Source organism: Meriones unguiculatus, chromosome 12 (genome assembly GCF_030254825.1).
Source record: "Meriones unguiculatus strain TT.TT164.6M chromosome 12, Bangor_MerUng_6.1, whole genome shotgun sequence".
Classification (NCBI taxonomy): domain Eukaryota; kingdom Metazoa; phylum Chordata; class Mammalia; order Rodentia; family Muridae; genus Meriones; species Meriones unguiculatus.
The window spans coordinates 49,507,976-49,580,064 of NC_083360.1; positions in this window are offsets into that span (position 1 = coordinate 49,507,976).

Sequence of the window (72,089 nt, forward strand, 5' to 3'; positions counted from 1 at the left end):
GCAAATTTCATGATTTCTTTGTTTTTAACATTGAGTAGCATTCAGTTGTGTAAATGTACCACTATATCTGTACCCATTCCTTCGTTGAGGGACATCTAGGTTGTTTCCATCCTCTGGCTTTTATGAATAAAACTGCTATGAGCATGGCTGAGCAAATGTCCTTGTTGTATAGTTGAACATTTTTTTTTGGATATATATCTAGATGTGGTATAGATGGATCTTGAGGTAAGACTATTCATAATTATCTGAGAAAGTGCCAGACTGATTTCTGAAGTAGTTGTACAAGTTTACATTCTCACCAGCAATGGAGGAGGGTTCCCCTTTCTTTACATCCTCTCCAACATGTGTTGTCACTTGAGTTTTGATCTTAGCCATTCTGATGGCTGTAAGGTGAAATATCATAGTTGTTTTTATTTACATCTCCTTGATGAGTAAGGACTTTGAACATTTCTTTAAGTGTTTCTCTGCCATTCGATATTCCTCTATTGAGAATTCTGTTTAGCTGTGTACCTCGTTTTTTAATTGGATTACTTAATTGTTGCTTTTTAACTTCCTGAGACCTTTATATATTCTGGATATTAGCCCACTGTCAGATACAGGTTTAGTGAAGATCCATTCCCAAACTATAGGATAAAAGTTTGTTCTGACGATAGTGTCCTTTGCTTTACAGAAGCTTTTCAGTTTCATGAGGTCCCATTTATTGATTGTTGATCTAGGAACCTGCACTGTTGGTATTCACTTCAGGAAGTTGCCTCCTGTGCCAGTGAGTTCAAGGCTCTTCACCACTTTTTCTTCTAATAGTGTATATGGTTTTATGTTGAGGTCTTTATCCACATAGACTTCAGTTTTGAGCAGGGTTATAAATATGATTCTATTTGCATTTTTCTACATGTAGACATCCAGTTAGAACAGCAGCATTTGTTGAAAATGCTGCCTTTTTTTTCATTGTATGGTTTTGGCTTCTTTGTCAAATCAACTATCCACAGGTGTGTGGGTTTATTTCTGGGTCTTCAATTTGATTCTATTGATCCACAATTGTTTCTATGCTAGTACCATGCAGTTTTTATTACAGTTGTTCTATAGTACAGCATGAGATCCAGGATGGAGGTACCTCCAGAAGATCTGTTATTGTACAGGATTGTTTTAGCAATTCTGAGGTTTTTTGTTATTCCTTGTGAAGTTGAGAATTGTTCCTTAAAGTTCTGTAAAGAATTGTGTTGTTATTTTGATGGGAATTGCATTGAATCTATAGATTGCTTTTGACAGGATGGACATATTTTTACTATAGTAATCCTACAGATCCATGAGCAAGGGAGATTTTTCCATCTTTTGATTATCTTCTATTTCTCTTTTCAGAGACTGGGCATTGTTTCATACAGGTCTTTCACTTGCTTGGTTAGAGTCACAATAAAGATATTTTATGCTTTGTGGCTATTGTAAAGGGTGTTGTTTCCCTAATTTCTTTCTCAGCCATTTTGTCTTTTGTACACGGGATGACTACTGATTTTTTTTTAATTAATTTTGTTTCCAGCCACTTTGCTGAAGGCATTTATCAGCTCTAGGAGTTCTCTGGTAGAATATTTGGGGTCACTCATGTAAACAATTATATCATTTGCAAAGAGTAGGAGGGTGGGATCGGGAGGGAAGGAGGGAGGGGCTTATGGGGGGATACAAAGTGAATCAAGTGTAATTAACAAAATATATATAAATTTTACAGGTTTTGATAGTTTGCATTGAAGTATTAGGCGCTGATTACAGGTGATGTACTTTGAAAATTTATACATTTCATTTGCTCTTAAATATGTTCACAATAATTTATGCAATGGCAAGGGTGGCCTATAAGCAATAAAATTTTACTGAGTTCTGACTCATTATAAAAAAAAAGAGTGATAATTTGACTTCTTCCTTTCCAATGTGTATTCCCTTGATCCTTTTTATTTGTCTTATTGCTCTAGCTAGGACTTCAAGTGCTAAGTGCTATGAAGAGGTATTGAGAGAGTGGGCAGGCTTGCCTTGTCCCTTATTTCATTGGGATTGATTTAAGTTTCTTTCCATTTGGTTTGATGTTGAGTATAAGCTTGCTGTATATTGCCTTTACTGTGTTTAGGTAAGTACCCTGTATCCCTGATCTCTCCAATTCTTTAAACATGAATAGGTGTTGGATTTTGTCAAATGATTTTTCTGCATCTAAGGAGATTATCATGTGGTTTTTCTTCTTCTTTTTTATTTGGTGGATTACATTGATGGATTTCCATATATTGAAAGACCTCTGCATGCCTGGGATGAAGCCTACTTGCTCATGGTGGATGATACCTTTTATGTGTTCTTGGATTCAGTTTGCAATTATTTTTATTGAGTATTTTTGTATCAGTGTTAATAATAGAGATAGGTCTGAAATTCTTCTTTTTGTTGTTTCTTTGTGTGGTTTAGGAGTCAAAGTGACTGTGGCCTCATAGAATGAGTTTGGTAATGTTTCTTATGTTCCTACTTTGTTGAACAGTTTCTAGATTATTGGTGTCAGCTCTAGCTCTCCTTGGAAGATCTGGTAGAATTCTGTGCTCAAAACATCTGGCCCTGAGCTTTTTTTTGGCATGGAGAATTTTGATGACTGCTCCTATTTCCTTGGGGTATATAAGTCTGTTTAATCTGTTTACCTGGTCTTGGTTTAGCTTTGGTAAATGGAGTCTTTCAAGAAAATTGTCAGTTTCATTTATATTTTAAAAATTTGTGCCATATAGGCTCTTGTATTAAGACATAATGATTCTCTCATTTCCTCAGTGTCTGTCATTATGTTCCCCTTTTTCTCTCTAATTTTGCTGATTTGGGTAGTTTCTCTCTGCCTTTTAGTTAGTTGGGCTAAGGGTTTGTCTATCTTGTTGATTTTTTTCAAAGAACCAGCTCTTGGTTTCATTGCTTCTTTGAATTGTTTCATTTGTTTTTAATTTATTGATATCAGCCCTGAATTTGGTTATTTCCAGCCATCTACTCCTCTTGGATGTGTCTGCTTCTATTTTTTCCCCCTAGGGCTTTCCGGTATGCCATTAAGTTGTTTTTATGAGAATGTCTGAAACTTCTTACTTTAGGCATTTAGTGCTATGAACTCTCCTCTTAGCACTGTTTTAATCGTGTGGCATAATTTTGGGTATGTTGTGCCATCATTTTCATTGAATTTTAGAAAGTCTCTAATTTCATTTTTTAGTTCTTTCCTGATCCAGCTGTCATTGAGTAGACAGTTGTTTAGTTTCCATGCACATGTAGACTTTTTGTTATTTTTGTTGATGTTGAGGTCTAGCTTTAGGCCATAGTGGGTGGTCTGATAGATTACAAGGGATTATTTTAATCTTCTTGTATCTGTTGAGGCTTGCTTTGTGTCCAACTACATGGTCAACTTTTGAGAAGGTTCCATGGAGTGCTGAAAATACTCTTTTGAGTTCAGATGAAAGTTTCTGTAGACATCTATTAGGTCCATTTGATTTAGGAACTCTGTAGGTGCCATTATTTCACTATTTAGGTTCTATCTTGATGATCTGCTCCTTGGTGAGAGTGGAGTGTTGAAGTCTCAAACTGTTAAGGTGTTGGGATTGATGTGTGATTTAGGCTTTAATAATGTTTCCTATACAAATGCAGGTGCTCTTGTATTTGAGACAAGATGTTCAGGATTGTGATGTCCTCGTGGTGGGTTTTTTCCTTTTAAGTGCCCCACCTCATATTTTTAAATTAATTTTAATTGAAAGTCTATATTTTTAGATATTGGGATAGTTACTCCAGCTTTTTTTTTTTTTTCTGGATCACTTTTTTGAAAAACCATTTTTCAGCCCTTTACTCTGAAGGAGTTTTTGTCTTTTTTTGAACAGGTGTGTTTCTTGGATGCAGCAGAATGTTGTTTCCTGAAACTATTCTGTTAGTCTGTTTCTTTTTATTACAGTTGCATCCATTCTTTTTATTGGAGAGTTGATGTTGATAGATAATAGTGACCAATGAATGTTAATTCCTTTTATTGTGGAATTGGTGATGATTGTGTGTTTGGGTGCTTGTTTTCTTTTTTTTTTAATTTTGTTGTTGTTGTTGTGAGGTTATCTACATCCTGTGTTTTTCTTGGCTGCAGTTGATTTCATCAAGCTGGAGTTTCCCTTCTTGTATCTTCTATAAGCCTTCTATAAGGCTGGTTTGTTGTTTAAGTTTACTTTTTTCATGGAATATTTTTTTCCATCTATGTTGATTTAAAGTTTTGTTAGGTATAGTAGTCTTGTTTGACATCTGTGTTCTCTTAGAGTCTGCATGACATCTGTGCAGGCCCTTTTGTCTTACATGGTTTCTGTTGAGAAGTCTGGTGTGATTCTAATAGGTCTACCTTTGTATATTACTTGGCATTTTTTTCCTTGCTGCTTTTAATAATTTTCTGCAGATTTAGTGTTTTAACCTTGATGTGATGTGAGAAGTTTCTTTTCTTATCTAGTCTATTTGGTGTTCTGTAAGCCTCTTGTATGCTTATGAACATCTCTTTTTTTAAGTTGAGGAAATTTTCTTCTGTGATTTTCTTGAAAATATTTTCTGGACCTTGGAGCCTGGAATCTTCTTTTTCATCTATCCCTATTATTCTTAGGTTTCCTCTTCTCATGCTGTCCTTGATTTCTTGGATATTTTGTGTTTGGGAGATTTTTCGATTTTATTTTTTTTTCTTTGAGAGATGTATGGATTTCTGTAACTCTATCTTCAACTCCCGAGATTCTCTCTTTCACCTCTTGTATTCTGTTGGTGATGCTTACCTTTGTGGTTCCTGAAAGTTCCTCAGCTCTAGGATTTTCTCTGTTTGTGTTTTCTCTTTGATTCTAATTCTGTTTTCATGTCTTTCAGCATTTCCTTCATCTGTTTGAGTGTTGATTCCTATCTTTCCATGATGGCATCTACTTTTTTTACTCATTTCCTTTTTTGTGCCTCTACTTGTGATATATATTTGCCTGTATTTTTTTTTGAGAGCTTTGTTCTTTTCCTCTTTATTTGCCTTTATATGTATGCCTATATTTGCCTGTATTTCTTTGAGAGTTTTGTTTCTTTCCTATGTGCCTCTAATAGCTCCATAAGGATAGCTTTAAAATAATTTTCCTGTTTTTCTTATGAATTTAAATACCCATTCAGTTTGGTGATTGCTGGTGAAGCCATTATGTCCTGATGTTTTTGGATGTGTTCTTATCCCTGCCTCTAGCCATCTAGCCTTGCTGTCTTTTCCTGGAGCCTGTACTGCAGAATGGGTCTGTCTGTCTCTGGAGTCTGGGATATACTTCAGAAAGATCAGAGAGATCAACTGGTTTGAGAGTGGGTGTTGGTGTTTCAGGTTCAGCGAAGGAAGGAAGGTCTCAGGAGCAAGTGCAAGAGTGTGCATGGAGGTGTGCCAGCCTGGAAGTGTGATGTGTAAGGGAGGAGTACAAGTGCAGGTTGTGGTGCAGGAGTCCTTTGTTTTTTGCAGGCAGAGTGTGCAAGTGCATGTGCCCTGAATGGCTCAGTGGTCCACAGACCTGTCCAAGTATTGTGCTCCAATTGCTCAGATCTGCTGGAGCTGCAGCATCTTGGTTCCAGCAATTGTTTGGCTGGACTCCACTGGTAGACCAGCAGAACAGGGGCTTCAGTGTTGAGAACTCTGTACCGAAGATCCCTATGTTGCCCACAGTGGGAATGTAGGTAGGAGGGATCTGATGTCTGGCTGCAAGTGTAGAGGGACCCCAGTGTGGGGCTCTGTATGCACTCTCTTACAGAAGTACACACTTGCAAGCCTGTGTGGAAAACACAGAGTACCTGAGCTCACTCTCAAGGAAGTGTTGGGAGAGCTGAAGGCCTGTGCTAACTCACTTGCTGCTGTGTGTGGGAAGCTCAGATGGCTGCGAACTCACTCATATATGGGTGTGCAAATATCAGAGGGCCAGCAAACTCACTTGCAGGTGTATGCTGTAAGTTAAGAGGGCCCACAATTTTCTACTCTCAGATTTGGGTCCCCTGTTTGGCTGTTATAATAAGGAGGCACCCTGTTCCTGGGATTATGCACTCACTGCTGCTGCTGCAGCACAAAAGTACAGCAGAAAGTGCAGGGGGGTGATAGTTTGCCACTCTTAGACCTTGGAGACATCCACGGGGGGCGGAGGGGGGGGAGTGCTGGGTCCAATCTGTCCCTGCTCATGAGTTGTTTCCACTAGAATCCTGAAAGTCAATGCTCTGGCTTCAGCCACCCATCCACTCACCAATTTTGGAGTTTCAGATCTTCTGCCCTTCAGAAATGGTGCACACTGGTCACCACCATCCTGGAGAGTCCACGTACATAGTTTTAATGAACTTTTCTCCTCTGGGCTGATGATACTCCCTATGGGAGCCAAAAACCACTTAAAAAAAAAACAAAACTAATGTCAAACATGAGAAGCCTCCTTTGAATAATGAAATTTTAAAACATCTAATAAGTCAAATTAAGAAAAAATACCAAAATGAATAAATTGTAATTAATAAAAAAAGTTAATTTAAAATGTTTTTAAAACAGAAAAAAATACAACATTTAATCTAAATGTTGATGCATACTTCTTATCCCAGCCCTTGGAGAACAAAAGTAAAAATAAATCATAATTTCAAGGCCAAAATTGACTAGGTAGTAAGTATGAGGCCAGACAGGGACACATTAGACTATGTTTCAGTAAATTAAAAAAAAAAATCAACCTTTAGTTGTGAGTAATGAAATAGCAAGTATAATTGGAGATGCATAGATCTTATTATAATCATAGAAATGATGGGTAAATGTATTCAGCAAATGAGATAGATTGACATTTTTTTAAGACACTTATTATCAAAACTGACACATGAAGAAATAGAAAAATTCTACATTGATTAAAGAATGGAATGTCTTTTAAATTTAAAGAGATTTCTACAAAGAGTTAGATGGTGAATTCTATCATGCTCTTCAGAAGTCAGCAAATACATATAACAATTCATTAAGGAAAGTAGATGTTAAAGAAACATTTTTTTTTGTCCCATACAATAAGTCCAGAAAACATCTGATTCTAAGCTAAGATAAAACAATATGTAATAAACCACCGACCCAAAAATCCTTAAACTGCAGGAAAAAAAAATTAAAGCTACAAATCACTGTTATGTAATAAAATAAATTAGATTATAATTGTAATATGATTTTAAGGTGTATTTACCATTTGAAAGCCAATATAAAAAAGTAGTCATTGTTAATAATGTAGCTGTTTTTTTTTTTTTTTTAGACAGGAATCAAACTGTGCTTTAAAACTATAATATTCCTTTCATGTAAACCACAATTCATGTAAAAAGAGCTTCACATAAAAAAGTGTTTTCCAATGTGAACCAAATTGTGAAACAAAGAAGAAAAGTTAGTTTTTATGAGGTAGCTCTGGGGATAATAACACACAGACCTGGTACACTTCTCTTCTAGGTGTACAAGTGCTTGGTCCCACTCACTTCTGCCACCATGTGGTGATAGTGGATGGAATATCAATATCCTAAAGAAAATTAAGCAGGGCTCTTTATTTTCATATTCCAGGTGACATGCATGAAGGCAGTGTCAGTCAATACACAGTAAGCACAGGTTAAATGAATCATAAACAGTTTTTACTGGTATTGTGAATAACTAAATAGAACATGCAGTTAATAAAATTATTTTCATGTCTCTATCTTCCTCTAGTTAGATTTGTCACCACTAGATGCATCCATTTCTCTGTTTTGTTTGTTTTTTGAGTCTTTATTTTGTTAGCAATAGATTACAGAAGATGTGATTAGGCTACTAAGCTTCGATGAAGAGCTCAGAAAAATTCCCATGTGTCACTGTAGTACTGATGGATGGCCCTGTTTTATATTATGTATATTCTTAGTTGATCATAAATATATGAAAACAAAAATGTTACATCTATTTCCTATGGGATTATCCATAACTACAGAATGGCAGTGTGGGTTGCTGAAGTTTACATAACACTAAGAATTTAAAAAAAATCTGTTCTAGTTCTCACTTTTGTCCCAAGCAAAGATGCATCTGGCTTGCATGGTTTTTCTGAATTGAAATTATTCATTTTCATAGCTACAAAACTGATTCAATAATGACTACTCCAATTTTATTTCAAAGAGTTTCTGTGTATGAGGGAAGGGGTATCAGGAAATGTTCCAAAGAGAGAATGAACATCCTCACTAGATTCAATAGAGTCTGAATCATAATAACAACTTCAAAGTTATTAATATTATTTGATTTCAATATATATCTGCTTAAAATCCTTGGAAAACATAGCAATAACTTTTAAAATGTGTGTGTGTGTGTGTGTGTATGTGTGTGTATGCTTGTGCATGCATGCCACAATGCATGTGCAAAGGTTAGAAGAATGTTGGGAATTAATTCTCACCTTTTACCATAGGCTCTAGGAATCTGAAGTCTAGTCAACAGGATTCATGGCAAGTATTTTTACTCGCTTGCCCAGTGATGTTTTTTTTATGTGAGAAAGTAAGCCTGGGGATATTGCTTAGCAGAGAAAAATGTACTTAATATATATTAAGACCTAAAATAAAATCACCAACACCGAAGAAGAAGGAGAAGAAAAAGAGGAAAAGTATACATTGATAAATGATCACCTGTATGCAGTATAATCACCCAGAAACAACAGTGTACCTAGATATTAATATGAATACATATAAGATGAACATGAGAATATTTATGATTATGTAAACATATATAGATAATGCTAAAAACTTTTAATAAATGCATGCTCATATATCATTTTGCCTGTTTCTTTTCCAAACAATATTCATTTGCTATTTTAATAAATAATTATTTAAGTGTGCTTTTAGTGGCTGCATGACATTTTATCATTAAGTCTGTCATACTTTTCAGCTTATAATTTTGAATACATAAATATTTCCTGGAACTTTCCTTCATATGTACTATGACATGATAAATGTACTAGTAGTTAAATTTATGTCTACACACCTGAATGTTTACTCACAGTGTATGAGTTGTTTAGAAGGATTTTGTTCATTACCCATTGCCCAATTATTTCTAAAGTACTGTTCTTGTATATACTACAAACTACTTTTTTGTAGGTAAAACTATCTTATGGAGAGAGTAGTATGTATAAAATCTACCATTTGATGCATAATATTTTACTAGAGAACATGCATGTATTCTATTTTTACTCAGAGTTATCCACCTTGGACACTCTTGTTTGTTTTTTTAATAATAATATCAAATCCTCTCATACAAAATTTACTTCTAAAATATTAAATATTTTATTGCTTATCCCCCCGACTTTTTAGTAGTTCTTTGTAAATTTCATGCACTATATTTTGATCATACTCACCTCTTTTATGCAACTACTCCCAGATGCGGGCCCCAACCCCAGCAACCACCTTAGTTTTAGTTAACACAGAGTAAATGTACATGTCGATAGGACACTGTGATATTTCAGTACATATGTAGATGAATTATTCATCTCTACAAACATTATCGTTTCTTTTGTTGTGGGTAATCAAAATCTTCTCTATCAATTATTGTGTAATATACAATTAAGTGTCATCAACAACCTTTTTTCCCCAGAACATCAGAAGTTATTTGTCCTAACTGAACCTCTTTTCTTAACTATCCACTGCCCAGTGAATTGTGAATGAGACAGATATCTGTGCTTAAATGGTTTTGGAAATTATCCATTTATATTAAGATAATGCTTTTATTTATTCCCCTAGAATTTCATACAAATATATTTTGATCATAATTTATTACCCTCCCCCAACTATGCCCAGATCATCCTAAAACTCAAAACCAACCAACTTCATGTTCCTCCTCCAGTTTTCTTTAAACAACAAAAGCAAACAAAACTTAAAGAGCTCAGTTTTTGTTGTACACCATCTGTTAATATGTGGCTAGTCCTTGAGTATGGTTGATATTCCAGCTATTATTCCATAGAAGAAAATTGATTTCCCAGCAACAATCAAATACCAATAGCGCCTTTTCTAAGGGTGGTGTTTTGTATCCTTCTACTCTGTACTGGGATATTGTCTAGCTTGAACTTAAGCAGATTATGTGCATGCTATCATAGTCCCTCTAAATTTACATACATATCTACAGTTGTATCTGTACACTGTTTATTTGAAGTCATCCACACATGTGACTCTTAAACTATTTCTGCCTCCTTTTCCATATACTCTCTAAGACCTAATGGTTTCATAATGAAATCTCATTTAGGGTTGAGCACTCCGAAGTCTCTTATTCTCTGAATTTTGACCAATTGTGGATCTCTGTACTGATTAACATTTACTGTAAGAATAAGATTTCATGATGAAGGTTAAACAATGCAGTGATCTATAGGTTTAGGAAATATTTACATTTTAAAGTAAACTTTTCTGATTTTGCTTCTCTTTATATTAGTTTTACTGTTCAAATAACTAATGACTTTTAAAAGTTCATGATACTGGTAATTCATTTACTTGGGTTTCATGAGTAATTTCCTCAATATTTTTTTTAACTTTACTTCATCTTCCTACTTCTTTGTTATACAAGTGACAGTAAGATATTATCATAGGATACAAATCAATATCTCTGGGTGGACTCTTTATGTCCAGATAGAGGGGAAGAATCAGTGCCTCAGCTCTAAGTCCTGTCATTTTTCTTTATCTGATTCTTCAGCTAACACCTACACTGTCAACAAGTGGGGAATAAATTGAAGCTTTGATTTTTATTTCTGAATTTATTATAGACCTTAAACAATTAAGCTAAGAAAATATTAAGAAACCTTGATAATATCATAATTTAGTGGGAACAGATCAGCCTGACACTATAGAAGGCAGCTAGATTTTAATTTGCCCTTTGAATGTTGTCAATAAGAAGTAATCCCCCTGATTTTGTTTAGTTCTGTTATTTCCGTTTTGGTGTCCTTGTTGCCTGATATGTAACATTTGAATGATGTAAGAATGAGACTTATGGTTGAACAATGTCCTTGTTGTATAGTAGTACATATTTTGGATATCTGCCTAGCAGTGGTATAGCTGAATCTTGAGGTTGCACTATTCCTAATTTTCTGAGAAAGAGCTAGATTGATTTCCAAAGTGGTTGTACAAGTTTACATTCCTACCAGCAATGGAGGAGGGTTCCCCTTTCTTTACATTTTCTCCAGCATGTGTTGTCACTTGAGATTTTGATCTGAGCCATTTTGATGGGTGTAAGGTGAAATCTCAGGGTCATTTTTATTTGCATCTCCCTGATGACTAAAAACTTTGAGCAATTCTTTAAGGGTTTCTCTGCAATTCAAAAATCCCCTATTGAGAATTCTCTGTTTAGCTCTGTACCCCATGTTTTAATTAGATTACTTGGTTTGTTTGTGTTTAATTTGTTGATGTCCCTTAACTGAGGAATGGATACAAAAATTATTGTACATTTATGCAATGGAATAAGACTCAGCTATTAAAAAGAAAAAAGAAAAAGATAATCATGAAATGTGCAAGCAAATAAATGAAGCTAGAAAAGATCATCCTGAATAAGGTCATCTAGAAAGACACAACATGGTATGTACTCACTTATAAGAGAATATTAGACATATAACATAGGATAAACATAAAAGGAGAAACTTCATTCAGTAGGACAAATGGGATAGACATTAGAACCAGGAAAAGACAGAGAACAGGACAGGAGTCAACCACAGAGGTACTCTGAAAGACTCTACTGATCAGGGTATCGAAGCAGATGCTGAGACTCATAGTCAAACTTTGGACAAAGTGAAGGAAATTTTTTGGAAGAAGGGGGAGGGATAGAGAGGAGACAGACGCTCCACAAGAAGACCAACAGAGCCAAAAACTCTGGGCCCATGGGGCCTGCAGAGACCAATGTTCCAACCAAGGTCCATGAATATAGAGGACCTAGGCCCCTCTGTTCAAATGTAGCTGCTAGGCTGCTCAGTCTCCAAGTGGGTTACCTAGTAAAGGGAACAAGGGCTGTCTCTGATATGAACTCAGTGGCCGGCACTTTTATCACCTCTTCCTGGGGGTAGCAGCCTTGCCAAGCCACACAGGAAGACAATGCATCCAAGGCCTAATGAGACCTGAAAGGATAAGGCAGAGAGAAGCCCATCAGTGGACTAGGGGAGGGGCAGATGTGGAGAAGGGATCGTGAGGGAGGAACTGGGAGGAAGGAGACAGACAAGGGAGGAAGCTACAGCCAGGATACAAAATGAATAATTTGGAAGAAGAAGAAGAAGAAGAAGAAGAAGAAGAAGAAGAAGAAGAAGAAGAAGAAGAAGAAGAAGAAGAAGAAGAAGAAGAAGAAGAGACTTATAATGCTATCATTGCTTGTAGCTAATGAACCTTTATATTGGCTATAATTGCTTTAACTTCCTATGCCAGCTGGGCTGTGGAAGGACTCTGAAATAAATAAACATTACAATTAATTTATTCCAGTTCTGTAACATATTTTGGTTTGAATATAATGACATTGTACAGAAGAAGTCAAGAATTTGAAAGTTAACAGGAGGAGTTAAAAATTGGAGAGTTGTGGAAAGAATGTCAACCCAGTAATCCTATACTAAAGTCTCAAAAATATAAATATTAAAAAGTTCCTGTCAAAAACAATACCAGATTCTGGACTGACAATAGAAACAACAGCAACAATGAAGAAGAAGAAGAAGAAGAAGAAGAAGAAGAAGAAGAAGAAGAAGAAGAAGAAGAAGAATCCAGTCACATATGCCAGTTTTCTTTGGAGGCAAAAAGGGGTATATCTTACAATGAAACCACAATATCGCTACCACAACATTCTTCAATGCTGTATTTCAATTATGGGATTACTTATTTGATTTTGCAAAGTTTTATTTTGTCTGGTTTTGGAGTGTTGTTTTAAAGCATAAGTACATACTAATATGTCTACTGAAAAGACTTTCATTATTTTTATTATTATTATTATTATTTTTTCAATGCAGTTTATTCAGGAACCTTGAACAATCATCTGACCCTGGGGAAAGCCAGCCCACAGCTTAAATAGCCTCTGGGTAGCCAACCCCAGCGTGCCACGTGGGCAATGCAGATAGGTCCACATACATGGAAGCAAGCCAGATCCTCGGCCTTAGCCTAAAAGATATGCTATCACCAGCAATATTTTGTTTTGAATTTGGGTTTGATCTTTATAGCTATTCCTGCTTCCTTTTGCTTACTAGTTGTACTGCACAACTTTCTTTTTTATTTTATTTTATTAATTACACTTTATTCACTTTGTATCCCCCATAAGCCCTTCTTCCTCCCCTCCCTATCCCACCCACCCTCCCCCTTCTTCACTCATGTCCCTCCCCAAGTCCACTGATAGGGAGGTCCTCCTCTCCTTCCTTCTGATCTTAGTCTATCAGATCTCATCAGGAGTGGCTGCATTGTCATCTTCTGTGGCCTGGTAAGGCTGCACCACCCTCAGGGGGAGGTGATCAAAGAGCAGGCCAATCAGATTATGTCAGAGGCAGGCCCTCTTCCCATTACTATGTAACAGACTTGGACACTGAACTGCCATGGGCTAGTTCTGTGCAGGGCTTCTAGGTTATCTCCATGCATGGTACTTGGTTGGAGTATGAGTCTCTGGGAAGTTCCCTGTGTTTAAATTTTCTGGTTCTGTTGCTCTTCTTGTGGGGTTCCTGTCGTCTCCAGATCTTACTATTTCCCACTTCTTACATAAGATTCTATGCACTCTTATATTCATCCATTTACTTTGAATTTACTAAACTTATTACATTTAAAGTAAGGTGTTTTATTTTTTTCCAACATGTAGTTGAGCCATGTATCATTGAATTAGAATCTCCACATTTTTCTATGCATTATAAATTAAAATGAATATCTAATGAACAGCAAGTAAGTTTTGCTCCAGTTATTTTACTTGAGTGTTCAGTACAGAATCTAGTTCTTTGGTACATGCTGTAGCTGTGGGTAAGAGTGGGATGGAATTGGATTTAATTGTTTTCCATTCTTCTTATCTACTGCATTTTGTTCTTCCATCCTTCTTTTCCCACTCTTCTGGGTTGTTTGAACACTTATGCTTTCATGTATCTTACCGATTCCTTTTTTATTCCTATTTATTTAAGAGACGGAGTATAGCTTCACACTCCTAGTCTGAAGCAATGGCTCCTTCTTTAGCCTACCGTGTAGCTTGGACTACAAATACTACCACAAATATGGGATCTAGGTATTTTTTAAATTATATTTTATTTTAATTATTATTACCTTAATGATGACCCTTTTATTTCATTTTGCCAAGGAATCACAGTGAAAACCTCTTACTCTTTAGTAAGCAGTAGAAAATTTATGTTGTACTATGTTTAGATAAGTTGGAGAAACAAGGCAGGTATATAGTCCCACACATTAAGGTCTTTTTTTGTGGGTACAGTAGAGATGTACCTATAGCTTTTTGTCCAGGCTATAAATCTAACTCAGTAAATTAAGTTACCATTATTATTTTAGACTCTAGAAGAACTAGTGCTTTGTATTAATTCCGATTTCAGAGGTTTTTCATCTCCGAAAACCTCTGCTCACAATATGTAACTTTAGTCATATTGTGCATTTCTCTTCAGCTTGAATGAACAGACTTAATTTGAGTTCATGTTAAAATAGTGAGTCTGCTTGAAATTTCATTTATATATTTTGAATTTCTCAGGTTCTTGGGGAAGTGACCTCTCTATTATTATAAAACAGTTCTCTTTATCTCTAAAATTTTTCCTTGCTTAAGTCTACTTTTTTTCTGGTTTAATATAATCACTTTGGCATTCTTTTGTGCTGTATTTTGTTGTTATAGTTGTTGGTGTTGTTATATATATATATATATATATATATATATATATATATATATATATTATGAAAAAACCCAACCATTCTGTTTTACTAATAAAGACTGATGAGCCAGATGCTGGGGTGAAAACCTGCTGGCTCAGGGAGGCAGAGAAAGCATCCAGCTGACCTTCCTTCTCAGTTCAGGTCCAGATGGAAAAATACTAGCTCAGATGGAAAGGCTCACTAGCTCAGCTGACAGCCCATGATGAAAAGGAGAAAAAAAAAAGCCCCAAGACCAAAGGTTTGCTAGCTCAAAGCCCAAAAGGCCCCAAAAGCCAGAGAGATAGAGAGATAAAGCCTACTCTAAAGTTAAAGAGCTAAAAGCTTCTTCTACTTGTACAAACTGTTTTAAATACCCTTCAAGGCAAAATCCCTTCTTCTCTTTAATCTTTGTCCGCTGGTTTCTTGCTCTACCCCTTGACCTAGGGTTAACTTTATTAAATACAGGAAGTTCTTGGATTAAAGTGTGTGCTAGGGATGGCTGAACCAGACAATAATCACCTGTTTACAATAAACAATGTTTTTGGATTAAAGGTGTGTGAAAGGACTCAACCTTACCAAACAAGAAACAGTGTTTTACAGTTTGCAGTTTTGGGGTTCACAATGGATTCAAATACCCTGCAACATTATTTCATGATATAAATATTTTTATTTTGTAAGTTTTAAATTTTGTATCTTTATATTAAAGTGAATTTCTTCTCCACAGTTTTACCCAAAGTAAATGAGAGCCATAAATGTGTAGATGTATAACTGTTATCCAGTAAAAGAACAAATGCTATACACTTAAATGTGAAATTTACTTTAAATGTGTTAGAAAAACATTCAGTAAGATTTAAACTCATAAACAGTCTTTGAAATAAAGCATGTGTTTTTTCACTTAGCTCAGATTTCACCTCAACCTAGAGGTGATCAAGCATCTCGTGGCCAAATGCAACAGCAATTTCCACTTACACACACAATGTGTGATGCAGATCTCAGACCATTGAAATGAATAGAGTCTGACATCTTATTTTCTATTTGTTCTGTCTTTTGTTTATAGTGTTTTATTTCTGTTAATTTCTGAGTCAGTTAAAGAGATTAACTTTGTGATTATGTTTTATGTCTACCGTCTTTCTACTCCAGTGCTTTATTTTCATTGATTGTTATGGAATCTACTTTATACATATTTAATCTATCAGAGAGCAAATCACTTAATGCACAAGGTGCTTTATATTTCTCTGCATATTCGCTATTCCTCTTAATGCTATTGTCCTTTTTTTTAAATGTCATCCAATACTGTAACACTCATCATGCACTGTTAACATTCCCATTTTAAATGTCAAAATATCTCCTGTGGAAAATTAAAATTTTTTACTGACATTTATTTTGTTTAACTGACTTTCTGACCTGTTGTTTTCATGGTTTTTGGAAAGAATTTCTTTTGACATTTCTTGAAAAACTGGTCTGATAATTATATTTTTTCCACTTTTTAAATAAAGGGGGCTTTTTGTTTTTGAAGGTTATTTTTGCATAATACAAAATTTTAGGTGGGAGAGTTTTTCCTTTCAAATCTGAAGATTTCATTCTAATAGTACTTCTTGTTAATAGTGTTAAAGAAGAGAACCAATATGATTTTTATGTTTGTTTTGGAGGTAGGTTTTTTTATTCTCTATTCTCAGGATTTTATTTATCTTTAATTTCTGCAGGTTGAGTATATTTTAAGTTTTTATACTGCTTGTGTTCTACCAGCATTCCTGATCTGTAGTTTGGAGAATTATTGCTTCAAGCATTTCCTCTGTTCTATTTTCCCTCTGCTCCTTTTGTTAAGCAGTTTACATGATACACAACCACTGTTTATTTCCTTTAATTTGGGGGGCCTTTCTTACTCTTTGTCACCTTTAATTTTGAGGTGGGACTTTGCATTGAGTGCATTACAGCTCACTGGATCTTTCCTCTTATGTCATCTGTCTACTGTATGAAAGGCACTTTTTTCTGTCATTATTATTTTCATTTGGTTCTTATTAGAATGTTCATCTCTGCACACATTGCCTATCTTTTCTTACACTATGCTCCTTATTTTATTTTTTCCTATGATGTCTCATTGTGTACTAATTACTGTTGCTTTAGATTCTCAGTCTGATAATTCCAAGTGTCTCCTCTACATAGGTTTGTTTCTGCTGTTTCTCATGCATCATGCATCCAGTTGCTGTTTTAGTTTTTGTGTCTCTTCTGTGTAATCTTTTCTCAAAACCATGCATAATGTTCTGAGTGAAAGGAACTGAGATAAAGGCTTTTAATACAAGGTTTTAGGATGATATGGCTCAGAGTGAGGATGTTTATTCTTCACTGAAACTAGAAATTATAGGTTAGAATCAATCACCTATGTTGTTCTTGGTTTTGTCTGTTACCACTGTCTCAAAGTGTCCCCAGAAAGCTCCTCTTAAATTAGGGTTTGAATTTCTTTTAGCTGTAATCTTCTATTCCAATAGATGAGCACATTAATGTGACACTAATGCATGAAGTCTTGAAGTTATAATTAAGATTCAGTACTTCATGAATTTGTTCTTTCACTTCTTTTGTTTTTTTTAATTTTTAATTTTTATTTATTCATTTTACATTGCTTTTGTAGTCTCTCCCTCCTCTCTTCTGGACCCCACCCTCCCTCCGTTTTGCCTTTACTCTCTCCCTTACCCCTCAGAAAAGGGGAGCTCCACCTCTACCCACCCACCCTAGCATATCAGCATATTAGGACTGAGGTCATCCTTTTCCCCTGGTGAGGTAGTTCCACGAAGAGAAAGTGATCGAAAAGCATACAATAGAATCCATGTCAGAGTCAGCTCCTATTTCCCTTACTTGGGGACTGATATGAGGATGGAGCTGCCCATCGGCTACATCTGTGTAGGGTGCCTTAGTCCATTCCATGCATAGTCCCTCGTTGGTGTTTCAGTCTCCACAGGACCCCCTGGACCCTGGTTAGTTGACTCTGTTGGTCTTCTTGTGGAGCTCCTGTTCCTTCTGAGTCCTTCTTATCCTTTTCTCCACTCATCCACAAGGCTCCCAGTGCTCAATCCAATGATTCAATTCTTGGGGGTTTCTGCATTTGTTTCCATCAGGTGCTGGGTGGAGCCAGAGTACAGATATACTTGGCTCCCCTCTGTGAGCATAACAGAGTGTTTTTAATCTTGGTAGGGACTGGATGTCTTCCATGGAGTGAGTCTCAGGTCAAGCCAGTCATTTTTGTCCCTTCCCATTTTGTAGGCAGGGTGAATTTTGAGTTTTGTTGGTGGATTGGTGCTCCCCTAGCCCCACTAGAAGTTGTGTCTAATTAGAGGGTGACCTCTTCAGTCTCCATGTCCCCTGTTACTAAGAATTTTAGCTAGAGTCTCAGATCTAAAGAAGATCTGAGAAGTGGAAATAGAATAAACAGCAGAAGTAGTTGAAGAGAGAGGGGGAAGAGAGGGAACACAGAGAACAATGAGGGTTGTTATCAGACCTGGAGAGAGCAGGGACAGGAAGACAGAGGGCTTGCAGGAATAAGAGAAACCTTGGGTGGGGACTTCTCTGTGATAAGCTGGAGACCTACAACAGGGTAGGTTCCTGGGAGGACATGATGATGCACCTTCACTTCTAAGCATCTTTCCTTCCCAGCTTGATAGAACAAAATAGTTAGTGAAAGCTGAAAATTTTCCATTGTAAAATCTAGGGGTGGTATCTCTCTCTTTAAATTGTGAGGCTCTTTAATTGCAGCTCTGTGTTAAAGAGAACTGAGAACTCATAGTACCTTTCAAAGTGTTGCTTTTTAACACAGTGATTTTTTTATTTCAACTTTTACAATAAAAATTTTGAGAGGCCAATAATTCACTAATGTGTACAGCTCTGATTAGGTGGATCATCTACAGTCTGTCACTGTCAAGGTAGTTAACGCATGTCTTGAAGTTTTCCTATCAGAAATGCCTTCTGCTGTAAAACAAAAACTGTACTTCTGTCCTCATTCAGCTTTGAGTTGCCTCAAATTGTCCACAATTCTCTGATGAATCTATGAAGATTTGCTTCTTTGTTTCATTTTTGTTTTGTTGTTTTATTTTTTGAAATAAAAGGAAAAGGGACTATATCCAAGCCAATTCATTACAGTTTCTTAGAGATTTTGTTCATTGACTCCATGAATCTCTTGATTATATATTTACTTTTGTTGAAGGATTTTCCTCTTAAGGTTTATATTTCAATTATTCTTTGTCTGCCTGGAAATTTTGTCAGGAGAGTAGATCAGGAGGTGTGCTTCATGTAGATCATGCTGATCTCACCAAGTGTTTCAATATGAAAAGTCTTATAGTGAATTTTATAGTAAGTAATTTACTATGTATTCTTAGGGCTCACAGTATGATGTTACAGAGTGCATATGAACAATACAATAATTAATATAGTGTAGTAAATTAGCAAAATCAACATATCATATAAGTCCCTTATCCATTTTTGCTTTTGCTTTTATGGTAAGCATAGCTGTACTGATTACTAGGGTCCGTTGCATGCCATGAACAGTGCACTGATCATTAGAGCTCTCTGTGTGCCATACCAGACATTGATTCTTAGAATTCTCCTGATCTTTATGCAAGGATGTATTACACATTGAGTTTATTGCTTACATTTTTATTGTTGTGAACAGCTCTGCATACTGCTGACAGATGCAATTTAAAAGAAAAAGGATTTATTCTGTCACAACCCACAATTTCACCCCTGACCTCAGAACTTCTCCCACATGCATGCCAATATTTTTTCTTTACCATTAGGAAAAAGCCCTCCCAAAGAGTATGCAGTCATGTATGCTCACATTTTGAATTTGCCTTCTTCTAATCAGGAAGTATATGCAGCAGTAGGCTTTTCTATATTTCTGGTTTCCAGTGGTAGCCTACTCCCATAACTATTAGCTCTCCACAGGCTTAAGAAGATGTTTTTGTCTTAGCTTACAAAAATACCTAAATATGTGACTACTTTAGTAATTTAAAAAAAAATTATTGAAAATTAGAATGTTTTTGTTGTCAACAGTAATTATGGTTTTCATAACTTTTGTAATCATTGTCAAAATGTCTTTATTGAAGACTTATCAAAATTAATCTACTTTTTTGAATTGTTCACAATAGTGAAAATATGCTTCTACCACCAATCAGTCATTAGAACATTTCTTTTTATTTTTAAAGACTAGCAACGTACTTTGATAATTTTACTTTTAATCTGATGTGAGGCTCCGTGTTTTTGTTTGCTTGCTAGTTTTGTTTTTGTTTTTTCTTTTCTTGTGAGACTTTGTAGAAGGGATGGAGAGATAGGTCTGTCATGACCAGTACTTGATGCTCTTCCAGAAGGACAAAGTTTAGGTCCAAACAACTACATCAGCTGGCTCACAACCTCCATAATTCCAGTTTCAGGGGGAATTATGATCTATTCTGGCCTCTACACCACTTACACATGGCATATTCTCTGTCTCTGTCTTTGTCTCTCTTTCTCTCTCTCACCTCTCTCACAGACACATACTCACATCAAGGAACATCTTTAAAAGAAAAAAAATGTGTAGAATCTATGAAATATTGCCCAATTTTCTGTCTCTTATTATAAAGCTTTGATTTTTTCAAACTCTACCTACTAATTTTACAGAAAATAAAGTAATCCTAAAAATTTATACCTTTGAGCAGTTCTATATATTATAAAGCCTAGTGGGTGATATAGTACATATCCATCTCCCTAAACACTGGGTCTTGTTGGAGCCACATTTTTGCTACTCACATCTGCTCATTTCTCTTTTAAAACATGAAGTAGGTAAGTGGACATTCCTAGTGTAATGAGAGGTGGAAGAACAAGGAGTATAAGCAATTTAACAGTGTCCTGGTTTACTGGTACTTCACTTTTCTACTTTCTTAGTGTATAAACCACAGAAATGGAATATGTCTTAATTACCAACTTTTGGCAGAGTAAATTTTGCAAAATTATGACAATTCTGTCTCCTTTCCTTATATCTCCGTAGTTAGTAGAATTCTTTAGAAGGCATAGAATTTTAAAAACTCTCGTCTGAAATGTCAAAATCTTTATCTCATAAGAGAGGCAGGTTTGGAGTAGAAAGTAATAAAAGTATTTCTCAAACACACATTATCATCTCTCATCAGTATTTTAGCAAAGTTTACTTTGTAATATATTCCTTTCACTTACTAAATATCACTGGTAATACATAATGTAATTCCTGGACTGTGGTTCAAAGTTTGAGAGTAGTCTACCCATAAGAACCCCCCTTTTATATGCATTAATGCATAACATGTGGCTTTCTTGGTTTAAAAAGAGATCTTAAGAAAGTATGATTCTTTAATAATATACCACAGAGAAAATGTTTCTCAAGCTATGCTTTAAGATAAAGTAATCCAATTTAGTAATCATGGATAGAAAAAGAATTCTATGTGGTTATTCTGATTCTAAATATCATAATGTAATTTTCAGAGAATTGGCATAGCTTACCAACTGAGATCACAATTATTAGATTGCTCATTCTTGGTGGAATTTTAGTCACAATTTTAGTCATGAAAAACCAAAGATTGTTCAAACCAACTAAAATTAAAATAAAGCATGTCTGTGTTTCTTTTATTAAAGTGTAATTTAAAGAAACATCATGTTTGATATCTATGTAAATCTGTGGCAAAAGTCTTCAAGCTGCTTCTTGGTTTATTGCTCTTCCTTAATAGCAGTGTTGAAAAGATATTATTTTTTAATTTCAGTGTGAGGAGGTTTGGATACTTGATCTAAATGCAGGAGACACATTAGTGTATTCTTCAATAATGTGTACAGTTTCTGAAAGAAATCTAGAATCTGTAAGAAAGTTAATAAATAACAATATTCAAACTACTTGTAAGATAAAAAAGTTTCTAGTTTTGTAAATATCTTATTGTTGCATGAGGTATCAAATATTAAACTTTGATATTTAAAGAGTTCATTTCTCTAAAATTAAAGATCAAAAGCAAGTTGTATTGGAAAATTAAGTATGGGAGTGAATTTATGCTTATTATTTATAAAGTAATTAATAAAGACTGATTTTCTCACTTGAAAGTGAGACAAAAATGATGCTGCCCATCTCTTCGCTATGCTAGGATCAAGAATGCCAGAAAAATACTTATAAAAGCATTATTACTTCTAGTATTACTGACTTATTTTTTATCAGTTTTTCCAGTCAATAAAACCAGAAAACTAGACTTATAGTGGTTTCTCTTTATATAAAAAGATAGATAATGAAAAATTTCAGATTATTTCAAGTTTCAAAACGAAGCTTTGGTTTTTCAAACTCTGCCTGTAACTACTAATTCTACAGTAAGATATCAGTGTGTCTACTTAAGAATTTACTTTAGAATATCAGTGTGTCAGCCTTCTCAATTTATTTGAAACAATGGCAGTGTTTTACATATTTGTCTGTCTCTCCTAACACTGTACACATTTTTTCATGAAAATTTCAATCTAATTTTTAATGATATTTTAATTAATAAAATTGCAGATAATAAAAGACATTTAAAAATATAGGAAAAGGATCAAAATCTCAAGTGACAATACATGCTGGAGAGGATGTGGAGAAAGGAGAACCCTCCTCCATTGCTGGTGGGAATGTAAACTTGCACAACTATTTTGGAAGTCAATCTGGTGCTTTCTCAGACAACTAAGAATAGTGCTTCCTCAATATCCAGCTATACCACTCCTAGGCATACATCCAAAATATACTCAACACAACAAGGTACACAACAAGTACACAACAAGGATATTTGCTCAACCACGTTCACAGCAGCTTTATTTGTAATAGCCAAAAATAACCCAGATGTCCATCAATGGAAGAATGGATACAGAAATTGTGGGACATTTACACAATGGAATTCTACTCAGGAATTAAAAACAAGGAAATCATGAACTTTGCAGGCAAATGGTGGGAACTAGAAAAGATCATCCTGAGTGATGCATCCCAGATGCAGAAAGACACACAAAGTGTACATTCACTTATAAGTGGATACTAGACATGTAATATAGAATAAACCTACACAAATCTGTACACCTAAAGAAATCAAGCAAGAACAAGGACCCTGGGTAAGATGATCAACCCTGGGGGGGGCGGAGCCAAGATGGCGACTAGCACACACAGTTTCTGAGCGGTGGAATACCTAAACTTCTGAGTTGGTGAATGGAAGGACCTCTAACCCAGGAAAACAACAGTGAGACTTTCTAAACAACAGGGAACATTGCAGGAGGTGAAAACTTTGGTCTCGGGTCACCCGGGGACTTGTTTGAGGAAGGAGAGAAACAATCCTTTGATCTCTTGGCATTCATCTCCCCCAGACCCCCATCCTCCTTGGCACAGCGGGCTGGTCTTTCTCAACGCAGACCTAACTGCCTGGGGTATACAGCTGCTGAGGCGGAGCTCCAAGCCCTTTAGTGGCAGGCAAAGGCCAGCAGTAAGTGTCCCGGAGTCCCAGATTCGTGTAGCAGCTGTACCATCCTCCCAGGGCCCAAGTCTGCTAGATGCCACACTAGCTCCGCAGGATCACCATCACTGACAGTATGGCCCGCCCAATCCCACAGTGACAGAGAATACACTGTATACTCACCCAAACCAGGCAGAAACGTCATACAACCTATACACACCAGGCTCTGGGCCTCCCAAGCTTGGAGAGCACAATGAAGAGACCCCAGGACTTCCCAGAAAGCATCGGGACTAGCGACCCAGTCTCCAGTTACAGCGGGACTTTCTAAGCTGGCAGCAGAGCAGCACTGAGCTGGCGGGGCACAACAGCCCTGCAGTTTAAGACTAGCCAGGGCCAAACCAGAGAACAGAGAGCCTGATTACCCTGATCCCTACTGAAGTGACCACCCTGAAATCTCCAGCTGCAGCAAGACCTCAGAACCTGGCAGTGACAGCAGCACAGAACTGGCAGAGCACATCAAAGAAGCAGGGCCAAACCAGAGAGCAGAGAGCCCGGATATCACGATCTCTGCCAAGTGACCTGCCTGTAAGTGAGTTCACCCTTGAGAATCTGAAGATCCCTAGATCCTGGGTCCTTCTAAAACAGAAGCCAGGCATCGAACCCCCTCCCACCCACATACCCACTCTAGGAAACGGAGAGGCACTAGGGACATTGAAGTTCCTGCTCTGTGGGTTTAATTGAGGAGTTAAGGCAGTTAATGCCAGAAATTGCACTGCAATCATCACTAGCGCCTGTGACATATACAGTGCAGAGCCCCTCCCACACACTCAAGGGTTCAACATTAGCCATCACTCTGTCCCTCGAGACACACGTCCAAGCACACTTACACACACACACACACACACACACACACACACATGCATGCGTGCGCACACACACTTGCATTTGCCCCGTTTGCTCCTGTGTACTTTTCTCCCACAGGTACAGCACACGCTGAGAGTTCTCAGCATACTGTAGAACTCTCCAGACACCAGAGAGAGACAGTACCAGTCTGATCTGCAGAATCCAAAAACAAACAGGGAAGGTCTCAGATAAGCCAATGGCAAGGGGTAGGCAAAAGAACACTTCCAACATAAATCAGGACATCATGACTTCACCAGCAAACCCCAAAATCCATGGATACTCCAATTCATCAGAAGCACAGGAAAATGATTTTAAAACCATGCTTGCCCAATTATTTGAGGCTCATAAGGAGAAAATGAACAAATCTTTCAAAGAGTTGGCCAGTCAAATGGAGGTAAAGAAAGAAGAAATACACAAAATCCTTAAAGAAACACAGGCAAACATAGCCAAACAAATAGATACACAAGTAGAGGAAAAATAAGTGGCATATAAAAAGGAAATGAACAAAGAAATAGAGGCCATTGTAGAGAGACAGGAATCCAAATTCAAACACATGAAAGAAATGGTGCAAGGCATGAAAACAGAATTAGAATCAGTAAAGAAAACACAAAATGAGAAAACCCTTGAGCTGGAGAACTTGGAGAAAAGATCAGGAACCAAAAAAGTAAGCATCACCAACAGAATACAAGAGATGGAAGAGAGAATCTCTGGAGCTGAAGACACACTTGCAGAAATTGACAATTCTCTCAAAGAAAAAAGTAAAATCAGAAAAGTTCCAATCACAAAATATCCAAGAAATCAAGGATGCTATGAAAGGACAAAATCTAAGAATAATAGGAATTCATGAAAAAAGAAGACTCTCGGCTCCAAGGTCCAGAAAATATTTTCAAGAAAATCATAGAAGAAAATTTTCCCAACTTAAAGAAAGAGATATCCATAAATATACAAGAGGCCTACAGAACTCCAAATAGACTAGACCAGAAAAGAAACACATCACGTCACATCATAGTCAAAACACTAAATCTACAGAACAAAGAAAAGATATTAAAAGCAGCAAGGGAAAAAGGCCAAGGAACATACGAAGGTAGACCTATCAGAATCACACCATACTTCTCATCAGAAACTATGAAAGCCAGAAGGGCCTGGGCAAGTATCATGGAGACTCTAAGAGATCACAAATGTCAACCCAGACTACTATACCCTGCAAAGCTTTCAATCAGCATAGATGGAGAAAACAAAATTTTCCATGACAAAACTAAATTTACTCAATATCTACACAGCAAACCAACCCTACAGAAGATACTAGAAGGAAAACTCCAATCCAACGAAAACAAATTCAACCAAGAAAACAGGGCATACAGATAATATCCCAACAAAAAGGAAAAGAAAACAAGCAATGAAACAGGGTTAGATCACCGACTCCTTTACAAAAGGAACTAACATGCATTGGTCACTATTATCTATCAATATCAATGGACTCAACTCACCAATAAAAAGACACAGGCTAAGAGAATGGTTGCAGAAACAGGATACAACATTCTGTTGCATCCAAGAAACACACCTATGCAACAAAGATAAACACTACCTCAGAGTAAAGGGCTGGAAAAATGTTTTTCAAGCAAATGGTACCAGAAAAAGAGTTGGACTAGCCATCCTAATATCTAATAAAATAGACTTTCAACTCAAGTTAATCAAAAAAGATAAGGAGGGCCACTATATTCTCATCAAAGAAAAAATCCACCAAGAGGACATCACAATCTCGAATGCCCCAAATACAAGAGCACATACATTCGTAAATGAAACAATATTAAAGCTTAAATCACACATTGATCCTAATACCCTAATAGTGGGAGACTTCAACACTCCACTCTCACCAAGGGACAGATCAACTAGACAGAAAACAATAGGGAAATAAAAACACTTACAGAGACCCTAAATCAAATGGACCTAATAAATGTCTACAGATCGTTTCACCCAAACTCAAAAGAATACACCTTGCTTTCAGCACCACATGGAACCTTCCCCAAAATAGACCATATAGTGGGTCACAAAGCAAGCCTCAACAGATACAAAAGGATTGAAATAATCCCTTGTATACTATCTACCACCATGGACTAAAGCTAGACATCAACAACAACAGAAACAACAAAAAGCTGATACGCACATGGAAACAGAACAACTTGTTGCTCAATGACAGCTGGGTTAAGGAAGAAATAAAGAAAGAAATTAAAGACTTCCTAGAACTCAATGAAAATGAAGGCACAACATATCCAAATTTATGGGACACATTGAAAGCAGTGCTCAGAGGAAAATTTATAGCACTAAGTGCCTGCAAGAAGAAATTCGTAACATCACATACAAACAACTTAATGGCCCAACTGAAAAACCTAGAAAAAAAAGAAGCAGATACACCCAAGAGGAGGAGACAGCTGGAAATAATCAAATTAAGGGCTGAAATCAATCAATTAGGAACAAATAAAACTATCCAAAGAATCAATGAAACAAAAAGCTGGTTCTTTGAGAAAATCAACAAGATAGACAAACGCTTAGCTAAACTAACTAAAGAGCAGAGAGAAACTATCCAAATCAGCAAAATCAGAAATGAAAGTGGGGACATAACCACAGACACTGAGGAAATCCAAACAATCATTAGGTCATACTACAAAAGCAAAATTGAAGCAATCCCACTGAAATCAGGGACAAGACAAGGCTGCCCATTGTCTCCATATCTCTTCAACATAGTACTTGAAGTCCTAGCCAGAGCAATAAGACAACTAAAGGAGATCAAGGACATACAAATCAGAAAGTAAGAGGTCAAAGTGTTACTATTTGCAGATGATATGATAGTATACATGAGCGACCCCAAAAATTCCACCAGAGAACTCCTTCAGCTGGTAAACACCTTCAGCAAAGTGGCCAGATTAAAATTCAACTAAAAAAAAATCAGAAGCCCTCCTGTATACCAAAGACAAAAAGGCTGAGAAAGAAATTAGGGAAACAACACCCTTCACAATAGCCACTAATAACATAAAGTACCTTGGTGTGACTCTAACCAAGCCAGTGAAAGACCTGTTTGAGAAAAACTTCAAGTCTCTGAAGTAAGAAATCAAAGAAGATATCAGAGGATGGAAAGATCTCCTGTGCTCATAGATTGGTAAGATTAACATTGTGAAAATGTCCATCCTGCCAAAAGCAATCTACAGATTCAATGCAATTCCCATCAAAATACCAACTCACTTCTTTATAGACCTTGAAAAAGAGATTCTCAGCTTCATATGGAGAAACAAAAAAAACCCAGAATCTCCAAAATGATCCTGTACAACAACAGATCATCTGGAGGTATCTCTATCCCTGATCTCAAGCTGTACTACAGGGCAACAGTAATAAAAACTTCATGGTATTGGCATAAAAACAGAAAGGAGGATCAATGGAACTGCATAGAAGACCCAGAAATAAACTCACACACCTATGAATACTCGATATTTCACAAAGAAGCCAAATCCATTCAATGGAAAAAAGACAGCATCTTCAACAAATGGTGCTGGACCAACTGGATGTCTACATGCAGAAAAATGAAAATAGATCCATATTTATCACCCTGCACAAAACTAAAGTCAAAGTGGATCAAGGACCTCAACATAAAACCAGATACTCTAAATCAGTTGGAAAAAAAAAAGTGGGGAACAGCCTAGAACTCATTGGCACAGGAGACAACTTCGTGAACAGAATACCAACAGCACAGGCTCTAAGAGCAACAATCAATAAATGGGACCTCATGAAACTGAAAAGCTTCTGTAAAGCAAAGGACACTGTCATCAAAACAAAACGACAGCCTACAGATTGGGAACGAATTTTCACCAACCGTTTATCTGACAGAGGTCTAATATCCAATATATATAAAGAACTAAAGAATCAGAAAAGCAACAAACCAAGCAATCCCATTAAAAAATGGGGAATGGAGCTAAACAAAGAATTCTTAAAGGAGGAACATCGAATGGCATAGAAACACTTAAAGAAATGCTCAACCTCATTAGCCATCAGGGAAATGCAAATCAAAATGACCCTGAGATTTCACCTTATACCCATTAGAATGGCCAAGATGAAAAACTCAAGTGATAACACATGCTGGAGAGGTTGTGGAGAAAGGGGAACCCTCCTCCATTGCTGGTGGGAATGTAAACTGGTACAACCACTTTGGAAGTTAATCTGGTGCTTTCTCAGGCAATTAGGAGTAGTGCTACCTCAAGACCCAGCTATACCACTCCTAGGTATATACCCAAAATTTGCTCAAGTACACAACAAGGACATTTGTTCAACCATGTTTGTAGCAGCTTTATTTGTAATAGCCAGAACTTGGAAACAACCCAGATGTCCATCAATGGAGGAATGGATACAGAAACCGTGGTATTTTTACACAATGGAATACTACTCAGCAATCAAAAAGGAGGAAATCATGAAAATTGCAGGCAAGTGGTGTGATCTAGAAAAGATCATTCTGAATGAAGTATCCCAGAAAGAGAAAGAAAAACATGGTAAATACTTGCTTATATAGACCTACAAGATATGATAAACATAATGAAATCTACACACCTAAAGAAGATAATCAAGAAAGCAGACACGGGCGAAGATGATCAATCCTCCTTTAGAAAGACAAATGGGATGTTCATTTAAGGTATGACCGGAATCTACCGCAAAAGGCATTTGAAAGACTCTACCTAGCCATGTTTCAAAGCAGATACTAAGACTCATAACCAAACCCTTGGCAGAGTTCAGGGAATCATATGAAAGAAGGGGAGTTAGTATGATATGGAAAGGATAGGAGCTCTACAAGGACCAAATATATCCGGGCACAGGGTCTTTTTTGAGACTGACACACAACCAAGGACCATCTATGGATATAACCTAGAATTTCTGCTCGGATATGGCCCGTAGTAGCTCAGTAACCAAATAGTTTTCCAAAGTAAGGCAGCAAGGACTATTTCTAACACGATCTCAAGGTCAGGCTCCTTGACTCCCCCCCGCCCAGGGGAGGAGCAGTCCTGTTAGGTCACAGAGGAGGACTATACAGCCAGCCCTGAAGATACCTGATAAAACAGGGTCAAATGAAAGGGGAGGAGATCCTTCCCTATCAGTGGACTTGGAAAGAGGCAGGGAGGAGACCAGAGAGGGAGTGAGGGTTTGGGGAGGGAATGAGGGAGCGGGATACAGCGGGGACACATAGTTAACAAAATGTAACTAAAAAGAAAAATAAAATTAAAAAAAAAGAGTAAGGACAGTTTCATGTTGCCTGTAAAAAACAAAAACAAAACAAAAGAAAAAAAATATGATCAATCCTCACTCAGAAAGGCACACAGGATGGACATTGAAAGAAGGAGAAAACGGGAAGCAGGACAGGGGCCTACCACAGAGGACCTCTGAAAGACTCTACCCAGCAGTGCATCAAAGCAGATGCCGAGCCTCATACCCAAACTTTGGGCAGAGTTCAGGGTATCTTATGAAATAAAGGGGAGATAGTAAGACCTGGAGGGGATAGGAGCTCTACAAGGAGAGCAACAGAACCAAGAAATCTGGGCCCAAGATTCATATCTGAGACTGATATTCCGATCAAGGACCATGCTTGGAGATTACCTAGAACTACTACACAGATGTAGCCCATGGCAGCTCAGTATCCAAGTGGGTACCCTAGTAAGGGGAACAGGGCACTGTCTCTGACATGAACTCAGTGGCTGGCTCTCGATCACCTCCCCGCTGAAGGGGGAGCAGCCTTACCAGGTCACAGAGGAAGAGAATGAAGCCTATTTTGATGATACCTGATAGGCTAGGGTCAGATGGAAAAAGAGGGCAACTTCCCTTATCAGTGGACTTGGAGAGGGGCATGGGAGAAGGAGAGGGAAGGATGGTGGGTTTGGGAGGGAATGATGGAGAAGACTACAGCTGGGATACAAAGTGAATATACTGTAATTAATATAAAAAATAAAAATTAATATAGAAAATACAGGACAGCTAAATGGGACATATTCAAGACACAACTGGCGCTGCCTTCCAATGTCTGAGACTGTTCAAAAACATTTCAGTGAATATTTTTTTCTCCACACATAAATTTTCTATTGGGCAATGGCTAGAAAGTGCCTGTCACCTGATAGATCATTTTGGTGGGGAGTTCTTATGTAACTCTCAGAAATACTTTTATCAAGTATAAACATTTAGGGCCAAAATGCCTATTCTGAATATAGAACTATTTTAGTACTTTTCTGAGAAGAAAAGAAATCATGTGAAAATTAACATATTGTGGCCAAAAGGAAAATCTGCCCAAAACTTTTAATATTAGAAAAACTGAATTCCTTGAGTCATTTCTGAGAATGGCAGCCATAACTCAGAACTATAAACAGTTTTTCTTTCACCTTTGTTTTATAGAATATTACTTTGCTCAAAGTTTATCTTAGTGAGAAATTATAGAGAATAACTCAATTAAATATTAAAGTTTTATTTTAAATTTTCTTTATTTATAAAATAACAGCAAAAATGTAAGTAATAGCAGGGCTAATGACAATAGTACCATATGTGTTAAGTGAAACAGGAGCAGATAGCCCTTAGCACTATTTTGTTCCATATCCTCCACAAACCTGCAATTTGATAAAATTATATTATATTGATTGAGTAGAATATGTATAACTTTTTCTTCTGCCATTTTCTTTATTGTTGTTTTTATACAAGGGTCTTATATGATACTCTTTCTCCAACCAAGGACCATGTATGGATATACCCTTGAACCTCTGCTGGGACTGTGGTAGCTCAGTAAACAACTGTGTTACCCTAGTAAGGGGAACAGGAACTATTTCTGACATGAACTCAATGGCAGGCTCTTTGACCTCCCCATCCCCCAATGGAGGAACAGCCCTGTTAGGCCACGGAGGAGGACTTTGCAGCCAGTCCTGAAGATACCTGATAAAACAGGGTCAGATGAAAGGGGAGGAGGTCCTCCCATATCAGTGGACTTGGAAAGGAGCAGGGAGGAGATGAGGGAGGGAGGATGGAATTGGAAGGGAATGAGGGAGCAGGATACAACTGGGATACAAAGTTAATAAAATGTAACTAATAATAAAAATTTTAAAAAGTTTAATTAAAATATAAATGTCATTTTCCTCCATTATTTTCTTTCCAATTCCTCCTATGGCCTACTACTTTCTCAAATCAGTGGTCCATACGTGATTATTCTTGGCACAGATACATACTTATGTAAATGCAATCTACTGTCGATTTAATGTGGTTTAAGTGTATATGACTTCAAGGCTGACTATTCTGATTATGTGAATACTTTGGCTAGTTTCAGGCCCACATGATTTAAGCTAGAGTCATTCTGAAAGATGAACTCTCAGTTGAGAAAATTCCTCCATAAGATTAGCCTGCATACAAATTTGTAAACCATGCTTAAAATAAGTGATTGATCAAAGAGCCAGCCACTGAATTCATATCAGAGACAGCCTCTGCTCCACTTACTGTGGTACCCACTTGGAGACTGAACTGCCATGGGCTACATTTGAGCAAGATGTCTAGGTTATGCCCATGCATGGTTGGATTATCGGTCTTTGGAAATAGCCCTGGGCCCAGAATTTTTGGGTTCTGTTGGTCCCTTGAACTCAGTGGGTGGCTCTTTGATCACCTCCCCCTGGGTGAGTACAACTGTACCAGGCCACAGACGAAGACAATGGAGCCAGTCCTGATGTGACCTAATAGGTTAGGGTCATATAAAAGGTGAGGAGTACTTCTCCTATCAGTGGACTGAGGGAGGGTCATGGGAGAAGAAGAGAAAGGAAGGGTTTGATTGGAAGGGGACAAGGGAGAGGGCTACTGTTGGGATACAAAGTAAGTAAATTATAATAATCAAAACTTAAATTAAAAAATATAAGTGTTTTATGAGAGAAGTCCATTGTGGGTGGTGACATTCCATGGTGCATCATGGAATATATAAGAAATTGGGCTGAGCAATTCATAGGGAGCAACCAAGTAAATAGCACTCCTCCATGGCTCCTCCATGGCCTCTGGCTCCGGCCCCTAAGTTCCTGCCCTGAGTACCTGTTCTGTCTAACCTCAACAAATGAATATTATTTGAGAGGTAAATGTTGAAATAAACCCAACCCTTTCCTCCTCCAAGTAATAATCATGATATTTTACCACAACAATAAGAATCCTAAAACCATAGACAGTTAGTGGCCTCTTCCTTGGGAGAGACTGGTTCTCCTTTCAGTAGTCATTAGTTATGCGAATTTCTTTGTCTAGGGATAGTACCAAAATTTCTCCTTTTGCATTAGCTTATCTATGATAGTATCATTGCTAAGGTATTGTTTAGAAAGTTATTTTGTTAGGATTTCATGGGCAAAGCTTCTCTGTCATTTCTAGGACACAATCTCACAGCTACCTTTCTGGTCCTGTGGCTCTTACAATCTTTCTGCCCACTCTTCTGTGATGTTCTCCAAGCCGGAGGTGCAGGAGTTATCATCCACTGGGGCTAGGATTTAAACAATCCATGTGGCTTTCTGTAATGATCTCCATTTACTATAAGTAGAAGCTTATTTCAAGATGGAAGAACTACTCTAATCTATGGGTATTAGGATGTTTTAGAATTTAGTTAGGGATAAGCTTGTCTAAGAAAATAAGGACAGTAGGTTTTCTTCTAAGACCCACAACATTACTGACTACTGGTAGTTTGCTAGGTTTCTAGTAGTGGCATGACTTTCTTCCTACTGACTGGGGTTTTAGTCTAAACAGACATATGTTGATTACCACCAAGATATGCACGCCACTTTTGTAGCTTTAGGGATAGCTTGCCAAGCTAGTCATTGTTATAGTTTATTGGTATCACAAGAACCATAGATTATCTAACATAATTCCTAGTATCAGGCATCAAAAACCTTCATTTGAGTTGTTGGTCACATATGTCCAAGTGACTCCCCAAACAAAATAAGATATTGGTAGTGCCTTGCATTGCCTCTTTAAGTTGAAGGTACGACCCTATTCCTGAAGACAACCGATGTTTCAGACACAGAACTTGGGTGATTTGATCTGGCTCTAATTTTAATGCTACATTCTGTGTTCTAGCTATCATAGTGCCATAAATTATTCTGTAAGCTGCCAAGGGAGGAGCACAATCAATACACCCATGTGGCTATGTTCCAATGAACTATTACTGTTTTCTTTTAAAATTTCTATTATGACTGAATATGCCATAATAGTATGATATCAGTCTTCTAAATCTAACCACATTAAAACTTTAGTGCTAATTAAAATTTTCTAAATTCCTCAAATTTTGACGCATGGTATTTTAGTTTCTGTAAGTGCTTTGGTGGAAATGTTTTAACACAGGGTTGCTATGTAAGATTTTCAAGAAAACATGTGTTTCAAATGTATGAGATTATATTGGTGGTCAAGCCAGTACAAATCTCAGTGGTTTAACATGTCTGGAAATGTCATTAAATAGTATGCACTTTTTCTACATTAATTTCCTCACACTTTGAAGCCAGAAATATAATTCTAGCTATCACTTTTCATAAAGCAGTATTTACTTTAAAATCCTATTTACAGATTAAAAGTCTTATTCAAACTGATTAAATATAGTCATGCTTAAAACTAAAACCTATTCATTATGGTTAATGTTTCTAGGATTTTTTCATTGCATTCAGACTATGATTTAGGAAATTTACCTAATTGAATTTCAAACACAAATTTGATGCAGCTAATCTTTAAAAAGATAAATCAACAATACTCACCCATCAGGCTCAAAGGTCCGGAAAATATTTTCAAGAAAATTATAGCAGAAAACTTTCTCAACTTAAAGAAGGAGATGGCCATAAACATACAAGAGGCCTACAGAATACCAAGTAGACTAGACCAGAAAAGAAATTCTTCACATCACATTATAGTCAAAGCACTGAACCTACAGAACAAAGAAAAAATTCTAAAAGCAGCAAGGGAAAAAGGCCAAGTAACATATGAAGGTAGACCTATCAGAATCACACCAGACTTCTCAACAGAAACTATGAAAGCCAGAAGGGCCTGGACAGAAATCATACCGTCCTTAAGGGACCACAGATTCCAACCCAGACTACTATACCCAGAAAAACTTTCAATCAACATAGACGGAGAATTCAAAATATTCCAAGACAAAACCAAATTTAAACAATATCTACATAGTAACCCAGCTCTACAAAAGTTACTAGAAGGGAAACTCCAAACCAAAGAAAACAACTACATCTAAGGAAACAGAGGAAATAGATAACTGCACAAGAAAAAACCAAAAGAATACAAGCAATGAAACTCAGTGACACCACCAACCCCACATCTAAAGTAAGTAACAATTGTTGGTCACTAGTTTCTATCAACATCAACCGTCTCAACTACCCCCCCCCCAAAGAAAAGACACAGACTAACAGAATGGTTGCAGAAACAGGATCCAACATTCTGTTGCATCCAAGAAACACACCTATGCAACAAAGATAAACACTATCTCAGAGTAAAGGGCTGGAAAAATGTTTTTCAAGCAAATGGTTCCAGAAAACAAGCTGGAGTAGCCATCCTAATATCTAATAAAATAGACTTTCAACCCAAGTTAATCAAAAAAGATAAGGAGGGCCACTATATTCTCATCAAAGAAAAAATCCACCAAGAGGACATCACAATCTCGAATGCCCCAAATACAAGAGCACATACATTCGTAAATGAAACAATATTAAAGCTTAAATCACACATTGATCCTAATACCCTAATAGTGGGAGACTTCAACACTCCACTCTCACCAAGGGACAGATCAACTAGACAGAAAACAAATAGGGAAATAAAAACACTTATAGAGACCCTAAATCAAATGGACCTAATAAATGTCTACAGACCTTTTCATCCAAACTCAAAAGAGTATAACTTCTTTTCAGCACCGCATGGAACCTTCTCCAAAATAGACCATATAGTGGGTCATAAAGCAAGCCTCAACAGATACAAAAAGATTGAAATAATCCCTTGTATTCTATCTGACCACCATGGACTAAAGCTGGACCTCAACAACAATAGAAATAACAAAAAGCCAACATGCACATGGAAACTGAACAACTTGTTATTCAATAACAGCAGGGTTAAGGAAGAAATAAAGAAAGAAATTAAAGACTTCGTAGAATTCAATGAAAATGAAGGCACAACATACCCAAATTTATGGGACACATTGAAAGCAGTGCTAAGGGGGAAATTTATAGCATTAAGTGCCTGCAAGAAGAAATTCGTAACATCACATACAAGCAACTTAATGCCCAGCTGAAAACCCTAGAAAAAAAAGAAGCAGATATACCCAAGAGGAGCAGACAGCTGAAAATAATCAAACTCAGGGCTGAAATCAATCAATTAGAAACAAATAAAACTATTCAAAGAATCAATGAAACAAAAAGCTGGTTCTTTGAAAAAATCAACAAGATAGACAAACCCTTAGCCAACCTGACTAAAAAGCAGTGAGAATCTATCCAAATCAACAAAATCAGAGATGAAAAGGCTGACATAACTACAGACACTGAGGAAATTCAAACAATCATTAGGTCATACTACAAAAGCCTATATGCCACAAAATTTGAAAACCTAAATGAAATGAACAATTTTCTTGATAGATTCCATGTTCCAATATTAAGTCAAGATCAGGTAGAAAGACTGAATAGCCCTATATTCCCCAAGGAAATTGAAGCAGTCATTCACAGACTCCCCTCCAAAAAAAGCCCTGGGCCAGATAGTTTCAGCATGGAATTGTACCAGACCTTCAAAGAAGTGCTAACTCCAATTCTCCTCAAACTATTCCACAAAATAGAAACAGAAGGTACATTACCAAACTAATTTTATGAAGCAACAGTCACCCTGATACCTAAACCACACAAAGACCCAACAACAAAAAAAAAGAGAACTTCAGACCTATCTCTCTTATGAACATTGATGCAAAAATACTCAATAAAATACTTGCAAACCGAATCCAAGAACACATCAAAGATATCATCCACCACAACCAAGTAGGCTTCATCCCAGGCATGCAAGGGTGGTTCAAAATACGGAAAATCATCAATGTAATCCACCACATAAACAAACTGAAGGAGAAAAATCAAATGATCATCTCCTTAGATCCCAAAAAAGCATTTGACAAAGTCCAACACCCATTCATGTTTAAAGTCTTGGAGAGATCAGGGATACAAGGCACATATCTAAACATAGTAAAGGCAATATACAACAAGCCTATAGCCAACATCAAACTCAATGGAGAGAAACTTAAATCAATCCCACTGAAATCAGGAACAAGACAAGGCTGCCCACTCTCTCCATACCTCTTCAACATAGTACTTGAAGTCCTAGCCAGAGCAATAAGACAACTAAAGGAGATCAAGGGGATACAAATCAGAAAGGAAGAGGTCAAAGTGTCACTATTCGCAGATGATATGATAGTATATATGAGCGACCCCAAAAATTCCACCAGAGAACTCCTCCAGCTGATAAACACCTTCAGCAAAGTGGCAGGATACAAAATCAACTGAAAAAAAAACCAGAAGCCCTCCAAAGACAAAAGGGCCGAGAAAGAAATTAGGGAAACAACACCCTTCACAATAGCCACTAATAACATAAAGTACCTTGGGTTGACACTAACCAAGCAAGTGCAAGACCTGTTTGAGAAAAACTGCAAGTCTCTGAAGTAAGAAATTGAAGAAGATATCAGAAAATGCAAAGATCTCCCATGCTCATGTATTGGTAGGATTAACATTGTGAAAATGTCCATCCTGCCAAAAGCAATCTACAGATTTAATGCAATTCCCATCAAAATACCAACTCAATTCTTTACAGAACTTGAAAAAAAGATTCTCAGCTTCATATGGAGAAACAAAAAACCAGAATCTCCAAAACAATCCTGTACAACAATAGATCATCTGGAGGTATCTCCATCCCCAGTCTCAAGTTGTATACTACAGAGCAATAGCAATAAAAACTGCATGGTATTGGCATAAAAACAAAAAGGAGGATCAATGGAACCGCATAGAAGACACAGAAATAAACCCACACACCTATGAATACTTGATTTTTGACAAAGAAGCCAAAACCATTCAATGGAAAAAAGACAGCATCTTCAATAAATGGTGCTGGTCCAACTGGATGTCCACATGCAGAAAAATGAAAATAGATCTATATCTATCACCCTGCACAAAACTAAAGTCCAAGTGGATCAAAGACCTAAGCATAAAACCAGATACGCCAAATATATTACAAGAAAAACTGGGGAACAACCTAGATCTCATTGGCACAGGAGACAACTTCCTGAACAGAACACCAACTGCACAGGCTCTAAGAGCAACAATCAATAAATGGGACCTCATGAAACTGAAAAGCTTCTGTAAAGCAAAGGACACCGTCATCAAAACAAAACGACTGCCTACAGATTGGGAAAGAATCTTCACTAACCCTTTATCTGACAGAGGACTAATATCCAGTATATACAAAGAACTAAAAAAAGCTTTAAAGCAGCAAACCACGTAATCCAATTAAAAAATGGGGAACAGAGCTAAACAGAGAATTCTCGACAGAGGAATATGGAATGGCAAAGAAACACTTAAAGAAATGCTCAACCTCATTAGCCATCAGGGAAATGCAAATCAAAACGACCCTGAGATATCACCTTACACCCATCAGAATGGCCAAGATGAAAAACTCAAGTGCCAACACATGCTGGAGAGGTTGTGGAGAAAGGGAATGTAAACTGATACAACCACTCTGGAAATCTATCTGGTGCTTTCTAAGATAACTAGGAATAGTGCTTCCTCAAGACCCAGCTATACCACTGCTAGGTATATAACTAATCTTTGCTCAAGTACACAAAAGGGATATTTGCTCAACCATGTTTATAGCAGCTTTATTTGTAATAGCCAGAACCTGGAAACAACCCAGATGTCCAGCAATGGAGGAGTGGGTACAGAAATTGTGGTATTTTTACACAATGGAATACTACTCAGCAATCAAAAAGGAGGAAATCATGAAATTTGCAGGCCAATGGTGGGATCTAGAAAAGATCATTCTGAGTGAAATATCCCAGAAGGAGAAAGACAAACATGGGATATACTCCCTTATATAGATCTATAAGATATGATAAACATAACAAAATCTATACACCTAAAAAGATAATCAAGAGAGTGGACATGGAGTAAGATGATCAATCCTCATTGAGAAAGACAGATGGGATGTGCATTGAACTTATGACAAGAGTCTACTGAGGGCATCTGAAAGACTCTAGCAATGTTTTCAAAGCAAAGACTCATGACCAATCCTTTGGCAGAGTACAGGGAATCATAAGAAAGAAGGGGAGTTAGTCTGATGGGGAAAGGATAGGAGCTCCACAAGGACCAAATATATCTGGGCACAGGGTCTTTTCTGAGACTGACATTCAACCAAAGACCATGTATGGATATAACCTAGAACCTCTGCTCAGATGTAGCCTGTGGTAGCTCAGTAACCCATTGGTTTCCCAAAGTGAGGGGAACAAGGACTATTTCTAACAGGAACTCAATGACTGGCTCTTTGGCCTCCCCATCCCCCAAGGGAGGAGCAGTCCTGTTAGGCCACAGAGGAAGGCTTTGCTGCCAGTCCTGAAGATACCTGATAAAACAGGGTCAGATGAATGGGGAGGAGGTCCCCCCCATCAGTGGACTTGGAAAGGGGCACGGTGAAGATGAGGGAGGGAGGGAGGTACTGGAAGGGAGTGAGGGAGTGGGACACAGCTGGGATACAGAGTTAATAAAATGTAACTGATTAGAAAAAAATAAAATTAAAAAAAGAGAGACTGAAATTTAAACTATAAACCACAATGTAGAACAGAACTCAAATTGTAATCATAGAACATAAACAGAATCTTCCAAAACGTATTAGAAACTATAATCAAAGCTAAAGCACCAATCTTCAAGTACTATCCATATGGGGTACCAAACATCATCATCATTTGGACTTAGGGTGATTAACCATGGCTGCTAGCTTTACAGACAACTGATCTTCTACACTACTGGAATATGTAGTTAAATACAGTTGTCCAATTACAGCTAATCTAACTTATATTCCAGAGATAGAAATTGCTAGATGATGATTATTTGCCTACAAGAAAAATGAAGAAAATTTATTTCTTGTAGAACTACAGGCAAAAAAAAAATGCATTTAAATAGTACAGCAACTGCCATTTCAGTTATGAAGATGGAATTTGCTCCTCATTTAGAATATCCAGTAATGTTGACATTTAAGTCACTACCTGTTTACAGTCTAAAAATATGCCACAGTGAGATCTGTTTTACTATTTTTAATTAAGTAATTATAAGAAAATAGGATGTTCTGAAATTGTAAAGAGCTTAAAGAGAGACTTTGTAATTTCATTAGTGTGACATAACTTCACAGGGGAGGTTATGTTAGAGTGTATAATTTTGAATCATTAAAATGATTGCTAACAGAGACTTTCTAAAAAATGATGGAGATAATGAGTGAAATTACTTAAGGCATGGATTTGTCACTGTTTTCTTTGTCACTAAGAAACTCTTATTTTTAAGGGTATTATAAAGATACCTTTAAGTAATCTTTGTTTCTCAATTTGCTGAGAAAAATATTCTTGTTGTAGTCAGATCTTTCTCCTAAATTTAATATATCTCTTTTCCTAATTCTCAACCACCACATAAGCAGGAAATACAGGCAAATGTTAATCAATATATAACTTCTTACCGTAAAAGTGGACTTTTTCAGTAAAATAGATCTGTGTTCAATAAAATTTGTGTGTATTCTAGATGTTTTCTTACATTAATAGTTGCCCTAAAAATATTTCCTAGAAATATAACTGTTGTTGGATTTTTTTCTATTTTTCTACTATTGAAAAAAAATATTAGTTGGATTACTTGGTTTGTTGGTGCTTAACTTCTTGAGTTCTTTATATATTCTGGATATTAGCACTCTGTCAGACATAGGGTTGTTAAAGATCCTTTCCCAGTCTGTAGGCTGTCGTTTTGTTCTGATGACAGTGTCCTTTGCTTTATAGAAGCTTTTCAGTTTCATGGGGTCCCATATATTGATTGTTGATCTTAGAACCTGTGCTGCTGGTGTTCTGTTCAGGAAGTTGTCTCCTGTGCCAATGAGTTCAAGGCTCTTCCATACTTTTTCTTCTAACCATTTTAGTGTGTCTGGTTTTATGTTGAGGTCTTTGATCTGATTGGACTCTACTTTTGTAAAAGGTGATAAATATGGTTCTATTTGCATTTTTCTATATGTAGAGATCCTATTAGTTTAGCAACATTTGTTGAAGATGCTATCTTTTTTCCATTGTATGGTTTTGGCTTCTTTGTCAAAAATCAGGTTCCATAGGTGTGTGTGTGTGTGTGTGTGTGTGTGTGTATGTGTGTGTGTGTGTGTGTTTATTTCTGAGTCCTAGATTTGATTCCTTTCATTTACCAGTCTGTTTTTATACTAGTACCATGCAGTTCTTATTACTGCTGCTCTATAGTACAGCTTGAGATCATACCTCCAGAAGATCTTTTATTGTAGAGGATTGTTTTAGCAATTATGGGGGTTTTTTGATTGTTTTTTCAAATGAAATTGAGAATTGTTCTAAGATAACCCAGAAGCACTTATAGGTGGATATTAGCCATATAATATAGGATAAACATACTAAAATCTATACTCCTTTTTTTAATTTTATTTTTTCTTATCAGTTACATTTTATTAACTCTGTTTCTCAGCTGTATCCCGTTCCCTCATTCCCTCCCAATCCCACCCTCCCTCCCTCATCTCCACCTTGCCCCTTTCCAAGTCCACTGATAGGGGAGGACCTCCTCCCCATTCATCTGACCCTGTTTTATCAGATATCTTCAGGACTGGCTGCAAAGTCCTCCTCTGTGGCCTAACAGGACTGTTCCTAAATCTATACTCCTAAAGAAGCTAAACAACAAGGAGGACACTAGGGAAGATGCTTAATCCTCATTCAGGAAGGCCAACAAAATAGACATTGGAAGTAGGAAAAGACCAGAAAAAAGGATAGGAGTCTATCACAGAGAGACTTTGAAAGACTCTACCCAGCAGTGTATAGAAGCAAATGTTGAGACTCATAGCCAAACTTTAGGCAGAGTTCGTGGAATCTTATGAACGAAGGGGGAGATAGAAAGACATAGATGGGTCCAAAGCGGCTGACCCTGAGTGCAGTGCTTAGCCTCGCATCCTGAGCGTATCATTTTAGCTTTTTATGGTATCCAACCATGCTTGGGGAGAATGTCCTGCTTCAATGGCTGTAAAGGCCTGAATGATCATGGCTGCATCACACTGTTGTGAGACTCTAATCTTGCATATATACCACAGGCAAACCAAGGAGACCAACACCAGAAGGCCTGCTAACACTCCCATGCCTGCCCATTCCTTCAGATGATTCATGGCTGCAGCAATCCATGTTGATAATCCTGTGGCTAGTCCTTCGTCCACTCCGGTAGAATTTACTGTGACAATGGCCACTCTCAGCTGCTCCATCGTAGTATCGAATTCTCCAGTCCAATTACCTAAAATATAGCTCGACAATTGTTTAGACAGATTTGCAGCACAGGAAAAATTCTCATGTTGTATGCTAGTGACACAAAGTCCAGCATACTTTCATTGACAGCCAGGTTGAGCGATTTGCCATAGGGTATCAAATTGCTCCTGCAAGAGGTCAATCCTCTGATTGAACACCATCAAGCTTCCTTTTAGTTGAGCATTAATTCCTTTATGTACAACTAAGTCATGAGCTACATTGGCTAAATGATTATTCAGGGTCTGAGCAGTCTGCCCAGTATGACTCATGGCTAATGCCCTGGTGGTAGCTCCAACAGCCACCAATGAGATGGTAGTAACAATGGTGGCTGTAGTTCCAAGATCCCTTTTCTGTCTGAAGAGAGTCCTAGCGTGAGGGGCATCAATGGGCACAGGCACCCAGTGAGGCATGCGAGTAACCAGGGCATACCTAAATTTACTAGCATTCCAGCGTTGGGCAAAAAAGCAAGTATCATTACCACAACTACTTGGCTCTATCTGGCTAATAATGAATAAAAATGGGGGATATAGACAAACAGGTGTGGGCTTATAGGAAATATTATGAGAAGCCTTAACCCCTCGTTGGAACATCCTGCGTCAATTCTAGACCCAGAGAAGAGCATGTCTGATTGCATGCGGGTTGATGCCCCAGGTCCCGCCTCTGAGAAAAAGGTATCTGATGGGTCTGATGCTCTTTGGGTGGATGACACCTAAATGAACATCTGTACAAAGTCCCAATTTATTTCTAATATCAGAGATCAGACCTCTACTCTTGACTGATGCGTCTAAAACAAAAAGGGGGAACTGTAGAGAGCTGCGGAATGCTATGCCTTAAAGATGGAGCTGGTTTCCGCCTTCCACCTTCCCGATGGTGAGTGCTCTCTGTCACGAACAACTCCACATTTGGCTAAGGCCGAGGATCTGGCTTGCTTCCATGTATGTGGACCTATCTGCATTGCCCCCGTGGCACGCCTGGGTTGGCTACCCAGAGGCTATTTAAGCTGTGGGCTGGCTTTCCCCAGGGTCCGAGGATTGTTCAATGTTCCTGAATAAACTGCATTGAAAAAAAAAAAAAAAAAGAAAGACATAGATGGGACAGGAGCTCCACAAGGCGAGTAACAGAACCAAAAATGTCTGGGCCCAAGGGGTCCTGTAGAAGGAGATAATCCAACCAAGGATCATGCATGGAGAGGACATGGACCCTCTTCTCAGATGTATACCATAGGGGAGCTGAGCTTCCAAGTGGGTTTCCTAGTAAGGGGAGCAGGTGCTGTCTCTGACATGGACTCCTTGGAGGGCTCTTTGATCACCTCCCCCTGGGGGGTACAGCCTTTCCAGGCACAGAGGAAGTCCTGATGAGACCTGATAAGCTAAGGTCATATATATATATAGTAGAGGAGGAGGAACTCCCTTATCAGTGGACTAGGGGAGGGGCATAGAGGAAGAACAGGGAAGGAAGGTGGGACTGGGAGGGGATGATAGGGAGCTACAGCTGGGATATAAAGTGAATAAATTATAATAATAAATAAGTAAATATTAAAAAAAGAAAAGAGCATTAGGCAGAGAATAGGAAGCCTTTTGGAAAAGTGGGGGCAAAGACCAAAGGAACTGGAAGGGACAAGAATTCCACAAGACCAACAGAGTCAACTAACCTGGGCTCTGGGGGGTATAAGGAGATTGAAGCACCAACCAAAGACCAAAGATATGGTCTGGATCTAGATCCTCTACACATATATATCCAATGGGCAGCTTAGTTCTAATGTGGACTTCCTAGTAAGGGGGGCCATGGCCTGTCTCTGACATGGACTCTGTTACCTGCTGTTCAATCCCTTTCTTCTGGCAGGGCTGCCTTGCCAGGCCTCAGTGGAAGAGAATGCAATCAATCCTGATGATACTTAATGTTCCTGGTGAATTGGTCAGAGAAGAAGGGGGCTCCTCTTTTCTGGGGAGTAGAGGAGGTGGGATGGGGGAAGTGAGAGTGCTATGATCAGGATGTAAAATGAACTAAAACAATAATTTAACACAAAATATATTGATTATATTTACCCTCCTCCATTCTTTCTATTACCTCTTCCATCCTGATCCAGAGAGAAGAAAACAAACAGAAGAAAAGGAGCCAAAATAAAAGCACATGAAATATATAGATGTAGAGACATGCATATTCTCAGATGCCATGGAAATCTTGTAAACACACAAAACCAGAAGCCATAAATATATATAAACAACATGCACACAAAAATAAATAAAATAAATAAAAATAAAGCGAACAAAAACAACAACAAAATCCTGATAAAACAGTTTCCATTTAGGACTGAATATTTCAAGGTACCTTACTATCTGCACATTGTCTGACTGTACTTTTTTTGAAGGTTGATAAGTATGCATTTATTTGCATTCTTCTACATACAGATGTTGAATTTAAGTAGCACCATTTGTTGAAGATGCTGTCTTTTTTCCTCCAGGGCATATTCCTTGCCTCTTTATCAAGAAGCAGGTGTCTTTAGGTGTGTTGGGTGTTGTCTAAGACTTCAATTCTATTACATTGATCAATGTGTCTGTTTTTGTGTCAACACCATATTTTATTATAAAACAGAGGTGTGTAGTACAATGTGAGTTCAGGGATGATGATACCACCACAATTTCCTTGATAATTCATGGTTGATTTAATTATTCTTGTTTGTATGTGTGTGTGTGTGTTTCCCTATGAAGGTGAAAATTGTCCCTTAAGGATTTATAAAGATAAAGATAACGATAAATATAAAGATAAAATCCTTCCTTCTGAATCAATTAGGTCTCATCAGGAGTGGCTGCATTGTCTTCTTCTGTGGTCTGTTAATGCTGCTTCTCCCTCAGGGGGAAGTAAATAAAGAGCAGGCCAATCAGTTCATGTCAGAGACAGTCCCTGTTCCTATTACAATGGAACCCATTTGGATACTGAACTGCCATGGGCTACCTTTGTGCAGGGGTCTTAGGTTATCTCCATGCATAGTCCTTGGTTGGAATATCAGTCTCAGGAAAGACCCCTGTGCTCAGATTTTTTTGTTCTGTTGCTCTCCTTGTGGAGTTCCTGTCCTCTCCAGATCTTACTGTTTCCCACTTCTTTCCTAAGATTCCCTGCACTCTGCCCAAAGGTTGCCCATAAGTCTCAGCATCTACATTGATAGTCTTCAGGGCAGAGCTTTTCAGAGGTCCTCTATGTCAGGCTCCTGACTTGTTCCCCCTCTTTTCTCCTTCTTCTGATGTCCAGTCTCTTTGCCTTTCTGGATAGTAATTGAGCATTTTAGCAAAAGTCCTCCCTCTTGATTAGTTTCTTTAGATGTACATATTTTAGTAGGTTTATCCTATATTATATGTCTATATGAGTGAGTATATACCGTGTGCATCTTTCTGCTTCTGGGACAGCTCACTCAGGATGATCTTTTCCCTATCAGTGGACTTGGGGAGGAGCATGCATGCAGAGGGTGGAGGAAGGGAGGGATTGGGACGATAGGAGGGAGAGAACCACAGGGGAAATACAAAGTAAATAAAGTGTAATTAATAAAGAAACAAAAACCAAAAAACAATAAACAAAAAAAATGATGGAAGAGAGAATCTCATCCATAGAAGAAGCGATGGAAGAAATAGACACATCAGTCAAAGAAAATGTTCGAATTTCCTAACACAAAGAAAAAGTTAGAATTGCCTAAACCGAAACATTCAGGAAATCTCGGACATTATGAAAAGAGTGAACCTAGGGATCATAGGAATAGAGGAAGGGAGGGAATACTACCTCAAAAACTCAAAAATATTTTCAACAAAGTCATAGAAGAAAAATTTTCTAATCTCAGGAAAGGTGTGCCTATCAGGGTACAAGAAGCATACAAAACACCAAATAGATTGGGCCAGAAAAGAATGTCACCTCACTACATATACTGGCTGGTTTTGTGTGTCAACTTGGTATAAGCTGGAGTCATCAGAGAGAAAAGAGCCTCAGCTGAGAAAATGCTTCAATGAGCTACAGTTGTAAGGCATTTTTTTCAATTAGTGATCAATGGGTGAGGGCTCAGCCCATTGTAGATGGTGCCACCCATGGGCCAATGGTCCTTGGTCCTATAAGAAAGCAGGCTGAGCAAGCCATCAGCAGCACTCACCTGTGGCCTCTGGATCAGCTCCTGCCTCCAGCCTTACTTGATTTCCTGTACTGACTTACTACAATGTTAGATTATGGTCTGGAAGTGTAAGCCAAATAAACTCTTTCCTCCACAAAAAAAAATTGTTTTGAAATTATGATGAGGATTGCATTGAATACTTTATCAAGCCTTATTGAGGCAAATTCATAGTATATTAACAATCTGAACAGACACACACATATATATACATATACAAACATATATACATACATATGTATATATAAAAGGGGGAACTGGAGTGGCAGAGAAGAAATTTGAGGAGGGAGAAAAAAAAACTAAGTGCTATTTGAATTGTATAGAAGCCCAATACAATGATATCTTATATTTATATTTTCCCATGAACAAGGGAGATCCTTTCATTTTCTGATTCTTCTTCAATTTCTGTCTTCATTGTCTTACAGATTTTATTACATAAGCCTTTTATATGCTTGGTTAGAGTTACTCCAAGGTATTTTTAATGCTATTGTGAAAAGTATTTTTACCTGATTTCTTTCTCTGTCTGTTTGTTACCTTTATAAAGAAGAGCTACTAATTTTTGTTTTAACATTGTGTGAAAAATTTTAGGGTCACTCATGTCTACTATCACATCATCTGCAAATAAAGGTGCTTTGACTTCTTTCTTTACAATTTGTATCCCCTAGATTTTCTTCAGTTCTCTTATTGCACTAGCTAAGTCTCCACGTGCTATACTGAATACATATGGAGTGTACATTCTTGTTATGTTCCTCATTTTAATGGGAGTGCTTTGAGTTTCTCTCCATTTAGGTTGGTGTTGACTGTAGACTTTCTATAAACCACCTTTACTGTTTTGAGATATTTCACTTGTATACCAAGCATCTTCAGGATTTTTATCTTGAAGGGGAGATGAATTTGGTGAAAGGCCTAATGCATCTGATGAAATGATCATGTGGCTTTTTTTTTCAGTCTGCTTATGTGGTAGACTACATTTATCAATTTACATTTATGAATCTTCCCTGCATCTTTGGTATAAAGTATATTTAATCATATTGGATGATCTTTTAGATATGTTCATGGACATGTTTTGCAATCTTGTTAGTGAGAAATTTTGATCTATGTTCATGGGAAAATTGGTCTGCAATTCTCTTTGTTTGGTTTTTATTTATTTTAGGAATCAGGTATTTGTGGTTTCATTTTAAAAAATGATCAGTGTTCTGGATGTTTCTACTTTATGGCACATTTTGTAAAGTGATGGCATTAGTTATTCTTCAAAAATCTGGTAGAATTCTGTGCTAAAATCTTCTGGTCCTAGCTCTCTTTGTTTGGGAGACTTTTAATGACTGTTTCTATTTCACTAGGGGTTATGGATCTGTTCAAATTGCTTATGTTATCTTGATTTAACTTTGCTATGTAGTATGTATTAAGAAAGTTACCCATTTCTTTCAGGTTTTCTAATTTTGTCGAGTCCACATTTTAAAATGTATCTGTTTGATTCTGTGGATTTTCTCAGCATCTATTTATATGTCCCCCATTTTTGTAGTTTTGTTATTTTAGATATGTTTTCTCCACCTTTTGGTAACTTTGGATAGGAGTTTGTCAAGCTTACTATTGATTTCGTCAAAGAAAACCAACTCATTGTTTCATTGATGATTACTATTGTATGTTTATTGAATCTATTTATTAATTTCAACCACAAGTTTTATTATTTCTTGCTATCTACTCCTGTTTTGTATGGTTTCTTTTTTGTTGTTATTGTTCTAGAGCTCTCATAAAAGTGAGGTCTCTCCAGTGCTTTCATATGCACTTAGTGCTATGAACTTTCCACTTGGAACTACTTTGATTGTATTCCACAAGTTTGGGCAAATGGTGTTTTTCATTTTCTTTGATTTCTAAGATATTTTGAATTTGTTTCTTGATTTCTGTCTTGACCAATTTTTTAGTGATTTGTTTAATTTCAATGAGTTTGTACACTTTCTATTTTTTTTTCTGTTGTATTCATATCCAGTAAAACTGGTGTTCAGATAAAAGAGAGGGTGCTATTTCAATTTTCTTGTGTCTATTGAGACTTACTTTGTGTTCAAGTATGTGATCAATTTTGGAGAAAGTCCCATGAGCTGAAGAGAAGAATGTTTTTTGTTTGTTTGTTTGTTTGTTTGTTTCTTTGTGTGTGTGTGTTAGGGTGTAATTTTCTGTAAATATCTGTTGTTCTGTTTGGATTATGATATAAATTAGCTCCAATATTTCACTGTTTAATTTTTGTCTGAATGACTTTTCTGTTAGTAAGAGTTGAATATTGGAATCTCCCATAAGTAATGGATGAGTGAATATGTGGTTTAAAGTGCAGTAGTATTCATTTTGGGAACTTGAATATCGTTGTGTTTGGTGCATAAATGTTTAGAATTGCAATATTTTTTCTTTTATTCTCATTTTTAAATTTTTTATATTAATTACAGTTTATTCACATTCTATCCCAGCTGTAGCCCCCTCCTTCATTCCCTCCCAATCACACCCTTCCTCCCTTATCTCCTCCCAAGCCCCTCTCCAAGTCCACTGATAAGGGAGCTCATCCTCCCTTCCATCTGGCCCTAGCTTATCAAGTCTCATCAGGACTGGCTGCATTGTCCTCCTCTGTGGCCAGGCAAGGCTACTTCCCCCTTAGGGGGAGGTGGTCAAAGAGCCAGCCACTGAGTTCATGTCAAAGATAGTCTGTTTCCATCTAGGGAACTCACTTGGATACTGAGCTGCCATGGGCTACATCTGTGTAGTGGTTCTAGGTAATCTCCATGCATGGTCCTTGATTGGAGTATCAGTCTTAGAAAAGACCCCTGGGCCCAGATATTTTGATACTGCTGCTCTCCTTGTGGAGCTCCTATCCCCTCCAGGTCTTACTATCTCCCCTTTCTTTCATAAGATTCCCTGAACTCTGCCCAAAGTTTGGGTATGAGGCTCAGCATCTGCTTTGATGGGTAGAGTCTTTCAGAGACCCTCTGTGGTAGGCTCCTGTCCTGCTTCCTATTTTCTCCTTCTTCCAATATCCATCCTGTTTGCCTTTCTGAGTGAGGATTGATCATCTTACCTAGGGTCTTCGTTCTTGCTTGGTTTCTTTAGGTGTACAGATTTGTGTAGCTTTATTCTATATTATATGTCTAGTATCCACTTACAAGTGAATGTATAATTTGTGTGTCTTTCTGCTTCTGGAATGCATCACTCAGGATGACCTTTTCTAGTTCCCACCATTTGCCTGCAAAGTTCATGATTTCCTTGTTTTTAATTGTTGAGTAGTATTCCATTGTGTAAATGTCCCACAATTTCTGTATCCATTCTTTCGTTGAGGGACATCTGGGTTGTTTCCAGGTTCTGGCTATTACAAATAAAGCTGCTATGAACATGGTTGAACAAATGTGATGCCAATACTTGATGTTAAAGTGTATTTCTTGATTGCAAAGGGATCAAGAAGGATGCATTCTGTTTTCTAATTTAATCTTTTTGTCTTAGTTTTTTGTTGGAATCTAAAGACATTGATGCTAAAAGTTTTCAATAAGCAGTATTTGTTGATTATTTTTTTATATGGGGTTTTCTGCCATCTTTTGATTTGCTGGACTGAGATTATCTTTTTGTTTGAGTTTATTTCCTCAGCTATGGTTAACCTCTTCAGGTTGAAATTTTTATTCTATTATCTTGTTTGCAGCTGGATTTGGAGTGGCTTTCTTTTTTATCTATTGTGATTGAAACTTTTGCTGGATTAGAAGTTCTGGGTTGGCATCTGTGATCTTTTATGCTTTATAGAATGTTTGTCCAGCGCCTTCTGTATCTTAAGATTCTCCATTAAAAAATCAGATGTTATTATAATAAGTCTGTCTTTATATTGTTACTTAGTCTTTTTTCCTTAAATCTTTTAATATTCTGTTGTTGTTATATGTTTAGTGTTTTGATCAGTATGGGTTGTGTGGAATTTCTTTTTTAGTCAGGTCTATTTGTTGTTCCTTTTGCTTCTTAAAACTCAATAGACAGCTCCTTTTTAGGCTAGAGTAATTTTCTTCTGTGATTTTGCTAAAAATATTTTCTGTACTTTTGACCTGTATTTTTCTTTATGGTATTCCCAATATTCTCAGATTTGCCTTTTTAAAGTGACCTAGATTTCCTGGAAGTTTTTGTTACTGAATTCTTTAAGATTTAACATTTTCTTTGACTAGGAATTCTATTTCCTCTATATTGTTTTCAATTTTTGAAATGCTTTCCTTTATTTCTCATATTCTGTTGGTAAGGCTTGCCTCTGAGATTCATGTTTGAGTTTTTATATTTTTCATTTCCCATTTTCCCTCAGTTTGTGTTTTTTATTCATTCCATGTTTATGTCTTAAACAGCTTTTTTATATCATTCTATTTGTTTGTGTTTCGATAGATTTTATATCCTCTTTAAAGAATTTGAACATACTCATAAGTTATTTTATATTTTAACTATATTGTATCTCTCAGGGTCTACTGTAGTAGGTATGTTGTGCTCTACTAGAGACATGTGTCCTGGCTTTATTAATTATGTTTTCATTCTGCTGTCTAGGCATCTGTGTTTGGGATTATTGTAATTTTGGTTGTTAATATTTACTGTTTTGTTTGTTCGGTGAATGTCCCATTCCTTAGTTTTTGTTGACTTTCTTGTGTTTAGGAGAGTGTGGTGCTTGTAGGTTGCCTAGTAAGGAATACTTCTGAGAGACTGCCAGGTATGGCCATCCTCTGAGGTTTCTTTTAAAATGTGTTTCTTAATTTCTGACTAGCTGAGAAGTAACTGGTAACTTTATAATTTTAATTAATATATATTTATACATTATCTGCTATGTGTTAAATACTTATCTAATAGGTAAGATGAACTATTAAGGGAAAAATTCAGAAAACACTTTTTGGTATATTCCAGTGGAAAAGCAAGAAACAAATAATAAATAAGATATGAAACCAGAAGTTTCACAACATTAAAATAAAATAATAAAAAAATAAAAATCTAACAGTGAATGGGTGAATGGTTATAAATGTGGAACCAAGTAGAAAAAATAAGTGGCAAAATTGAGAAGTGAAATAACAATATGACCAATGTGTTTACTACTCAGCAAGATGAACACTCATAGATAAGGTCACAGTGTCTATGATACAACGTGCAAGATATATCATGCAGAACATATCATCATAAATAAGTACATTGCTATTTTCTCTTGAGACCATTTTAGGACATAGTAGATGAGTCCTATAAAGTGACTTTCAGTTTTAAAAAACACTTGGCAAATTGCACTGAAAACCATCTCTTGGGAACAAGGATAGTACAAAGGAGCTTCTTTGAAGAGGCATTGAAGTTGAAGGCGCTCAAGCATGCTAAGAACCATGGAGATGGTGAGAAGTAGTCAGCTTTTTTTTTTTAAGAAAGACACAGCAGAATTTATAATGCAGAATTTTTAATGCAAAGGGAAGAGAGGACAGCAAAATGTTTTTCACAAAATGACCATAATGTTATATCACCAACAGGTATGAAGCAGGAACACACAGTTCAGATTATGAGGCATAGATGAAAGCATGTGAAAGATGGAGTGGATGACCCTGAGAAGAGTAGCAAGCACATGTTATATGAGAACCAAAAACTTAGCATTAATAAAACAAAATTAAAGTAGAAGGCATCTTAGCATTTCTACTTTCTGATAAAATAAATTACAGAGAATAAGGGAAAATTTGACATGACTGATAACATAATTTATTATTAAATGTGCAAATAAATTTATGACAGTAGATATGAGAAAAGGGATGGATAACATTATTTTCTTTAAGATGATCAAATAATGCTATGTAAGTAATGAAGAGCACAAACAACATATATAGTGGGGATGATTTATGGTAATATGTCTAAGTAGATGTAAGGAAGCTATTGACTGGTGCACAGCTTGGGGAACAACATTTGAAGAAATGCTGTTGTAGGCTTTAGTAGGTGGAGGACACAGTGGTAGGTGTCTATAGACTTTTTATTTCCACTGCTGAGATAAAGAGTAAGGATAAAAATGGTAGTTTGGAAGCAGGCAGTTAAAGCATTCATAGTTCTTAATTAATTAAGGATAAATGATACAGTAACAAATCTTATACTTCTTTGAAAATTTAGTTAGAATATTGGGAAAAAATCCACGAGTGATGAAGATTCACTCTCAGGATAAGAAAGCTGTGATAAGCCTAAATACTTGTCAATCAAGTCCTGTCTGACTATTGTCTTTGGCCCTCTGGTAGTACAAGGCTCCTGCCAATCATCATTTTAATGTAGTCACTCTGTTCTTTACATATATGATGTCCTATATATCATTTTATTTAATCTACAGTTTTTCTTTCCACAAATATCTCTAGATTACAGACATTTATTTTTATAGACATGCCTTCACCATCCATCTACAACACAATGACAGCAGTAGTTAACAGAGCCAGGCCAGCTTTATAAGTCTGGTCACTTCTCTGACTTATTCAACAAAGCATAACTTTTCTTTTTTGTTTTTTTTTCTATTGCACTCTCTCTGCTTTAAGCATGCTTTTGCTGTTGCTTTGGGATTCCTTAAACTTTCTCTAAAGCTCCTTTCCCAGCTATATTATTGCTTATCCTCCATGTGGCTAGCTGACCTCCATGGAAGCTTAACTCAAATAGCATGAATTAAAAAAAGAAACAAACAAACAACAAAAACACTTTTTAAAACCTTTACTTTGTTTTTGTTCTCTAGGTAGTTGTTGAAATTTCCAGCTTTTCTTCATTGGGTTTGTTTTTGTTTGTTGTTGTTTATTTGTTGTTGTTGTTTTTGATGCTTTAACAGTACTGTCCTTGATCTTTTCTTCTTTGTTTTTATTTTTCAATATTCTTGAAGACTGCACATGGGGTAAAACTGCTTGTTGGTTCAGAAGGATCACAGCTTTGGTGTTTGCCTGATGGTGTGCAGTCTTTGGTAGTGGTTGGAGTGACTTGTATGAAGTCAGTGTTAAATTAGCAAAACAGCATTTATGCACCCATCATTTTCAGGATTGGTAGTAATTTGGGCATACTTTCCCCAAATAAGCTTGCCTCCTTGTGTCACACGGCCCAACTGGCTCACAATCACTTTTAAAACTGTACCTTTGGTGATTACACCCAGAGTGCATATAATGGGGATGATGCACCCCACAGGGAGCAGCACCAGTCTAACCTGCTGAGCAGAGAGTGACAGTTGATAGCAATACTGCTTTCCAACAGGATTAAGCCGAAACCGAAAGCGGGAAAATAGGAAGTCCCTCTACCCAAAGTCCCCTGCCCAAGGAGAAGTAAAAGTACTGAAAATTTACTAACAGGAAAGAGAAAAAAGGCGTGGAAGAGGATGGTTACTAAAGTCTGCTTTGTTGGTGATGGTTTTACAAGAAAACCACCTAAACGTGAAAGGTTCATCAGGCCAACGGACCTGCATTTCAAAAAAGCCCATGTCACACATTCTGAGCTGAAAGCTACTTTTTGCCTGCCAATTCTTGATCTTTCCTTTGAATTTTTATTAAATATTTTATTAATGAGACAACCCAAGGAGAGGATCGAAGTTTCCCTGGTATCATCTGGAAATTGTAATGGGACTCCCCAAATTTTCTAGCATCATATGGTGGACCATCAGCGGATGATAAAGGAGCAGTGAGCCTTAGGTAAATGTGTTTATCCTCCTGCTTTGCATTGGCACTCCAAGCTACCTAACTAGTGCTAGGCCTCTCTCCCAAGCTTCCTCCCTGGAGACAGTGCTGGTATATGGAGTCCATGTAGAGAATGTATATGCAATGCCACTTTTTCTTGGCTTGTGTTTTCAATGCCTGTGGCTACTGGGCATGCTTTGGTAGCTAAAAGTGCCATTTTTAACTATCTTTGTTCTCTCATGTCCAAAGGATCAAACACCTTTTATATGTGTGATATTTTAGTAGCTTGTCACATGTTGTTTGAGCTCACTGAGAAGCTAGCCCTGGAGATTCCTCCCACCTCAGAAACAAATTTTTTTTGTCTCAAAATATCTTTCAAAAAATTCCTATTCTGAGTCAGGAAGTCACCCTGACTCTTTAACTGCTATCCCAGGAAAAGGGATAGCAATAAAACAGTGTTAGAGTGATGGCATTGTGTCCTAAACGAAAACCATTTCCAAAACTGGTTACTATTGTTTATCTCATGATAAAGACTTCTACCTATAGTGGAAACAGTTAATGGAACTTTTATCTATGGATAGGGCAGAGATATTCCTTTGCCTAGGAATGCTGAGTCAGTCACTCCAGCATCATTGTCGTTTCAATAAGGCTTTACTTGATTGATTTCCCTTGGATGTTAAAATATTAGTCTAATGACTTTTTAGTATTTATTTTGTACTCCTCACTCACTCATTCAAATCCCAAAGCACAGCTATGGTAAACTGTGCTGTTGACTACACAGAACATATATAATTGCTGAGTGTTTTGTGCTTCTATAGGGTTTGCCTGGAAACTTAAAAAGCCTCAATATAATGTACATACTATGTTATATATACAGTAATATTAATTCATTCCATTACTTCATTATGCTATACATGTGGTTTAAATTCCATTTTTATAAATAAGATGGTATGTTAAGTTGTTAATGTTACTATGTCTCATGGCACTATGAAAAGACAGCAGGGAATCTATAAATAGAAAAAAGAAAAGAAATGTTAGAAGAATGCAAGAATAGAAATATTTTTAGTAAAAAAAGGGGGGGGATCCGCATATGAAGGTTAAGTTGCTTAGATATCTTTCCAGATTGGAAAGCAAAACTGAAAACATAAAGGTATAAGTACATTGTAAGAGACAAGTAAAAGATTAGCTTTAGAGATGATATTTATGATCTTAAAGAATCTAAGGTCAAAAATTGATTCATTAATATAAAAAGCTTTCTTAAATCAATAGAGTTCTTTTAAGTTATTAGTATTCTTGTGGTAAGAGTTACAGGTACTGGCTTAAAAGAATAAAACGCATGTCCAATCAAGGTTTAATTAAAAGTGATTTTCTCCTCCTGGCTTCATCTAAATGTTAAACAGTAGTTAAAAGTAGCATGCTAGTATCATTGTGAGATTGAATTTTCAACTATACTTAGAGCCTATATTAACTTGGTCAAAGAGAAATAAAAGCAACAATATTTTGACCTGTGCTTTCCAGGTTACTATGGGGTGTCTCTCAGAATGTTCTGTGACCCTGGTGGTTCATATGTCTTCTTGCTCACAAAAGTCATGTAAATACCATTGGGTAGACTATAGCCAATTTAGTATGCAAAGAGGTGCATCAACACAGAAAAATGACTCCAATGCCTTTAAGTGAAGCCATAGTCAAGCACGGCTTTTGGCTTGTTCTCCAAAGACAAAACTTTTGTAAACAAATAACAAATGTTAGAGGAGACTGATACTCCATCATAACCCAACTGACCAATGAAGACCAGATCCTCCACTGGTCTAGAGAGTAAAAGAAAGTTGATTTTGGCCACCTGCATTGCCATAAACACCAAGTCAGAAAGTATAACCAAAGTGGGAACTTTAATTGTATAGCTTTCTATCTATCTCCTTGTGTTTTTCAGTTGTCTGTTACTGTTGTTCAAGTAATGTTCACCATGTATGATTTGCCACAGTGTTAATTTTTATGTGTCCATGATAGATTTTTATGTAACTCTGCCTTCTTTTACATATCTGTTAATTTATGGCTAACAAAATCCAGTAATTTGATCATTCATAAGTTTGATTATTTGTCAAGTCTCTTCTAGTGTTGTATCATCTAATCAGATAAATAAAGTAAAATTTACTAATAAAATTTACTGTAGCATTGTATTTTTAGACATTTACCATAATTTCCTACATTCATTATTTGCTGAAACAATAGTGCAGCAAAATCACCAGATGAATTAGTTTGTCACCCAGCAATAGTTATTTGAGAAAAAGAAAAATCTCTTTCTCTTTCTCTCTCTTTCTCTCTCTGTGTGGTGCTAGAGATGAAATACCCATAAGTTATAACTTATGAATATACTTCAAAAATTATCTTGATTCTTTTTAATTTATGAAATATTGAAAATAATGAATTACTGCCTCAGCATCATTGTCAATATGCTAATAGCACTGGCTTTGAAATTACTATAAGCTCATGGATGTGAACACATGGATTAAATACACCCATCTATTCACATCCATGGGCTTCTGGCTCATATATAATAATTCTCTCATGTCCTTTATTTAAGTCTTATTCAAGTTTGCTTCTGAGTCTTTTTGACCTATGGCCTTAGGAAAGTCATAACTTTCAAACAGTGAAAAAGAGCTCAAGTTTTGTCCTACTGTATAATAACTGTAATCAACATACATTTAATTTTATTGGATTGATTAATGTTTTTAATGCTGTATGTGTGTATGCATGTATGTGTGAGTAGGTTGTTCTGGTGCTTCTGTGGGTATTTTTGTTTGATTATATTTTTGTTGTTTGTTTGCTTTGCTTTTAGATCAGAAGCCAGCAAATGCTGGCCTGTGAGCTTCCCTCTTGATTCCAAAAAGTCCGTTTCTATAGCTGTTTTAATATAACAATAATATAGTAATTAAAGCAAAGGCAGAACCACAGTCAGAAAGCCTTAAATATTTACTATCTAGATATTTTGGCAAATGTTTTTTTTTTGACCTATGCTCTAGACAACCAACATAATTACAAATTATCCGCTCTCTTGTTATTAGCCAATTCCACAGAAATTTCCACTATGTCAAATTTAAGCTGCCAACAAGATGCCCCAGGAGGCCAAGCTGGGCAGAATTATGGCACAATACTTTTTGTACTATTTTCCCTATGTAGATATGAATATTATAAATAACTCCACAAATCACAACAAAATTAATGGAAATAATTTTAAACTGAAAGTTGTAAAAGTACCTTGATTATTTAATTACAAGTACACAGTTGAATACTGAATAACAGCTGAATTTAACATTCAGGTCTGATAGATTGATATATCCAGCATTAGTTTCCTGCATCCTGATTATCTTCATAATTGATGTCTAGGAGGTTTTTGTTTGTTTGTTTCCACTTCTTAATTAAAAATATGTTCAATGTCTGATCTATAGTACATTATTTTTTAGTTAGCAAGTTAACCACAAATTGGAAACCTTGCATAGTACTTATGTACAAAAAAATTAACCACAAATTATAATTCTTGTATAGTATTTGTTTACATTAAAAGGTATTACCCAAAGACCTTATCACAAATGCATTTCAATGTTCTAAATATAATCAAGAATACTTCTTATGAAAGAATATTTTGACTATGTCAAAAAAACTTTGACACTGAAAACACCATTTGTAGACATGGCATTGTGCATACCTTTAATCTCACCACTCTAGAGGCTCCAGGATCTCTATGAGTCTAAAGCTAGCCTGGTCTTCATAGAGAGTTCCAAGCCAGTCATAGCTACTCTGTGTCTCAAACAAAACAAAACAATCAGAAACTACTACTTGAAAGATGATGCTGGTGAAGTTACCAACAGCCTGCATATATTTGAACTTAGACATGTTGCTTTATCACACATTTGCCAATATGGAACCTTTATTATAGATTCAAATCAGTGCTGCATTACCATCAGAGGGGTTACTGAAGGACATGAAGATTGTCTCACCTCTGCCCAAATGGCAAGCATCATGTTTTACACAATAATTAACACTGTTAGAGGTTGGCCACGAACCCATTACTCATCTCAATATAAGATGACTTTTAGTACTTGAAAAATCTAGCACAGAGTTTTCTATAGATATTTTCTTTTTGTTTTTAATACATTTCAGATATTCTAAAGAATTATGTGTGTTTCCTTGCACAGTTGGGATTTGCAATGTCTCTCAAAACTCCCTGTATCAGGGGCTGGAGAGATGGCCCAGAAGTTAAGAGCATTGGTTGCTTTCCCAGAGGTCATGAGTTCAATTCCCAGCAACCACATGGTGGCTCACAAACATCTATAATGAGATCTGAAGCTCTCTGCTGGCATGCAGGTCTACATACAGACAAAACATTGTACATATAATAAATAAACAAATCTTTAAAAAAAGAGTCCCTGTATTACAGACTTGGACCCCCAGCATAGTGTTGTTACTAAGTGGGGTAGAGTCTCAAGAGGCGACGCCTAGCAGGATGTCTTCTGGTTATTGTGGGAAGGGGATTTCAAATGGAAAATGAGACTTTATAGCCCTTTGTATTGCTTCCTACCCATGAGGGGAGCATCTCTGCCCTACCATACATTCCTTACCATAATGCAACACCTTACCACAAGCACCATGAGGAGGTCACACTATCCTTGACAACAATTTCTGAAACTGTCAGTCAAAACAAACTATCTATTTATGTCACTGATCTTGGATTTTGTTGTGGTAATATAATGAACAGCTGACAAAATATTTTCAACTTTGATGTTTTGTCACAATTAAAAAAATATGCAGAGTTCATGAATGTAAATATCGAGAAAGTGTAGATTAGGAGACTAACCAGCTCATTCACTTAATGCTATGGAAAAGCAGGACATCATTGGTGCTGTAAAGGCCAATGTTCTTCACAGGTCTGTTGGGTTGGTTTATAAGTGGTCTCATTTTTCACTGGTCACACAGTACTTAATCTAATGACTTTAACTGAAAGATTTAAGAATAACACCAACAGAATATAATAACCCTCTCTGAAACATGGCTTGTCGTCTAGAAAATCTTAGGGACAACAGGCACATAGTAGTCTTCTTTGACCAAAAGTGGGATCAAAACAGGAAAATGTGGTCATGGGGAATTTAGGGCGGAGAGAGACTCAAATCCTCTCAGGGTCTGGTATTCATAGAGCACCTGAAAAGAAATTATTCAAATACAAAGAAATTACCATGTGAATGGGGTTTCTGCATAATGTCTGCATATGCTGCCCTGAATTTTTATCAAGTACAGACATAAACTGCGTGAGAAAGCAGGTGCCTTTTCCCCATATCTTTTAAACATCAGTATTTCCCAGAAGTTAAATGCATGTAATAATGGCCAAAGCACAGAAATGTTTTTATTTGGATCCAAACTCTTCACCCAGAAGAGGCTTTTTGTCGTATATTCTAAGCTTGGAGCTTTTGATCCAGATTCATTAGATGACAGATCATTTAAATAAGAACACTAGAAGGCAGACTGAGGGGGAACTTCATAAGCTGGTGGAAATATTACAAAGAATATTACAGCTCAGAGGGATTTCTCTTTTGGAGCCAAATTCAGATCCCACCTACAGAGTTAAGAGCATTAATTATTAAGGACAGAATTGCATATTAAAATTATAAGATATAGGGTTTGACAGCACATCACAATGAACCTTCAAATTGTGATTTCTCATTCTAATAATGATGATAGAACACACTGAATGGCTAGTGCTTTCAATTGAACATTTCAGAGACCTGTGCCCTGATCTCTCATTTCTAAGGGCTGCCATTCATCCAGAAAAATTCCTAACAGAAAGGAACTCTGGGTCTGCTGTGATTAATTCACAAGACAGCAAGCAGAGGGAAGCAGCTAAATGGCACAGTGGGTTAATGACACACTGCAGTACTTCACCATGGGAGACATATGGTTTGAATTCTGACATTGTTCACAAGTGAAAATTGGTTTACCAATCTTGGTCACTGGTGGACAGTTGTCCTTGTCTTAGACAGTCTCAGATGTGCCCTAATTTTCTGCCTGCAGGAGCAAGAAGCTGGCAAACCTACTTATTGCAGAGAAATTGGCTTGCAGAATTGGAGAAGGAAACTGGCCCACTATCTTTTTAATTCTGATTGCTGCTGGTATCTCATTTTCACAAGCATAAAATTACACTCAAGACAGCAAAAGGGGGCAATAAACAAGGCCAGTTTCCTTTCTGGTAAACTGTATCCCCAAAGATGTAAGCTTAACATTAATTTATTAAGAGGGGCACTTGTGTGCAGCAGGCCTTGCCCTCAGTAGAGGATTATGAATCCTAAAGATTAAGAATGAAAGAGCTTAGTCAAAAGGATGTGCTTTTTCTAGAACAATTGTATCAGATAATTTTGTTTGTGTGCAGCTCTTCTGCTTATAATATTTATGTCCTCGGATATAAAGGGAATGCATGAAATAATCTCAATAATTTATAATATATAACTCTAGACAAAAGCACATTTTTAATAAAGGCTTTTTCTTTAAGATAAATTAATTTAACTTATTTTCCCATTAGATGGAGGTTGGAGGACATAAGAAAGCCTCACTAAAAAATGCAAGTAGAATAAAAGAGTAAGAGAAAAAGTTTAATAAAATTTTTATATACACAGAATTCAAATGGGAACTAAGAGAAAATAATTTAAGTGTCTAATGCTGTCTGTTCTCTACTTTGGAAAAAAGGGAAAACTCTACATGAAAAGCATTGAAAAATTAGAAGTAAAAATGAGAAAAACAGAAAGAAACACCTATAACTGTAGAGGAGATGTACCATTTAATGAAAAGTAAAGCAAATATATTTAAAAGGCTATGGTGACAAGGGAAAAATAAGAATTAAGGTGGTGAATTACTATTTCTTTTTCTTTTTCTTTATATGTTCCTTGTATTTCAGGTATTTTAAGCTTATGTTAACTATTTACTGTAATTATTTTGAGCTTTATTTTCACTTTCATTAATTATGTCTAAAAATAATTTCTACTAAACCATTTTTGGTAGGTCTGAAGAATGGTTCTACTTATTGTTAATAATCCATATTCATGGGCTGAAACAGATCTCAGTAGTAGAGCACTTGCATAGTATATATATTAACCCATGTTCAATTTCCAGTAAAACACACACATACACAAATATGACAAGAAATTTATTTTGTCTCCAAATTATGGTTCCCAAATATGGTTGAAAGTTCAGTTCAACATTATCCCTTTGTGAGTATTTGTCTCATTTTCTATGCAAAGCCAGTTTTATGAAGTTTGTGCCATGTACTTCTACTCATAGTATGTCTATTTGCCCTCCAGTTTCCCTAGGATGTCCTCATCTGTTTTGAAGTTCTGATCTGACACTGGTTTTTAGACTTTTCTACTCTCCAGGTTCATTAAATTTAATCCATGTTTAGTCTCCTCTTGTAAGGTTTTTTAAATTTAAATTTATTTATATATTTATTTATTACAATTTATTCATTTTGTATCTCTGCTGCAGGCCCCTCCCTTGTCTCCTCCCAGCCCTACCCATCTTTCCTCTTCTCCTCCTATGCCCTTTCATTAGTCCCCTAATAGGGGAGGACCTCCTCCCTTTCTGACTCTTGCATATCAGGTCTCATTAGGGCTGGCTACATTATCTTCCTCTGTGACCTGACAATGCTGCCCCCCCCACCGCAATCAGGGTGAGGTGATCAAAGAGCTGGCCACTGAGTTCATGTCAGAGAAAGTCACTGTACCCCTACTAAAATGACAGCCTACAGCCTGGGAAAAAATCTTCACCAACCCTACATCTGACAGAAGGCTAATATCCAGAATATATAAAGAATTGAAGAGGTTAAACATCAACAAACCAAGAAATCCAATTAAAAGATGAGTTACAGAGTTAAATAGAGAATTCTCAACAGAGAAATATCAAATGGCAGAGAAACACCAAAGAAATGCTCAATGTCCTTAGTCATCAGGGAGATGCATATCAAAACGACCCTGAGATTTCACCTCACACTCATCAGAATGCCTAAGATCAAGATATCAAGGGGTAATGCATGCTGGAGAGGATGTGGAGAAAGGGGAATCCTCTTTCTGTAAAGTTTTCACTGACAATTTTTGTCTACAGAGATCTTGTTTTCCCCTAATCATTCAGCATTCTAGAGAAGGGGTAAGGCCCAAATGGAAAACCTCTTGCTTCCTGAAACAAGTCCCTAAGCTAGGAGCCTAGAACTCAATTAAAAGAGCCTAAAGCCCGCTTTGGCAATTTATACTTGACTAGGTGGAATTAAAGATTAAGAAAAATAATTTAGAAGTAATTTCCAATAAAACCTTTGATGTAAAGGTGTGCCGGGAGCCAAAGCTATCTACTGAAGCCTAAGTCAATTAGTGAGTCAGAGCTATGTAGTGGAGACAAAAGGTGTTTCCTAGGCCAAAGGCAAATAGTGAGCAAAGGTCATTTAGTGGAGACCTAAAGCTATTTAGTGAAAGTTATCTAGGACCCTAACTCATGGGTGATAGACTGTGAGGACATCCGTTTTTTAGAGCATCCATGAGAATACATCCCTATCGTATCTTGCAGGTACCCTATTTAACACATGAAAGCACTTTTCCTGTCTCCTGCAGCAGCTAATTACCTTCCCCCTTTTCCTGCCTTCTCCCTATATAAGTTGGGTAAAAATTTCTAATAAATGAAGCCTTGATCAGACAAACAGACTTGGCTTCCTTCTTTGTGCTTCTCGTCCCTTCCCCCCATTCCTTCCACTCTCCTCCCTTAGGAACCCACATTGAAGCCCTGCGGGCTGGGGCAAAGGTGCCTCTATACATATAGTGAGAGACTTCTTTTGTTACTTTATGTACTAACGTTAATATTCTAGCACACCCAGCATGCTGCCTTCTGAGAATAAGTTGGTAAGCATGTTTGACTCATACATGCTCACCACAGGATAATGACAGCTTTAGCTATGTTAACATAGTCTTCTTAACTCTAATGAGATATTCAAAGCCTCCCGACATTTAAATGGAACATAAAACAAGACCATGTAATTATCTGTTGTTAAGTTAATAATGACAGATATTTAAAGGTAAGAGAAATTTTATTTTCATTCACAAATAAATTAATACCATGAAATTATGATTCAACTGTAATTTTAAATTCTTTTAAAATACAATGTGACAAACTTTAAACTCTTTAGAATTATTTAAGAACTTTTCTACATAGAGCATAAGAAAAAGCCTTTAATTTATTAAAATATTAGTGTAATTAGAAATATTTGTGTCAGACTGGAGAGATGGCTCAGAGGTTAAGAGCTCTGACTCTTCTTCCAAAAGTCCTGAGTTCAATTCCCAGCAACCACATGGTGGCTCATAACCATCTGTAATGATATCTGGTGGTTACTTCTGTATGTACACATACATACAGAAAGAATATGGTATAAACAATAATAAATAAATCTTAAAAAGAAGAAAATTTCTATAAAAAAATTTTGTCAAAGTTTTTGGACTGTCAGTTTCATTTAACAATGATATTGTCTGCTATATTGGGACCGTCAAGAATATAAAATTTCTAGTTGGTTGGACTTTTTTCTATCTGCTTTATTTTGGTTCAAGTGATTTTAAATATAATTTAGTAATAAATAGGACAATTACTTGCTTATATATAAAATACATATAAACAGAAACTAGAAACTCAATGTGAAAAGTGAATGCCACTATTAGTGTGCTCGGAGATGAATGCCCTTCCTGCTGAGACTAGAATCTCCATATTTATATGCCCTACTCAGATTCTGATTTCACATCCTTTAAAACAAAGCCACATGTTTTTGTTGTTGTTTTTTTTTTTCTGTTTGCTTTTGCTTTCTTGCTAATATGTTTTTAAGTACAGTAAACTAAATCAAGTACAATTCCATCTATTGGAAATCATGATCAAGATGGATTTCTTCATTGCAGAATCTACCAGCAGACTGGAGCTATGGGAACTCAGCACATCTGCTTGTTAAAGGTGCTCACAAACCTGGGTTTAATGCTTTATTACCCACCTCCCCAGACACATGTTGCTTGCCACAAACAGACAAATAAAAAGATCCAGCAGTAGTAGTAAGGAACTAGAATGAAAAATTTATGAAGAACAAGGATAAATAAACATTATCCAAAGTCATTATTTTCTGAACCAATATTTTCAGTATATGTGGCACAAATACATGCCACTAATAACATTCCAGAGCACCAGACAAAACCTGGAAAGCAGGAGTTGTTAGTATACAGGTGGTTCCACTAGTCTGCTTTTCAAGGTCCTAGCAACTTCTTGTGTCATTATCTGCTACCACTGTCAGGTGGGTCAAGGGATAAAAAGATCCTGCCTGCCTTCCCAGCTATCTCAGTCGGTCTGTTTCTATATCTCTGTCTCTGTGTGTGTGTCTCTTTCAGCCTTCATGGCTATGTCCCCATATGTCTGTCTGCCTGTCTACATGTCCAGTCATCTGCCTCTACTCCTCCTCCTTGAGACCCTAACTCCTCTCTCCTTTGCTTCCCCCAAATAAACTTCCTTATACCAGATACGTTGTGAGGCGTAATCATTATTATAACAGGAGTTCCTTTAGACAATCTGTTCTATCTTCCTTGGTGCTTTCATAATAAAGGACTCTAACCCAAAGCAGCTCAGGGGAAGGACTGGATTTATTTCAGTTTACAGCATACAATCTGGCTTTGGGGGAATTTGGGAAAGGAACTCATGGAAGATTGTAAAGCAGAAACCAAAGAATATTTGTTCCCTGAAGGCTTATACATAGCTAACTTGTTGCTCTTCAGGGCCCATGCATAGCTTACTTTTTCACAAAGATCAAAATTAATGAAATATTTCCATTCACAGTGAGTTGAGTCTATCTACATCAATTAAAGCAATCAATCCCCATAGGTATTCCTACAGGCCAATCAAATTTAGGCAGCCCTTTAATTGACACTTTCTTCTCAGACTCGGCTGTGACAAGTAGACAAAGGTCACAGTCCTTTCAGTTTATTCTGGAACACTTTCAAAGTTACTTCTTCTTTTCCCCTACATTTGTGAAGAATGAACAAAATCTAAAACAAAACAAAAGATAGCATAACTTACCTCTAATACATTTACTTCTATAAAAATAAAAAGATTAAGAACTTTAATATCCACAATTTTATTCAATATATTTACTCTTTTGAAATTAGAATTACAGCATGTCTCCCCTTCCCTTCCCCCCTCAGTCCCTCCTATACATATCCCCTTAATATTTATATTGTAAAACCTCTTTTCCTTTATTTTTTCATATATATATATGAACTATATACAAACATATATATATATATGTATGTATGTATGTATATTTAGCCCTCATCTATTGCTTTGAGCCCATGGACTTTCTGCTTTCCATGTTAATAGTCCATTGCTGTCACCAGTTTTCAGGTCCTGCTTAGGCATCCATACTGGTGAGACTTCATGGATGTTGCCTCTCTGACACTTCTAGAATACACAATCTCACAGCAATTTTCCTGTTCCTATACCTGTACTAATTTTCCCATGCTCTATTCTGAATTGATCTCTGAACCTAAGGTGCAGATTTATGCAGTAGACATATCAGTTAGGAATAGCACTACACAGACTCTTTTTCTCTGAAGTTTTTTTTATTAGCAAGGTTTTCTGTTATGGACTAAGACAGGTTTTTTTCATGAGGGTTGAGAACTGCACTTATCTATGAGCATACAATTAAAGGGCTGCCTAAATTTGATTGGCCTGTAGGAATACCTGTGGGGATTGATTGCTTTAATTGATGTAGATAGACTCAACTCACTGTGAATGGAAATATTTCATTAATTTTGATCTTTGTAAAAAAGTAAGCTATGCATGGGCCCTGAAGAGCAACAAGTTAGCTATGTATAAGCCTTCAGGGAACAAATATTCTTTGGTTTCTGCTTTACAATCTTCCATGAGTTCCTTTCCCAAATTCCCCCAAAGCCAGATTGTATGCTGTAAATACAATAAATAGGTAGAATAAATAGTTACGAATATAAATAGGTATATAAATATATATAAATATATAATAAACTGAAAGGACTGTGACCTTTGTCTACTTGTCACAGCCGAGTCTGAGAAGAAAGTGTCAATTAAAGGGCTGCCTAAATTTGATTGGCCTGTAGGAATACCTGTGGGGATTGATTGCTTTAATTGATGTAGATAGACTCAACTCACTGTGAATGGAAATATTTCATTAATTTTGATCTTTGTAAAAATGTAAGCTATGCATGGGCCCTGAAGAGCAACAAGTTAGCTATGTATAAGCCTTCAGGGAACAAATATTCTTTGGTTTCTGCTTTACAATCTTCCATGAGTTCCTTTCCCAAATTCCCCCAAAGCCAGATTGTATGCTGTAAATACAATAAATAGATAGAATAAATAGTTACGAATATAAATAGGTATATAAATATATATAAATATAAATAGGTAGAATATATAGTTATGAATTGCACAAATTTGCACTTGCAAGCTCTCCTCCAGGATTCAGACTTCACTAGCCCTGAGTATTTCCCTATTTTTCCATACTAGGCATGATTTACCTCCTGTTTAGCAGGATTTAAGTAGAATTAGAGAGCCATTGGTTGTTGTCAATGAAACTGATAACTTATGGTTATCTTCTTATATTGGTCATTGTGGTTCATAGACCATGAAGCTGGGAAAGACTATTGGTTGCTTCTCTCTCCTTGAAGCTTTCACAGCATCTCCTGTTAACATAAAAGCTAGGTTTTAGGAAGGAGGCATTCAAATTATATCCATCTTAGGTCCTGGGAGTACTGTCTCAGAAATGCATGCTGTGTCTTCTCCAATAAGGGCTTTGGTAGTTTGAATGAGAATGTCCCTCATAGGCTTTGATTATTAAATGAATGTAGTAAAAAGTACTCATATTCCAGTCTTCTATTTTATTCCATGAGTATGGGTCTGTCATTGTGCAAATACCATATTGTTTTGTTATTATGGCTCTACCATATATCTTGATATCTATAACGTTAATTCCTTCAGCATTTTTTTTTTTCAGGATTGCTTTGGCTATCTGGGGTCTTTTCAGATTCCAAATAAATTTTAGAATACTTTTTTCTCTCTCTATTCTGTTTTTGGAAAGAATGAGATGAGGATATTGATTGGAATTACACTGAATGAAAATGGCTTTTGGTAGGATGATATTTTTGACAATTAATTCTACCTGTTGATGAATATCGGATCTATTAACTTTCTACTATATCTCTTTCTTCGGTTATTTAAAGCTTTCATTACAGAGTTATTTTAACTCATTGGTTAGGTTTATTCCTAGATAATTTATTTTCTTCAAGTTTATTCTGAATGTTGGTTTGTCCTGGATCTCTTATTGTCATATAGAAGAGCTATTGAATTTTGAAAGTTGATTCAATTCAATATTTTCCACATTTCTGAAATTCTCATTTCTAAAAGTTTTCTCATTTCTGCAAGTAGAGTTTTGGATATCCCTAATATATCACATCATGTTACCTTCAAATATAAATAGTTTGAATTTTTCTTTTTCTTTTTTTTTCTTATAAATACTTAGTACTTTTAATCTCTAAAATGTTTTCATATCAGTTATACAATTTTACCCCCAAAACATTCCATGAAATAGTTTAACCAGATAGTAGTTTAACATTTGTGGTTGATGCATCTCCACGTGGTGAAATCATCCTTCTAGCTTGGCCAATTGAGCTCAAGGCAGTATAAATTTCATTGAATTTTTCTTTTCATATTTGTTTTACTTTAATTTCCTTTTCTTGTCTTATTGCTTCAGTCAGTGCTTTGAACACAATATTGAGAAAAGTTGAAATAGTAAGTAGTCTTTCCTTGTACCTGATTACTCAAGATTCTTTTTTTTTTCCGCTCAGGATGATATTGGCTGTAGTTTTTTCACATGTAGTTTTCGTTATAGTTAGTTATATTCCCTCTCATTCTATACTCTCTAGAACTTTTATCATGAAAGCCTGATTTTTTTCAGACTTTTCTGTATCTTTCAAGATGATGGTATGAACTTTATATTTAATTCCATTTATATAGTTTATTACATTTATTTATTGCCTTGCAGATGTTGAAGCAACTCTGCATCTAGGAATCAATCCAGCTTTGTCATTGTGGATAACTTTTTGACATATGTTTGTACTTTGTTAATAAGTGTTATATTTACAATTTTAAATCTATGTTTTTTGGGGGATATAGACTTGTGGTTTTACTTTTTGTTATTGTGAGTTTACAAGGCTTTATTATTAAATGGGTACAATCTTTTTTAAAATTTTCTTTATTAGTTACAATTTATTTACTTTGTATACCCCCTCTAGTTCCCTTCCTCCTCTCTCAATCCATCCTTTCCTCCTCCTTCTCCACACATGCTCCTCCCAAAGTCCGCTGGTAGGGGAGGTCTTCTTTTCCTTCTTTCTGATCCTGGTCGGTTAGGTCTCATCAGGAGTGGCTGCATTGTCTTCCTCTGTGGCCTGGTAAGGCTGCTCTCCCCTCAGGGTCGAAGTGATCAAAGAAAAGATCAATCAGTTCATGTCAGAGACAGTCCCTGTTCCCATTACTATGGAACACACTAGGAGACTTAACTGTCATGGGCTACAGGTGTGCAGGGGTTCTGGGTTATCTCCATGCATGCTACTTGGTTGGACTATCAGTCTCAGGGAAAAACCATGTGCCCAGATTTTTTGGTTCTGTTGCTCTCCTTGTGGAGCACCTGTCCCCTCCAGATCTTACTAACTCTCACTTCTTTCATAAAATTTCCTGCAATCACCTCAAAGTTTGGGCATAAGTCTCAACGTCTGCTTTGATAGTCTGCAGGGCAGAGCCTTTCAGAGGCCCTCTCTGGCAGGCTCCTAACTTGTTCCATTTTCTTCTTCTGATGCCCATCCTCTTTGCCTTTCTGGATGGGGATTGAGCATTTTAGCCAGAGTTCTCCCTCTTGATTAGTTTCTTTAAGTGTACAGATTTTAGTAGGTTTATACTGCATTATATATCTATATGAGTGACTATACACCATCTGTGTCTTTCTGCTTCTGGGATTGCTCACTTAGGATGATCTTTTCCACTTCTGACCATTTACCTGCAAATTTCATGATTTCCTTGTTTTTTATTGCTGAGTAGTATTCCATTGCATACATGTACCATAATTTCTGTATACATTCTTCAGTTGAGGGGCATCTTGGTTATTTCCAGATTCTGGCTATTACAAATAAAGCTGCTACAAACATGGTTGAGAAAATATCCTTTTTGTGTACTTGAGCATCTTTTGGATATATGCCTAGAAGTGGTAGGGCTGGATCTTGAGGAAGAGCTATTACTAATTGTCTCAGAAAATGCCAGATTGATTTCCAGAGTGGTTTTACAAGTTTACATTCCCACCAGCAATGGAGGAGGGTTTCCCTTTCTCAAAAACCTCTCCAGCATGTGCATGAGGTTTTGTTCTTAGCCATTCTTATGAGTGTAATGTGAAATCTCAGGGTCGTTTTGATTTGCATTTCCCTGATGGCTACTGAGGTCGAGCATTTCTTTAAGTGTTTCTCTGCCTTTTGATATTCCTCTTTTGAGAATTCTCTGTTTAGTTCTGTTACCCATTTTTTAATTGGATTACTTAATTTATTGCTTTTTACCTTCTTTAATTCTTTATATATACTGTATATTAGCCCTCTGTCAGATATAGTGTTGGTGAAGATCCTTTCCCAATCCATAGGTAGTTGTTTTGTTCTGACATCAGTGTCCTTTACTTTACAGAAAAAGCTTTTCAGTTACATGAGGTCCCATTTAATGATTGTTGCTCTTAGAGCCTGTGCTGTTGGTGGTCTATTCACTAAGTTTTCTCCTGTACCAATGAGTTCCAGGCTCTTCCCCAATTTCTCTTCTAACAGGTTTAGTGTGTCTGGTTTTATATTGAGGTCTTTGATCCACTTCAACTTTAATTTTGTGCAGGGTGATAAGTATGGATCTATTTGCAATTTTCCTACATGTAGACATCCAGTTAGACCAGCACCATTTGTTGAAGATGCTATCTTTTTTCCATTGTATGGTTTTGACATCTTTTTCAAAATCAGTTGTCCTTAAGTGTTTGAGTTTATTTCTGGGTGTTCTATTTGGTTCCATTGATTCACCATTCTGTTTCTATGCCAGTACCATGCAGTTTTTATTACTTTTGCTCTATAATACCGCTTGAGATAAGGGATGGAGATAACTCCAGAAGATCTTTTATTGTAGAGGATATTGTTTAGCAATTGTGGGTTTCTTGGTATTCCATATGAAGTTGAGAATTTTTCTTTCGAGGTCTGTAAAGAATTGTGTTGGTAATTTGATGGGAATTTCGTTGAATTTGTAGATTGCTTTTGGTAAGACTGCCATTTTTACCATGTTAATCCTGCCAAGCCATGAGGATGGAAAATCTTTCCATCTTCTGATACCTTCTTCTAATTCTTTCTTCAGAGACTTGAAATTTTTTTCATACAAGTCTTTGACTTGTTTGGTTAGGGTAACCCCAAGGTACTTTATGTCTTTTGTGGCTATTGTGAAGGGTGTTGTTTCCTTAATTCCTTTCTCAGCCCTTTTTCTTTTGTATATAGGAGTGCCACTAATTTTTTGAGTTAATATTTTATTCAGCCAATTTGCTGAAGGTGTTTATCAAGAGTAGAAGTTCCCTGGTAGAATATTTGGGGTAACTTAAGGATACTATCATACCATCTGCAAATAGTGATAATTTTACTTCTTCCTTTCTGATTTGTATCCCCTTGACCTCCATCAATTGTCTTATTGCCCTAGCAAGGACTTCAAGAACTATGTTGAAGAGATATGGAGAGAGTGGGCATCTTTGCCTTGTCCCTGATTTCAGTGGGATTGATTTAAGTTTCTTTCCATTTAGTTTAATGTTGGCTATTGGCTTCCTGTATATTGCCTTTATTATGTTCAGGTATGTGCCTTGTATCCCTTATCTCTCCAATATTTTAAACATGGATGTATGATGGTTTTTGTCAAATGCTTTTTCAGTATCTAAGAAGATGATCACATGTTTTTTTTTTTCTTTCAGTTTGTTAATATGGTGAATCACATTGATGGACTTCCGTATATTGTACCACACCTGCATACCTGGGATGAATGATATCTTTGATGCCTTCTTGTATTTGGTTTGCAAGTATTTTGTTGAGTACTTTTGCATCGATGTCCATAAGGGAGATTGGCCTATAATTCTTTTTCATTATTGGTTCTTTGTGAGGTTTAGGTACCAAGGTAACTGCTGCTTCATAGAATGAGTTTGGTAGTGTTCTTTCTGTTTCTATTTTGTGGAATAGTTTGAAAAGAACTGGCATTAGGTCTTCTTCGAAAGTCTGGTAGGATTCTGCGCTGAAACCATCTGGTCCTGGGCTTTTTTTGGATGGGAGAGTTTTGATGACAGCTTCTATTTCCTTAGCTGGTCTTGGTTTAGCTTGGGTAAGTGGAATCAATCCAGAGAATTGTCCATTTTCTTTAGGTTTTCAAATTTTGTGGCATATAGACTTTGGAAGTAACTCCTAATGATTGTTTGGATTTCCTCAGTGTCTGTAGTTATGTGCCCCTTTTCATTTCTGATTTTGCTCATCTGGATAGTTTCTCTCTGCTTTTTAGTTAGTTTGGCTAAGGGTTTGTCTATCTTGTTGATTTTCTCAAAGAACCAGCTCTTGGTTTCATTGATTCTTTGAGTTGTTTTATTTGTTTCTAATTTATTGATTTCAGCCTTTATTTTAATTATTACCAGCCATCTACTCCTCTTTGGTGTGTCTGCTTCTTTTTTTTTTTTCCTAGGGATTTTAGGTGAGCCATTAAGTTGCTTGCATGAGATATTTTTAATTTCTTCTTGAAGGCACTTAGTAATGTGAAATCTCTTCTTAGCACTGTTTTCATTGTGTCCCATAAGTTACGGTATGTTGTGCCTTCATTTTCATTGAATTCTAGGAAGACTTTAATTTCTTTCTTTATTTCTTCCCTAACCCAGCTGTAATTTAGTAGCAAGTTGTTCAGTTTCCATGCATGTACAGGATTTTTGCTATTTCTGTAGTTAAGGTCCAGATTTAGTCCATGGTGGTCAGATAAGATACAAGGGATTATTTCATTCTTTTTGTATCTGTTGAGACTTGTTTTGTGTCCAACTACATGGTCTATTTTGGAGAAGGTTCCTTGATTGTGCTGAGAAGAAGGTAAATTCCTTTGTGTTTGGGTGTAAGGTTCTGTAAATGTCTTTTAGGTCCATTTGATTCATGACCTCTGTCAGAGTTATTGTTTGTTTAATTTCTGTTTTGTTGACCTGTCTTTTCTTGAGAGTGGGGTTTTGAGGTCTCCCACTATCAATGTGTGGGGATCTTTGTGTGATTTAAGTTGTATTAATGTTTCTTTTACAAATGTGGGTGCTCTTTTATTTGGGGCTTAGATGTTCAGAATTGTGGTGTCTTCTTTGTGGAGTTTTCCTTTGATGAGTATGAATTGACCTTCCCCATCTCTTTTGGTTAATTTTGGTTGAAAGTCTATCTTATCAGATATTAGAATGGCTACTCCTGCTTGCTTCTTGGGTCCATTTGCTT